The sequence below is a fragment of the Rhinatrema bivittatum genome, chromosome 4, assembly GCF_901001135.1.
Source record: "Rhinatrema bivittatum chromosome 4, aRhiBiv1.1, whole genome shotgun sequence".
NCBI lineage: Eukaryota > Metazoa > Chordata > Amphibia > Gymnophiona > Rhinatrematidae > Rhinatrema > Rhinatrema bivittatum.
The window spans coordinates 415,878,113-415,950,201 of NC_042618.1; the positions used below are offsets into that span (position 1 = coordinate 415,878,113).

The 72,089-nt window shown below is 43.1% G+C and overlaps 2 protein-coding genes across 2 annotated transcripts in view; both read left to right on the forward strand.

Moving 5' to 3' along the window:
* LOC115089425 (solute carrier family 26 member 6-like) overlaps window positions 1–3,624 on the forward strand; it is a 79,494-nt gene extending 75,870 nt beyond the window's left edge. The window contains exon 19 of the mRNA XM_029597518.1: window positions 3,055–3,624. Coding sequence (XP_029453378.1) covers window positions 3,055–3,078 — 24 coding nt within the window. The 3' untranslated portion in view covers window positions 3,079–3,624. The remainder of the gene's footprint in view (window positions 1–3,054) is intronic.
* Window positions 3,625–12,059: 8,435 nt separating this feature from the next.
* On the forward strand, window positions 12,060–46,615 carry LOC115091217 (cytochrome b-c1 complex subunit 1, mitochondrial). Its single transcript, XM_029601289.1, has 13 exons — window positions 12,060–12,205; window positions 19,803–19,943; window positions 26,747–26,833; window positions 33,678–33,807; window positions 34,819–35,017; window positions 35,823–35,902; window positions 41,028–41,143; window positions 41,495–41,638; window positions 42,335–42,495; window positions 43,437–43,522; window positions 43,901–43,989; window positions 45,471–45,546; window positions 46,355–46,615. Exons 1-13 carry the CDS (start codon window positions 12,143–12,145, stop codon window positions 46,417–46,419), a joined length of 1,437 nt encoding a protein of 478 aa, XP_029457149.1. The 5' UTR covers window positions 12,060–12,142; the 3' UTR covers window positions 46,420–46,615.
* The last annotated feature ends 25,474 nt before the right edge of the window (window positions 46,616–72,089 follow it).

Below are 72,089 nucleotides of genomic sequence, written 5' to 3' on the forward strand. Positions count from 1 at the left end.
ACACCACCAGCCATTGCTCTTGCCACCATCCCTTAGGCACATGTGCACACATGTGCAAACATTACATAAGCCCCACAGTGGGAAATGCTGAGCGGCACCCTCCTATGACATCAGGCTGATTAGCCTACTTAAGCAAGGCCTCGGCAACGGGTCTGCCTTGGCAGGGCATGTTGCCCTTGAGTTCCTGGTTCCTGTGTCCTGCATTCCTGATTTAGTCCTGCCTTGTCTCTTCAGCCTTGTCTCATCCAGCCTTCCTTGTCCAGTTTTGCCTTGTATTACCAGCCTCATCCAGTGTCTTCCATGTGTCCTCGTCCACCCTTGCCCTGACCTTCGGATCTGACCTCTTGCTTGGTCCTGACCACGATTGCCTGCTGCCTGGATCTGACCTCTTGCTTCGATCTGATCACCCTTGACTGGTGCTGCCCTGACCTTGGCCTGTCTCCGATTATGTTAGCCTGCTGCCTGCCCTGACCTTGGCATGCCATTGGACTCTTGCTCTGGCCACCGCCCTAGGGACCCATCTAATACCTACCAGCCACTAGAACCCAAGGGCTCAACCTGCAGGGGAAGTGGCTGGTATAGACGAAGCTCCAGTCTGTCCCGGTTCAGGGCGCGTTCACTTATGAGGCTACGTCAACTATGTCACAGCACAAAGGGCTCACACCCATGCCACCATTCACAGGAAGGTTGTTCACTCAAGGGATACACCAAATGAAATAACTCATAAGGCCTATTGAGTGAACTATTGAGTTGTTTAGCATAAGAATCTTTCTTAGACAAATTAAAAAATGTCATGTAGGCCTTACATGCAATCTGAAATGCCTCAACATTTTCTGAAGTATTATGCTTATGCCATTTACTTTCAGCCTTGTGCATAGCTCTTTTGGGGTAGATATTCCAAAGCCATTTAGACAGATAACTCACAAGTTAACCAGCTAAATGGCTTAAATGGCATATTGAGCCTCTTATCCAGCTAAATTATAGCTATATAATGTAGTTGGATATAAAAGGGGCATTTTGTGGAGGGGTCTCGTTATCCGGGTAACTTAGCTGAATATTGGCTATATCTGGCTAAGGCCTAGATTCATCAAAATGCTATACATTTTTTCTAGAGAGAGAGTGAAAATCTTTATAAGGCCTTCTTAGTAGTCAACTATTTATATCATTATAGGGGGGCCAGCTAATAACTCGAGGTGAGGTTTTGGTAGTGGTTTAGGGTTTTGGGGCCAGTTTGACATGCAGAGTGAGACCTACAAACAGCACAGTACACCTTGGTGAAAATTTGACATCATTTGGAGTGAGGAAAGACTCACAAAGAAATTTCTACAATGCTCTCTCACCCTAGCTTGTTGGACTCTATACCCCCCCCCCCCCCAAAATGGCCCATTTAAAGTAAAATAAAAAATATTGGCACCAGGAGGAAACCCCCCCCCCAACCCCTGCTCCAACTTTCCCTTAAATTTGAAAATTTTAACTTTCGTGGCCCTCAGAATCCCCCCCAATGCCACCCCAACCCTTTCCCTTCTCCTCACCCCGTACCTTTATTTAAAGTTGATGTCCAGGATCGCGATAGTCTCCTACGGCGATCTGGGCCCAGCGTTTCTGGGGACCCTTCTGCCATTGCTAGGCAACTGCGATGTAGGCGTATGCGATGATTTTTTTTTTTTGACTGGACCGAAACTTAACTAGATATATTCTTTTTTGAATATATATGGTTGTCTAAAGTTAAACGACTAACTATAGCCGAATAACTTTATTCATATCCGGCGATATTCAAAAAAATAACCAGTTATGCTTCAAATTATACAACTATGGTTAGTCAGATAACTTTAAGCAAGTATATTCAATGGGACATTTATCCCGCTGACTATATGGGACAAGTTATCTGGCTAACTGTCAGGCCGATGTTAACCCGATGTTAACTCGCGATTGGACGCGCGTTTTGGACGCGCTAGCTTTATCCCTTATTCAGTAAGGCGTAATAGCGCGTCCAAAACACGCATCCAACCCCCCCGAACCTAATAGCGCCCGCAACATGCAAATGCATGTTGATGGCCCTATTAGGTATTACCGCGCGATACAGAAAGTAAAATGTGCAGCCAAGCCGCACATTTTACTTTCAGAAATTAGCGCCTACCCAAAGGTAGGTGCTAATTTCTCCGGGCACCGGGAAAATGCACAGAAAAGCAGTAAAAACTGCTTTTCTGTGCACCCTCTGACTTAATATCATGACGATATTAAGACGGATGTCCCGAAAGTTTAAAAAAGTTAAAAAAATAGAAAATAAAATGTGAAATAGGCTTGCAGGTCGAAAACCGGACGCTCATTTTGCCGGCATCCAGTTTCCGAACCCGTGGCTGTCAGCGGGCTCGAGAACTGACGCCGGCAAAATTGAGCATCGGCTGTCAAACCCGCTGACAGCCGCTGCTCCTGTCAAAAAAGAGGTGCTAGGGACGCGCTAGTGTCCCTAGCGCCTCTTTTTATTGCCGGCCCTAATTTTAATAAATTAAAATACTGTATCGCGTGCACAGGAGAGTGGCAATCGCCTGCTCTCCCGCGATTTTACTGTACCGGCCTGTGTGGCAGGATAACTTGTCCACTAAACATCCTACTAAATATGGATCCTTTTATATCAATACCAAGCGAATGATCTCTAGGATATATGTGATGTATTGATTTTGTTGTTTATTTTGAATGATTTGTTTGTTCCTTCCTTTGATGGTTTACTCTGTAAGGTGTGTAATAAAATTTAGATATCTAAATCGTATTCTTTCAAAATACCCAGGCTTTGCAAGAAGAAGGAATTGAAATTGCGTAAGCAATTAAACTTAATACTGTGATGTCAATTCGATGTACTGCCCTTACAGTATTATTACTGGAACGATGCAAATTTAGGATACCTATATAGCGTTTTTCAAACTGGTAAACAGAAAGATTATTTGATGGATACTGCATTTTTTAAGATATATGGCTTAATACAAATATGTAAGTTTATTGTTCTCTACTTGTCAAACTCATTCAGTAACATCTCTTTTTAAATCTGACCTTTATTAGGTTCTCTCTGACACGAGGCTGTAATCAAAGGAAATTGCACTCATGGAAGCACATTAGATGAGCTGACTCTCCTATCAAAGGTTTCTTGATGTTTAAATCTGACCAGCTGCTTCGATGTTCCTGATCTCAGCAACTCTTAATCAGCAAATAATTAACATCTGCTCTTTTAGATACCAGAAGAGACTTTAAAACAGTATTTCTATGAAACAGGGAAGTCAGTATTTTTATACTGAGCAAGAATGTGTTAAGGGCTAAGTGCACATTGCTAACCGAGGACCATTTACTGTCTGACTTTTCACTCCTGACTTAACTCAAACCAAACATGGAAAAATAGTGCTTCCCTCTCCTTCTCCCTCAACATGAAGCTTTCTGCATCTACGTTAAGTCTAAGTTTCAAATCAAATCCACAGTATGCTCCCTCCCTCACTACCCCAAACTTTACGACATTATGTTACCATTTAATAAACATTAAGTAGCTTCACAATTATGTGCAATGTTGTATGATGATAATGACATCATAAGAACACAAGAACATAAGAAATTGCCATTCTGGGTCAGACCAAGGGTCCATCAAGCCCAGCATCCTGTTTCCAACAGTGGCCAATCCAGGCCACAAGAACCTGGCAATTACCCAAACCTCCAAAGAAGAGTGCCAACTTCAGATACATTTATTCATTGGATTTACCTTCCTCCATTCCAAACAGGTTGGCCCATGACAGTGTACAGCAAATGAGAATTTAATACAGCAACATTATATAGACTAAAATCAGAATTAAATACAATAATCAATATACCAAATAGACAGAACGTTAAAACATACAAAACAAAACAAAACAAACATCATTGACAGCATGCCATTTAAGCAAGGGGGAGTAGGGAAGAGATGTAAAGGGCTGCTGAGGCATCTGGGATATTAACGCCTTTGCCCCAGCACTTTTCCTTCCTTCCCCTCATGCAGTTCTCTCACCTTTAAAGTGTTATTTTATGCTAAATAGCTGAAAAGTCAATTAGGTTCAAAGGCCCCACGATATATAGTGATAATTACCCAGAAAAAGACAAAAGGAATTTAATTTTCTAAAAAAAAAAATCCACTTGTTTGTTGTATTTAGAAAACTGATTATATCAAAGTGTTTCTTCCACCTAGCTGATTTAAAAATTGACTAGAATGCAGTTTCCTGTATGGTACTAAACTATATTATGCTCCCTTAGAAAGTTAAAATGTATTTTAATAAAAGTTGACTTTTTGTATACATTTGTGATAAAGAAGAGCACGGGGCCCTGCTATCCTCCAACTTATTCTTGCTCCATGATGGGACAATGTGCCCTTACAGAGTATTGGAGTGTTTACCTGGGAGCTATTGTTTTCTCTAAGCTTCCGATTTTTTTCTCCTTCTCCCCATTTCTCTGAAGCATAAACCCCTTGTTTCTGGGCTTGGTTTTGTAGCACAACCAACTGGTTGGCAGTCCCCCCCCCCACTGCCCAGCCATTCCCTGTCTTACTGTACAATTCTGTAATCAATATTGGTTCCTTAAGGGAACTGGCTCAAGGGCTCCTGTGTGGCAACAAACTCAGGTATCAGTCTAGCTGGCCAAAAGACAGGACTAGCCTAAGCATGACCAGTAGCCAATTGTGATCAGAGCATGTCACTTCCCCCACTTCACCAGCATGGTAAAAGATAAGTTTACAGAACTAAACTTCATACTAGTTTGATTAACTACTAATTTACTAGGCCTGATCAACGTACAAAGCTCACGTGACAAAACCTTTTCTTCCAGTAAATGCTGGGCTGCCTGCTTGTGATTACTCAGCGACTTGTAAAACCTTAGTTTACTGGTTAAACATTTTCTGACACACTCAGTTACTGCACACATTTAGCAGATGACAGTGGGAATGCATTCTTGTAGGTGATGCCCCACAGACAAGAGAATTGTCTGATTATAATTAATTTTATGACCTCAGCTACAGATTGGAAGCTTACATTCTACTTTGTTCAGAAACTGAAGCTGTTTCCATATGCACCTCTGAACCGGTAGTGAATGTGCATTAGACTCACTGCTGCTTCTATCCACACACAAGGAGACTGGAAAGCAAGTTCCACATTACTACTACTACTACTACTTAACATTTCTATAGTACTACTAGGCATACGAAGCCCTACACAGATCTAGGTAAGACAGTCCCTGCTCCATGGAGATTACAATCTAGTTGAGACACACAGACAATACAAATAATCTTGTAATCATCATATAACTATTACAGTAAAACATGTTTAATGTGAGAGGGTCTCTAGATCAGGAAGAATTGGGAGAGTGGATTTAAAAGCAATCTCAGAAAGGTGGGTCTTTAAGAGGAACAAATATGGCCAGACGGAGCAAGAGGCACCAGCAGAGAAAGGCCTTTCCAGGCACATGCTACAAGACAATCCTGGGACCTTCCATGTCAAGTGGACCAATTTAGAAAATCATCAATGCTTGACCTCCTTCAAATTGAATAACATTTTTAGGCTGGATCTCTATCAGTTCAAGAGCTAGAGGCAGCTGAATGAAGGTAACTCTTAGAATACTGTGCTCCGTGCAACACAAAATGCCCACTTTGTCCAGGCACTGCAGCCAAACAACCACTGTTAGGGGCCTGAAATTTTGTGGATTATTACACCTCTGGTGCGAAGCTCTTATGCAAAGTTTGGAACCTAACATGAGCTTGCCACACATTTATGGGCCAGCAAAGTACATGAAAATATTTACAAAAGAAATTTAAGGCCTACTTTGCTCCTGATGTATTCTTCGATTCAGGCTATAACTGAATCAGTAGTCATGGCCCATGATGTAAATCTAGGATTTTCATTAGGAGGCTTTGCAGCCAACTAGAAGCAAATATATAGTTACATAAAGACATGATGTCACCTTTTTATGCAAATGTTTGCCATTTTTTGGGTGCAAATATTTCTACTGTGTAGTTTTAATTTTTCTTTCTAATGCCATTTGAAAGAGCACCTTGTTTCATCTTGGACCCAGTCTTGCTTTGGTCAGAATTATAGTCTCAAAGACAAGCATCATTTGCATGCGTGAATGCACTATGTTAAAAAGAGCCATCTTTGGCACCCAACTGTGAAACATGCAAATGAGCTAGCGATGTGAAATTTTACAATGCAGCTCAGTTTACTGTGTCAGCTTTTGACACATATTTGTTTAGAATTATTTTCATAAATTAGTCAAAGTAAGTGCAAAACTTTGTATGCTGATTAGTTACCTTGCATTGGTCAGAGGTGGCTGAGCCACTACCAGTTCAGCAAAATTGACAGCCCCATCACCTGGGGGCCACTCCAGACAGCCAGACAAAGTACCAGTCATGGTTTTCCAAGCTTTTTTTTAAGCACAAAACAAGAAAAGGCAAGATACAACATACGAGAATTGCTTAAACTGCAGATTTCTCAAAAATTCAGTTAGTGATTTTTCCTGCCTTCTACATGCTTTATGAATGACCCATCGATATGTGACAAAGTGGCTTGTGAATAAATGTACTGCCTGCCTGATGAAGTTGTTATGGGTGCATCAAGGGTAGCAATAATGTGCTCTTCTGGAACCCAACAGATGTCTCTAAGGGGCGGCCCGTAAAATGACCTGGCAGGACCTTGGGGTGCAAGAAATTGACCAAGTCATCATATTCCTCAATTGAGACTTCGCATATATGGCCAATCCACCAGGAATTATCAAAGATGCAAGCTAAATACTAACCAGGTTGGAAGCTGGATACTTGAAGGACAGGAAAATATTCACATTCATGTTCTAGAACACTTGCAATGAATGAGGTGATGTCATTCGAAATTTTGTTAATGCAAATTTAAGTTGCAACAATGGGCTTGAATTGATGCTCCTTTGGGACAAAGAAAAATTTGATACCACAAAGAGCACAATGGTGTCACAGGCCAGGGCATGTTCCCAAAATCTCTGCCACGACACACTGCTAACATGACATTTACCATAATTCCTTGTGAAGGTGATACTTTTGCATGGTCAGGCTTGCATGCAGTTAATAACACAGCACAATAAAATGTCCATTTTGAGGGGTCATTTATAAAAGTATGTCGAATCAAGATGTGTCATAAACTACAAGCATAGTAAGCACAACAAGCTTTGCCGCACTGTAAAATTTCACATCTGTAGCTCATTTGTGTGTTACACAGCAGGGCACCAAATATGCCTTTTTTATAACATAGCATGCCCACGCATGCAAATGATGCATATCGTTGGGGCCTTAATTCTGACCAAAGCAAGATTAAGTCCAAAATGAAACAAGGCGACTTCTGTAGAAAAAAAAGATGATCTGTCAAATGACATAAAAAGGAAAAGATTTAAAAACTACACAGAAGATTGGCAAAAATTTGCGTAAAAAAGTGTAATTATATCTTTGCTTCCAATTGCCTGGAAAGCCTCTTAGTGCAAATCGTATATGTATTAGAGATGTGAATCGTGTGATCGATCGTCTTAACGATCAATTTTGGCTGGGGGGGGGGGGAGGGAATCTGATCGTCGCGGTTTTGTTTTTTTAAAAATCGTTTAAATCGTAAATCGGGGAGGGCGGGAAAACCGGCACACTAAAACATCCCTAAAACCCACCCCGACCCTTTAAAATAAATCCCCCACCCTCCCGAACCCCCCCAAAATGTCTTAAATTACCTGGGGTCCAGTGGGGGGGGAGGGGAAGGGGGAGGGTGGGAAAACCGGCACACTAAAACATCCCTAAAACCCACCCTGACCCTTTAAAATAAATCCCCCACCCTCCCGAACCCCCCCAAAATGTCTTAAATTACCTGGGGTCCAGTGGGGGGGTCCCGTTGTGATCTTCCACTCTCGGGCCACGGGTGCGTTGATAGAAATGGTGCCGGCGCTACCTTTGCCCTGTCATATGACATTTTTGCCCTGTCATATGACAGGGCAAAGGTAGCGCCGGCGCCATTTTGGTTCCTGTCCCCCGACGTCCCGAGCATAGGAGATCTCTCCCGGACCCCCGCTGGACCCCCCGGGACTTTTGGCCAGCTTGGGGGGGCCTCCTGACCTCCACAAGACTTGCCAAAAGTCCAGCGGGGGTCCGGGAACGACCTCCTGCACTTGAATTGTGTTGCTGTAATGAAAAATGGCGCCGGCCATATGGCCGGCGCCATTTTGCAATATGGCAATATGGCCATACGGCCGGCGCCATTTTGCAAAATGGCGCCGGCCATTTTGCAAAATGGCGCCAGGTCGGGGTGGGTTTTAGGGATGTTTTAGTGTGCCGGTTTCCCCGTCCTCCCCCTTCCCCTCCCCCTTCCCCCGATTTACGATTTTTGACGATAAATCGGGGGAATTCCTATTAAATATCGCCTCTAACGATTTTTGACGATTTAAAATATATCGGACGATATTTTAAATCGTCAAAAAACGATTCACATCCCTAGTCCCTAGGGACTAGCAGTGCAGCCTCACCTTTCACTGCACCCTTCCAAATGGATACTGAAATCCAGTGGAGCGATGAAGCGAAGGAGGAAGAGCAGCAGCAGCCACCGTAAGAACACCTCCAGATGCTGGCACCCCTAGCATCCCTAAACATCCCTAAAACCCACCCCGACCCTTTAAAATAAATCCCCCACCGCTCAACATGAGCCTTAACCTGTCCAGCTTCATAGAAGTCTCAGCCTTGCCATGGGAGGAAGCTCAGCCATCCCCACCTACCTCCAGCACACCATGTCACCAGCAGGAGACAGCTGACACCCAGCAAGATCATCCCACCAGCTCAGACATTCTGGCTTTGGAGTGCCAGACAATGCCTCAAATACCGCCGACCACATCACCAGCAGCAATGGAGCGGACAATGCACGAGATGCTCGATCACATGGAAAGGAGGCTTGGCCTCCACCTTTACCATATACGGGCAGAGCTGGTGCACCTGAGGAGGGCTCAGATCAGCCACACCCAGGCCCTGCGGGATCAGACAGCAGCTCTTACACAGGGCCTAACCACTGTGGCACCATCCATAAACAACATGACCAACACATTGACACAAATTCTTCAACTCTTGCAAGAGTCTCCACCATTGCCATCCCCAGCTTCCCAGGAATCCAGTCCACACAGCAGTCTCCAGCTAGCAGAACGGCCTAAGGGTAGTCCCACCAAACAGATGCCACCCCTAACCGAAAAGCCCCGCAGAGGAAAAGGCCCATGAGGCCTGAAGTGTTAAGGAAAAAAATGCAATTGAAGATTACTTGGCCAAATAAACCTAGCCAGTCTTCTGTACAGAGTTCCTGGGCCAGCTAGATGGAAGAAGCCTGCTGGGCCCGTCCTGACTACAGAGTTCCTGGGCCAGCTAGATGGAAGAAGCCTGCTGGGCCCGTCCTGACTACAGAGTTCCTGGGCCAGCTAGATGGAAGAACCCTGCTGGGCCCATCCTGACTACAGAGTTCCTGTGCTAGCTAGAAGGAAGAAGCCCGACTACAGAGTTATTGTGCTGGCTTGCTGATGGGGATAGTCTATTGTCTGCCTGTGTTGTCCTGCTAATTCCAGGTTATGCCCTTCTCTATGCTCTGCCCGTAGTCCTGTCTCCTTGATGAGGTCTTCAGTTACGGTTCTGCTGGTGTCTCATCTCATCCTGCTGCTGCCTCCATGCTGGTGACTCATCTTATCTCATCCTGCTGCTATCTCCATGCTGATGTGTCACCTCCTGGGGCTGCTGCCTCCATGCTCCTGTGTCATCTCCTAGTTCTACTGCCTCCATGCTGCACTCTCGGGTCCTGGTCCTGTTGCCTCCATGCTGCAATCTCCAGTCCTGGTCCTACTGCCTGGTTGCCATACTGAGTCAGACTGAGGGTCCATGAAGCCCAGCATCCTGTTTCCAACAGTGGCCAATCCAGGATGCAAGTACCTGGCAAGTATCCAAACATTAAATAAATCCCATGCTACTAATTCCGATACTAATTTCCTAAGTCAGCTTGACTAATAAAAATTTATGGATTTCTCCTCCAGGAACTTTTCCAAACCTTTTTTAGGCCCAGATAAGCTAAATGTTTTAACCACATCCTTTGGCAATTAATTCCAGGTCTTAATTATGCATTGATTAAAAAAGAATGTTCTTCCATTTGTTTTAAATGTGCTATTGGCTAACTTCATGGTATGCCTCCTAGTCCTTGTGGTATCTGAAAGATTATAAATCTTATATTTTAGTGTTCATTTTTAAAAATAGTTTTGTATTATCTTATTTTTTTCTAGAACCTTCAATCATTTTAAAATTCCTTGTTCCCATGTAGATATTCATACTGCACTTTTGGCTACTTTTTACCCAATTGAGAGACTTTTCACAATGGATCTAGTAACTTCTTCAAGTTAGAGTTAGCAACACTGCTTCCCTCCAGAATAAGCATTGTATTAAGTAATCCAGGGCTACAACGATGTGCGCAAGAATAGGGATGTGAATCGTTTTAGGACGATTAAAATTATCGTCCGATAATTTTAATATCGTCTTAAACCGTTATGGAACACAATACAATACAGATTCTAACGATTTATCGTTATAAATCGTTAGAATCGTGAGCCGGCACACTAAAACCCCCTAAAACCCACCCCCGACCCTTTAAATTAAATCCCCCACCCTCCCGAACCCCCCCCCAAATAACTTAAATAACCTGCGGGTCCAGCGGCGGTCCGGAACGGCAGCGGTCCGGAACGGGCTCCTGCTCTGAATCTTGTCGTCTTCAGCCGGTGCCATTTTCCAAAATGGCGCCGAAAATGGCGGCGGCCATAGACGAAAAAGATTGGACGGCAGGAGGTCCTTCCGGACCCCCGCTGGACTTTTGGCAAGTCTCGTGGGGGTCAGGAGGCCCCCCACAAGCTGGCCAAAAGTTCCTGGAGGTCCAGCGGGGGTCAGGGAGCGATTTCCCGCCGCGAATCGTTTTCGTACGGAAAATGGCGCCGGCAGGAGATCGACTGCAGGAGGTCGTTCAGCGAGGGTTCCGGCGCCTCGCTGAACGACCTCCTGCAGTCGATCTCCTGCCGGCGCCATTTTCCGTACGAAAACGATTCGCGGCGGGAAATCGCTCCCTGACCCCCGCTGGACCTCCAGGAACTTTTGGCCAGCTTGTGGGGGGCCTCCTGACCCCCACGAGACTTGCCAAAAGTCCAGCGGGGGTCCGGAAGGACCTCCTGCCGTCCAATCTTTTTCGTCTATGGCCGCCGCCATTTTCGGCGCCATTTTGGAAAATGGCGCCGGCTGAAGACGACAAGATTCAGAGCAGGAGCCCGTTCCGGACCGCCGCTGGACCCGCAGGTTATTTAAGTTATTTGGTGGGGGATTTAATTTAAAGGGTCGGGGGTGGGTTTTAGGGGGTTTTAATGTGCCGGTTTTTCGATTTTTCGATATTTTTCGATTTTTAACGATTTTTAACGATTTTTCACGATATTTTACCCCCCCAAACGGCAACAATACGATTCCCTCCCCCTCCCAGCCGAAATCGATCGTTAAGACGATCGAGGACACGATTCACATCCCTACGCAAGAATACAATATCTGCAAAGAAAGAAAAACTGCAAGTCTTAGAGCAGTAACTGGTGGGCCTGTCTGTCTGTGCACCAGAAGAGTGACTGCTGTAATTGTCATCTCGTGGTCTAAAGCAAACAAAATCATAGGATTTTTAGGATGCACCAATACAGCTATTTTAAATGAAAATGATGAGCCCCCATGCTCTGCCCTCCCCAATTCAAATAAGATTATTGGCATGACAATTTGACATGTGTTGCCAAAATAATATGCAAAATAATTAAAATAGAAGGACAGGAAAAGAAAGGAAAATTACAAAATCTTAATTTAAGTAAGAATACATGTTACGGAATGTACAGCATCAGGTACATGGTTCGGATTTTGATGCTGGTCTGTATTGGGCTTGGCATGCGGCTGTCACCTTGCTGCTCTCGCCTCCGTACGCTAGAGGGAGCCCATGTACTACCCCCCCCCCCCCCCCCAATTGGGTTCCACTCTTTCATCTCTCTGCTCACGCAGACGCGCGCTTTGTCGCACTGCGCATGCGCTCTCGCCTGTCCTCCGTTTCGGAACCGGAGGAAGGAGATGACGGCCTCTGTGTGTCGAGTCGGAGGCGCGGCGGCCAGGGCCCTCCTCCGGGCACGCCCGGTGAGTTACCGGCTCTCTTGCTGTGGAGGGGCAACAGTCTCGGTGGGGTGAGGAAAGGTGGGGAAGGCTGGAAGCTGAAAGAGGTTTTTAGGCCAAGGGCGGGGACGTGCAGCTACCGGGAAAGGTCATGAAGATGTCTTCTTCAGAACCCTAACAAGTTACTCTTAATACAGAGAGTACTGCACTGTCTTGAGGCTCATGGAGGAAGGAAGGGTCTACTCTACTCTACTGTCTAGTATATACTGGTTTAATTTCAATAATATGCAGGTAGTATAGGAAAAATATTCGAAATATCTTGAGTGAGGTAAAGCGCCTCTGACGACAGCGCACTGCTTTGACATTTTTGGCTAGCGTTCTGTGAGAGACATGATTTGTATTGTTAGTTAATTTTATGCATCTAATTTTTTTTTTTTATTGGACATCGCAGGTAGGCTCAATTCAGAAATATTGTAGTGGTCAAGAGCTGCTTTTTCCAGTGGGCGAAAGAAGCAGGTGTCCAGGGCTGTTGCCGAGGGAATTCTAATTAAAACTGAACCAGCTTAGGGTTTCTAGTAAAAGGAGGTCATCTAAAGAAGATAATGGCCAATGGAAAGATATCAAAACATAAGATCTTGGTTATAGGAGTACCATAAGGCTCAGCTTTGATTTAATCTGTAGATAGCACCTCTGGGGTAATTGGAATAATACTGATTTTATGCAGGTGACATACAGTTAATTTTTCCAGTTGCTAAGATGGTTATAGCAACATTTGAGGAAAGTAGAAAATTGAATGGGGAAGATTAGTTTGTATTAATTTTGGTGCAGACAGAGCTATTATGATAAAGCCGTACCACTTGGTAATATTCCCTAGTTTGAGTACAATAGGAATATTCTTCCTTTTACATCTGAAGCCTGAGATTTGGGACTTATAGTAGACTCTACATTGAAGTTTAAAACTAAGATCAAGAATGTATTTAAAAAAAAGGTATCTTTCAAAGATAGATATCTAAAAAGGTTTTTATGTAAGAATGATTTCATTCTGTGGGACAAGGATTGGTACTATCAACACTAGATTACTACAATTCCATATAGTTTGGGCTACCTAAAAATGTGTAATTCTGCTTTAAACTGTTCAAAAATAAATATCCAATTTCAAAACAGCTGTTTATTCAGAATAGTGTCACAAATAGTGTAGTAATGCTTTATAGTCCCTCGACACGATTGTGTTTTGCCAAGGGACTGTGTTGGGAGGAATTAACAAAGAAATTTCACATCTATGAAAGAGAGGTTCTAATTAGATTAGTGGACAAATATAGAATTTTAAAATAAATTCTTTGGTGAATTTTACACATCTACAGGAGAAAACAGTGCTCGAGTCAAAACAACAAAAAATATGGCATGTCAAGATTAGAGTATTTAAAGAGGCTGTTTAGGGGTATATGCCAACAGGATTGTTTAGAAAATGAATATGTCAGCATTGTCATACGGCAGTGTTTCTCTTATATAGAGATAATGCTTTAACTTAAGCAAGCTCCTTTAGTTATTCATTGGCAGGAAAATAGGCCATCTCTGATGTGAGGTTATTTGTGATTGAGTAGACTTATCCCTTGAACAGAGGTGGTGATTTTTCAACCTCCTTGGTCCACAGAGAACAGAAATGGATATTTGAGCTTAACTCACCATTTCCTTTTGGTCTTAACTGTGCAATAGTGGTCTTCTGTTTTTCTGAAGTGTCCATTTGCAATATTTTTTTATATTGTTATAGACACTATGGATTGTATTTGAGCCTTCTAATTGGCTGACACTCGTCTTTAAGTCTTTTTGTGATTGATTTTTTCATCTTTAATCCCAATAGGGTTTGGATTATGTGACTTCTTCCGATTGGTTGAACATTTTTGGTACGGTTTTTGCTTGCTTAAGTTAAATACTGTTGATATCTCTGTACATACAGTAAGTGAAATGCTGCTGTTTGAAAATGTTGTCGTATTCGTTTTCTGAACAATTCTATTGGTATGTACCCCTAAACAACATCTTTAAATGCTATATTCCTTTTTGTCCTGCAGACTAATCCACACCAGCAGGATTCCCCTGCTTGCCCATAGATGGAGGCAGAAAACTTTTTCCACTTTCTTTTTTTTTTGTTTTTGTTTTTTTTCCTGTTCACGTCACTCATGCTATATATCCTGGGATAGCTGGGAGGGTCATCAGTAGTTCTCTGCCTCCGGTTAGGTGGGAGTGTATACTGGGATTGCTAGGAACTATCGAAAAAAAGAAAAAAGAGAGAAGTAACAGGGCAAGGTAGTTGGACTCCTGGGGGAACCCCTCCTCACCTTTTGAAAAAAACAAAAAACAAAACAAAACCTGGAGTAGTCCCAAGCTGCGGTCTGCAGAGGGCAGTTCCAGGAGGGGTAGGCACACGCTCATAGGGAGCAGTTTGGCGTCCTTAGCCACAGCAGCGGGAACACAGGTTTCTTCTCTTCCAGTGGCAAGATGCATGGCTGAGACGGGCCGGAAATATGCACAATGAGGGACAAGAAGGAGGAGCTTCATCGTGGACTCCTTTTCCCCCTACTATGATAGCTGAATCACCAGACAGCAGCCATTAGATGAAGAGGGGAGGGGTGGATTGCAAGCAGATGCACCACCCACACTTGCTCAGAGAGAGCTGTTGAGCAGCCTGATCGGGCAGAGGCCCCATCATGGGGGATGCAGCAGAGGTGCAGGCAGGTCCTGAGATAGAGAAGCCCTAAAAGGAAGAAGGCAAGGCACAGCGCAGGAAACTGAGTTTTCCACAGAATTTATCTTGTTAATGCACCAAGCTTATAAAGAAATGAAAGCCAAAGTGGCTACATTAGAAGGTCCCTTGGGAAGCAGTTCCTCATTGGGCTCCCAACACATGCCAGGTTTAAAGAAACCTAACCAGAAAACAGCAAGGTAGGCAATCAAACAACGCCGTGAGGAAACAACAAAGAATAGATGCCCAAGGGTCTTTTCCAAATCTTTAATTGGTGGAGATGTATGTAATTAGTTAAAATTGCCCGACTCACGCCAAGTTTCGCCACATTCCAGTGGCTGCCTCGGGGGCTTAAATGAAAGCACACTGAATAAATATTAATTAATTCCAAAAACATCCGCAGTACAGATGTATCTTGAATAAATAACGTAGCGCTTAAGCCTCTCCCGGTTCCATTCTCTAATGGCGCCGCATATGTGTTTCTGCGCGTCAACACGCACTGTACTGTATCGGCCTGTAAGGAAGGAAGGTATTCCAGTGCACCCATATCTGGACAATTAGCTGATCAGAGCCAGGTCAGAGGAGGAGAGCAGCAGTTTCACAAGGAGGAGTTAGGCTGGGTAGTAAACAAGGCCAAAAACAGTTTACAGCCTACCCAAAGGTTAGTTTACTTGGGGGCCCAGTTCGACACCGAGCAGGCAAAGGTGTTTTTGACATGGAAAAGGGCAGACAAACTGAGTTACCAGGTGAGGAAGCTTATAGGGCCCAGGAAAGCAAGAGATTACCTGCAGGTGTTGGGGTCAATGGCAGCAACCTTAGAGATACTCCCATGGGCAAAGGCTCATATGTACCCACTACAGAGAGCAACGCTCTCAAGATGGAACCCTAGCACTTAAAGATATGGAGAGAGGCTCCCCTCCGAGGCCAGAGCCAGTCTACGTTGGTGGCTAGTAGAAAGCAACTTACTAGCAAGGGTCAGTCTAGAGCCACTGGACTGGGTGATGTTAGAGACAGATGCCAGCAGGTTAGGCTGGGGGGTGTGTTGCGAAGATCAGGAGGTGCAGGGTAGATGGTCAGCCAAGGAGAGGGAGGCCTCAATTTGAACCTGTTGGAGCTGAGAGCAGTAAGGCTGGCGCTCAAATACCTAAGCCCCAAGATCAGAGCGAAGCCAGTAAGAGTTCTTTCAGACAGCACCACAGCAGTGTCCTATATAAACAGGCAAGGAGGGACGTGAAGTTGGCAGTTAGAAGAAGAAGAAGCAGAACAGCTAATGAACTGGGCAGAAAAGACCCATGTCATGTAAACAGCCATTTACATAAGAACATAAGATATGCCATACTGGGTCAGACCCAAGGGTCCATCAAGCCCAGTATCCTGTTTCCAAAGTGGCCAATCCAAGTCACAAGTACCCAAACATTAGACAGATCACAAGCTACTATTGCTTATTAATTACCATCATAGCAGTATATGGATTTATCCTCTAGGAACTTATCCAAACCTTTTTTAAACCCAGTTAAACTAACTGTAACCACATCCTCTGGCAATGAATTCCAGAGCTTAACTATGTGCTGAGTGAAAAATAATTTTCTTCGATTTGTTTTAAATGAGCTACTTGCTAACTTCATGGAGTGCCCCCTGGTCCTTCTATTATATGGGAGAGTAACCGATTTACATTAACTTGTTCAAATCCTTTCATGATTTTGTAGACTTCTATCATACCCCCTCCTCAGTCGTCTCTTCTCCAAACTGAACAGCACTAACTTCTTTAGCCTTTCCTCATAGGGCAGCCGTTCCATGCCCCTTATCATAGCAGGGAAGGAGAACACACAGACAGACTACTTCAACAGGTATGCGCTGAATGGTAAGGAGTGGGGAAGGCTAGAATGGGACTTGATGGCAACAGGAAGGAATGCCAAGGAGGAACATTTTTTCAGCAAGCACCAGGGACAGGGATCAAAAGGAATAGATATCCTAGTCCAGTAATGGCCAGTGGCTGCTGTATGTATTTCCGTCATGGCCCTTAGAAGCGAGAGTACTGAGGAAAGCAGCAGATCATGGGGGCTGGATCATTCTGGTGGCTTCAGACTGGCCCAGAAAGTCATGGTATGCAGACCTAATGAGGCTGAGCAGGGATGCACCTCTAAAGGAAAGCAGAGAGCCTGCTCAGGCAGGGCCTAGTCAAGTGGGGAATGTCAGATTGTTATCTTACAGCCTGGCTCTTGAGAGGGCAGGTTAGAGGAAAAAAGGCTATTCAAGGGCCATCTTGTTAAGATCAAGGGAGACACTTTACCTTCTGGGCATTTGGTAGGGTCTGGAAGTTTTTTGAGGAGTGGTACGAGGAAAGAAAAGTCTCCCCAGAAACAGCGAAAACAGGGGAAATGTTGCATTTCCTGCAAGATGGCCTAGAGAAAGGGTTAGCCCTAAACTCAAAGTGCAGGTGGCAGCATTAGCCTGTTTTAAGGGCCAGGTGCAGGAGGCTCCCTAGGGTTTTACCCTGACATAGCACAATTCTTGAGGGCAGTAAAATGCATGCGGCCTCCAAAGTGCCAGGTAATAACCACTATACTAGAGCTCAAGCAACCCTGTGGGTGGGAGAGTAGGGCTTCAACGCATCAGGATATTTGTAGGGCAGCCTCATGGTCCTCCTGGAGTACTTTTCACAAAACATTACAGCTAAACCTGCAGGTATAAGAGGATCTGAAGTTTAGCAAAATAGTGTTGGGGGCCTCTAAGGCCTCAGCCCGCCTGAATTAGTTATTGCTCGGGTACATCTCGCAGGTGTAAACTAGTCTGCAGGATGAAAAGGAAGGTGACATTTATCCTTACTAGATAAATTTCCTTTCCTTTAGTCCTAGCAGACCAGTCCAAGTACCCTCCCAAAGGAAGAAAAAAAAGGGGGAGGGGGTTTAAGAAAAATACAGAACATCGGCCTAATAGGCTAGGGCAAGAGGCTGCCGAGGAACCTCCCAGCTATCCCAGAATATATAACATGAGTGACGTAAGCAGGAAAAAAAAAAAAACATGGAAAAGGTTCTCTGCCTCCATCTACTGGCAAGCAGGAGAATCCCGCAGGTGTGGACTAGTCTTACTCCTGGGGGAATTCTGTGCTACTGCGGAATGCAGAATTTGCGCAGAATTCACACCCTGAGCAGAATTGCCAAATTCTGTGCAGAAAATAGCAGAGGAGACCCCGGCATACCGCGAACGGAGCGCGTCCCGGGGCGAAGATGAAGGCCCAGCACACCATTCGCAGCGAAAAGGGAAGGGCCCCTGTGTGCCGCGGGATGCGCTCCATTCACGGTGAAGATGAAGGCCTGGCGCACCATTCGTGGCACACGGGGCCTTCCCTTTTCGCTGCGAACAGCGCGCCGGGCCGTCATCTTCGCCGCGAACGGAGCGCGTCCTGCGTCATGCCGGTGAGAGAGAGTGAGTGTCGGGGAGGGTGAGAGAGAGCAGGAGGGTGTGAGAGAGAGCATGGGGGGGGGGGGGATGTCGGTGAGAGAGAATGTGTGTGTGAGGGAGGGGAGGGTGGCAGAGAGCCTGTGTGAAGGGATTGTGTATGTGTGAGACAGAGCCTGTGTGAAGGGCTGCGTGAGAGAGAGACATAGGTATCCTGTGTGAGGATGTATGTGTGAAAGAGAAAGGGAGCTTGTGTGGGTGTGTATGCAAGAGAGAGGGCCCTGTATGAGGGGATGTGTGTGTGTGTGCAAGAGAGTGAGGGAGCCTGTATGAGGGTGTGTGTATGTGGAAGGGACACACAGTGAATTTCTAGGGAAATTCTGCTCAAAATATTTAAAAATCTGCAACTTTAAGTAATAACTTTTGATTGTAATAATTTAAAATGTAATTACTTAAAGACTGTCATGTAAATCGTGTTATTTTGACCAATATAACGTTTGCAGAATTTTGCAGAATTTTCAGTTTTTGTGCGCAGAATTTTCAGTTGCACAGAATTCCCCCAGGAGATTAGTCTGCTAAGAAATTATCTGGTAAGTATAATTTCATCATCTTGACATGCTGTATTTTTCGCTGTTTTCTTTGATTGACTCAATCGCTGTTTTCTTCTGTAGATGCATAAAATTTGCCAAAGAATTCTTTAAAATTCTGAAATATGTAATTTCTATTACCTTAAGCATTTCTGATTCTGTATTTGTCTACTATTCTAATTAGCACCTCTTTCAAAGTTGTAAAATGTCTTTGTTGGTTCCTCCCGATGCAGCCCCTTGGCAAAACATGATTGTGTCGAGGGATTGTAAAGCTTTACTACAATATTTGTGACAGGAATTTTGAATAAACAGCTGTTTCGAAATTGGATAAATATTATTTGTTAGTTTTTGAACAGTTTAAAGCTGAATTACACGTTCTTTCTACATTTTTGCTGCTTGTGTGATTTTTGTCTGCTCCACTGATTTCCTCCCGGTACTGTGTGATTTACTAAGGCCTGCAATTTTAGAAAATCCAGGCCTTAGTTATTTGCCCTAGGCTCTGGAATAGCCTCCTCCTATTACAACCTGACATAAAAAATGTTCTGGAAAGAGCTGAAAACATTATTATTTTTGCAAGCTTATGCAGATGTGCTAAATATGTAGAGCATTAGATGAGATGGAAAAATTGGGCGATTGCAGATATTGCTGTTATTTTAACTGTTGCATTATGTTTTAGTTTTGTTTTATTGACTGTGTATGTGAGTTAATTGATATTTTCTATTGTAATCTCTTGTACAGGTTTTGTTGAGAAAAGCGGAATATAAATTATTTAAATAAGTTATTTTAGATACCGATACATGATGGTAGGACTTTGTCATAAGTATCTGCACATGTGATGCTTATAATTTTATTGCTTTAGTTTTGAAATTCTTGCCTAATAGTGACTTTTTAAAAATAGCCAGCCTTCTTGGGATTAGAGAGACATCGTACTGCTGCTTCATATGCCCAGACACTCCATAACATTCCCGAGACCCAGTTGTCCACTCTGGAGAATGGTCTGCGTGTTGCCTCAGAGGAGTCTGGCCATGCCACTTGTACAGTAAGTTTATAGTTTAATAACAAATATTGTGTGTTTATGTGGCACAGTACTGGTAACATTTGATGTCACTGTGAATTTCTTGTCTAATAATTTTTTAAGGGGGGATAAAAATATTCTTCCCCCCTCCAGAGCTTGTTTGTATTACCTTTGTGGATGTAATCACTGCTTAAGATCTGAATCCAGGCATTTAGTTGGTTATCTTTGCATTCATGCTTCAGGTTTCTGATACAAAAATGTGTAAAAGTTTCTCTTTATTTATATTCATACAAGTTGAAAGCAGAGCACAGTTGTTCATGCATTCTTCCAAACAGATTGAGGCAGAGTTGAACTACCTTCTAAAATCAGCCTAGGAAAATTAGTCCTTCAGCTTTTTCTCTCTCCCATGTCAGCTCCTACTGCTTTATTTTCACACCTAACTTGTTCCCTACAGTTTGTGCCCCCCTTGCCCTTCCACTCCACTTATCCAACTATGTTCCTGCCTGCAGATATCCTTGGTTTTTTTTTTTGTCACCAGTACAACTCAATTTTTCTCTCTAATCCCACAGCTCCATTGGCATCTGTCCCAGTTGGCTCAACATGTAGTAGTAACTCCTGCTTAGTGTGGATCAGTAATGGCCTCAAGTCACCTGGCTCTCAGTACTTGTTCCCCTGGGCAGTGGAAATCATAGCAGCAGTAGATGGACAATGCAAAAATGTGTGCTCCCAGACTCTGCTAATGTACCTCCCTTTGACACATTCTTCCTGATTAAAAAAGATGTACACTAGGGTGGAGGAGATAAAACAACTATGGAGACTGGGACAGCATGCACTCCCAGGAGATCCAGACAAAGAGAACCTGCTGGTTCTCTTTGTCTGTTCTGCAGTGCGGCTTACATAGATCAAGGTTTGAGCTACTACACTGGCCCACCTAGAAGCTTTCTGGTTTCTTGGTGGTGTAGTCCAGCTCTGCACTGAATTATTGAACAGCTCTAAGATTTTTACTCACTTCACAGATGACCCTTTAATGCCTGTACTCTGCCAGGTGTAGTCACTATGTTTACTTTATCTTTTTTTCAGTACTCTTTTTTTTTTTTTTTTTAACAAATCTTACGTTCCTTGCTTTAAATTTTAATACCTTAGTTATTTTTAATAACAAGTGTCCTATAATGGCAACTTCACACACAATTGATTTTGCTGTTAATGTATAGTTGTTCCCTGTATGTACCCGGATCAGTCCAGATAGTGGGTTGTGTCCCCTGTCCAGCAGATGGAACCAGAGGAAAAAATAACTGAAAGGCATACCATATATGGGCATAACTCACCCTGCGCTCCTCAGTATTTCTCTGGTTCCAGCAGATGCAGTCAGACGAACCTGCGGTTCCTCTCCTCAGATATTTCAGTGTTTTCTTCTCCTACATTGGGTCAAGCAAGTATTAAAATATATTAAAAAAAAAAAAAAAAAAAAAAAGGTTGGAACAGAGTTTTTAAATTTACAGGGGACAGTTCTGTCTCCTAACTCTTAAGGAGTCCTATGGGGGGATTTCCCCTTGATTATTCAGCCTAGGATTCCAATTCCCGGTAGCCATAACAATTTCCCTGCACAGGGGTGGTACTGGTGGTCCAGTCTCTCCCCCTTACTTTTTAGTCTCCCCTGAGATGTTCTTACCTCAGGTCCTCTTGCAGAGACGTTGACATTCCTTTGCTACACAGGTCTTTTTTGGTCAGCTTGGAGGCACAGGGGGATCCCGTTCCGGGCCCTCCCCCGGCTAAGATTCCTCATTTGGTCCCGTGGCCAGGGCTCTGGCCCACCGGACCCGCAGGGGGCTACTAGGGTCCACACTGTACCTGGGAGCTCAGATACTCTTCACCCTTCGCAGCCTGCTCCTTTGCCAGATTCTGATTCAGATCCGAATCTGCTGCTTGTGAATCTACCAGTAGAAGGAGATGACCCACGGGTCCTGCGGTTATTTAAACGCGAGGAGCTGGATCTTCTTATTCCCTTTGTTCTGGATGAACTAGGGATTGAAGTCCCACCGGAAGATACCACCAATGCCTCCACTTCTGCCAGTGCATCCACTTCCCGCACCGTGGATCCAGTCCTAGCTGGCTTACGAGCTCCGCCTCATACCTTCCCATTTCATTCTATGCTTATGCAGCTCCTACTCTGGGAATGGGAATCCCCCGATTCTGGCCTCCGGGTGGGCAGGGCAATGGATGAGCTGTATCCCCTGCCAGATCCGGCCCTCGACATGCTTAAAGTCCCCAAGGTTGATGCTTCGGTGTCAGCGGTCACCAAATACACTACCATCTCAGTGGTGGGGTCGACAGCTTTAAAAGATCTTCAAGACCGCAAGTTGGAGCTGTACCTCAAGTGAATCTTCGAGGTGCTGTCCTTAGAGGTCCGTGCAACGATGTGTAGCAGTCTCATGCAGCAGGCGAGCCTTACGTGGGTTCAGCAATTAGCACCCAGAACCTCCCGGCTGCAGAGGCCGAACAAACAGAGCGGCTCGACGGGGCGATTTTGCATGGCGCTGATGCCTTTTATGATCTCCTTCGGGTGCAGGCAAGAGCCATAGTCTCCACTAGGCGACTCCTCTGGCTACGTAACTGGGCAGCGGATTCCTCTTCTAAGTCGCAGTTGGGCTGTTTTCCTTTAAGGGTAAGTTGCTTTTTGGGGAGGACCTGGAACAGCCTATTAAATCCTTGGGAGACAACAAGGTTCATAAACTGCCTGAGGACCGCCCTAAACATGCCAAATCCTTTTTTCCTTCGCGCTCTCGTTTCAGAGGTCAGCGCAGGTACAACAAGCTGCGTGGATCTTTTCAGTGAAATACTCCCTCCAGATCTCAGGCATGGTCTCATTCCTTTCGGGGATGTCAGCCATTCCGAGATGGAAACCCCCAAGGATCCGGCGCCAAGACCTCACAATGAGATGCGGAAGGCCCATTCCTCTGTTCCCGTCTTAGGTGGACGTCTGTCCCTTTTTCTCAGGGAATGGGCCAAAATTACTATGGATCAGTGGGTCCTAGATGTGATCGGAAACGGTTACGCTTTAGAATTTGCTCGAGACCTTCCGGACCGCCACCTGATATCTCCTTGCGGCACTCGGAAAAGGCCTGGAGCTAGGGGGCCATAGTTCCTGTTCCTCCAAATGAACAAGGATCCGGCCAGTATTCCATTTACTTCGTCGTGCCCAAGAAGGACGGCTCTTTCCGACCAATCTTAGACCTCAAGTGGGTCAATTGGGCTCTCAAGTTTCCCCATTTTCGAATGGAAACCCTGCGGGCAGTCATAGCGGCAGTTTGCTCCGGCGAGTTTCTGGCTTCTCTCGACCTCACGGAGGCTTACCTACACATCCCTATTCGCAAGGAGCACCAAATGTTCCTTCGCTTCGAAATTCTGGGCCGGCACCTGCAGTTTCAGGCTCTCCCGTTTGGATTGGCCACCGCTCCTCGCATGTTCATCAAGGTGATGGTGGTAGTAGCGGCTTTTCTTCGGCAAGAAGGAGTCCTAGTCCATCCCTACCTGGACGACTGGCTTATCCGGGCGAAGTCGATGGAGCTCTGTGTGACGGCAGTGAGCCGTGTCATATCACTGCTTAGCTCCCTTGGATGGATAGTCAACTACTCCAAGAGCAACCTCAAACCCTCTCAAGTTCTGGAATTTCTGGGAGCTCACTTCGACATCCACGAATCCAAGGTCTCCCTACCCAAAGCCAGGGCGCTCAAGCTCATGAATCAGGTACAGCTTTTCATATCTCTCTCGCAGCCCACAACCTGGGATTACTTTCAAGTACTGGACTCCATGGCCTCCACCACAGATTTGGTTCCCTGGGCGTTTGTGCATATGCGACCCTTGCAGAAAGCTTTGCTTGCCCGTTGGAAGCTGGTTTTGGAGGATTTTTGGGCAATTCTACCACTTTCCGAATCTACTGTCATCAGCATACAGTGGTGGCGCTCTCTCGACCACTTCTCGAAGGGAATGCCCCTGGAGTCTCCCCAGTGGATGATTGTGACGATGGATGCCAGCCTCTCCAGCTGGGGGGCGATGTGTCAGTTTCTATCAACTCAGGGCCGGTGGTCCACAGTCCATTCCAATTGGCACATCAACAGTCTGGAGGCCTGGGTGGTCCATCTAGCTCTCAAGTTCTTCCTTCCCTTGCTTCGCCACAAGGCAGTGAGAGTCCTCTCAGACAATGCAATGATGGTGGCTTATATCAATCACCAGGGGGGCACCAGGAGTTGCCTGGTGGCCTTGGAGGCCAGCAAGCTGTTCGATTGGGCAGAGTGTCACTTGGAATGCCTGGCGGCCTCACACATTGCGGTGAAGGAGAATGTTCAGGCCGACTTCCTCAGTTGTCAGTATCTCGACCCCGGGGAGTGGGAATTGTCAGAAGAGGTGATGCACCTAGTCGTACACAAGTGGGGGGTTCCCCACCTGGACTTGATTGCCACCTTGAGAAACGCAAAAGCTCCCAGGTTCTTTAGTTGCAGAAGGGAACACAGCTCGGAGGGCGTGGACGGCTCTGGTCCTGCCCTGGCCCAGCGATGTCCTCCTCTATGTATTTTCCCCCATGGCCTCTGGAGGGAAAGGTACTCCGAAAGATAGAGGTTCACAACGGGCCAGTAATTCTCATCGCACCAGACTGGCCCCGCAGACCATGGTTCGCGGACCTCGTGAATCTTGCGTCAGACGGCCCCCTTCTGACAAGGTCCCGTATTTTTCGAGCGGGCGGATCGCTTTTGTCTAGCGGCCTGGCTTTTGTACGGAGGAGTCTAAGAAAGAGAGGCTATAAGGAGGAAATCATCTCCACGCTGTTGCGGGCTCGTAAAACCTCTACGTCGCTGGCGTATGTTCGGGTTTGGAGAGTTTGATAACGTGTGCGGAACTTGGGGTTTCGACGCGCAGGCCTCTGTCTCTCTAGTTCTCTCCTTTCTCTAGAATGGTCTCTCCAAGGGCTTGTCTTTCAACTCCTTGCGTGTTCATGTCTCAGCTCTTGGCTCTCTTTTGGGGAAATTAGACGGTTACGCGGTGGCAGCCCATCCGGATGTGGTGCATTTTTCTTAAGGGGGCTAAGCATTTGAATCCGCCTGTCCGGCATACATGCCCGTCTTGGAGTCTAAACCTGGTCCTTCAGGTTCTCTGCGAGGCACCTTTTGAACCTTTACGTCTGTCCATGCTCAAAGACCTCACGCTTAAGACAGTGTTCCTGGTGGCTATTTGTTAGGCCTGGAGGGTATTTGAACTGCAGGCTTTATCCTGTAGAGAACCCTTCTTGAGGTTCTCAGATTCAAGGGTCTCTTTAAAGATGGTTCCCTCATTCCTGCCAAAGGTAGTCTCCTCCTTTCATGTCAATCAGTCAGTGGAGCTCCCTGCCTTTTCTCAGGAGGATATTGCTAGCTCAGCTAGTGGTGATTTATGCCGTTTGGATGTTAAGCGAGTTCTCTTGCACTACTTACAGCTCACTAATGATTTCAGAGTTTCCGATCATCTCTTTGTTTTATGGAGCGGCCCTCATAAGGGGCAGAAGGCCTCTAAAGCTACTATAGCTCACTGGCTAAAGGAAACTATTGCGTCTGCGTATCTCTGCCGGGGCCGGCCAGTTCCAGAGGGTCCAAAGGCCCATTCGTTGCGCTCGCAAGCTACTTCTTGGGCAGAGAGCCAGCTAGTTTACCCGCAAGAAATTTGTAGAGCGGCCACTTGGAAATCCTTACATACGTTTGCTCGGCATTATCGTCTCAACATTCAGGCACCTATTTTTGGTTCCTTTGGCAGACAGGTACTCCGAGCGGGACTGTCTCAGTCCCACCCTAACTAAGGAAGCTTTGGTACATCCCGTTGTCTGGACTGATCCGGGTAGGTACAGGGAAAGGAAAATTGGTTCTTACTTGCTAATTTTCATTCCTGTAGTACCACAGATCAGTCCAGACTCCCACCCGGTCTACTTTTTCAGTCCGCTCGTAATCTTTTTCCTTTTGCAGCACTGGTAAATGCCTTTTTTATCCTATAGAAGTATTAAATAAAGGATTCATAAGGCACCGGATGTTATTTTCACAGTTGTTAAGAGCTATGTATAACACTGTTCCAAATTGGCATTATATTATTACTGTTGAATTGTTACTTGCTTGACCTTATTCAATTTCTTTTTCTGCTTTGTTAATGTTTATACTGAGGAGTGCAGGGTGAGCTATGCCCATATATGGTATGCCTTTCAGTTATTTTTTTTCTCTGGTTCCATCTGCTGGACAGAGGACACAACCGGCTGCCTGGACTGATCCGTGGTACTACAGGAACGAAAATTAGCAGGTTAGAACCAATTTTCCTATGTTGGCCCAAAAATGCTTCTTATAAAACATTCTTGGAAATTACTGTACAGTATAGCTAACTAGGCTGCCATATTTTGGAATGTTTTCAAATTAGTTAGCATCAAGGGAGTGAGTAGTCACTATGGGTTATGGGTTTTACATTTGTAATCTGTCCAGTCTTGAACAATAAATTGGATAAAGATTCTTCTCATGGGGGATTACTTTCTTGGCTTCATCGATCCTTTCACAGTAAATGTATTCATTACTAAAAGAAGCATGATCAAGAAACCTAGGGATTTATTAAAGTGCACCTCATTTCTATTTAGCACCACAGTTTGGACAGCTCCTGTCATGATAGACAGCCACATCAAAATTAATAACACTTGTAAAGAACTTTATTATTGAATTTAAAAAATTTAACATCAGATGTAAGTACAAACGAGCTGCACGTGACTGGGCGTTTTCTTTCTGTTACTACTGTTTTCAAACACTGTGTTGTAAATCTGTTTCCTATGTCAGGTAGGCGTATGGATTGGGGCTGGAAGCCGCTATGAAACTGAAAAAAATAATGGTTCAGCATATTTCCTTGAACACCTAACATTTAAGGTATGGCGGTTTTTACTTTCATCATGTCAGACCCAGTTGTGTCAAAAACAGCCACTAGAGAATTGTAACATTTCTATGGATTTTTGAGGGGGTGGATGCATTTTTCTTTCTTTTGCTGGTTTTTTTTTTTATAAGGTTGTGTGGTTTTGTTTTTTTTTGGCAATTTTTATTTTTTAGCAGATTTATAGTATGTGTATTGATTAGGCTCAGGCCATCGTCCTTCTAGGTCTCAGTTGTTAATTGAGCAGACTAAGACCATAAACTTTGATTTCAGCACAAAACATAGTTCCAGAAAATTAGACACAAAGTGAATTTAAATAAACACTAATGAAAAAATATCTGCAGTTTCCTAGTGGCCCTGCTCATGGAAGCTAGATTCCTGCTGAATAGTACAGATGGGCCAATAGATTCTTGAGTATTGATTTGATTGTATGGTTATATTCCAAACAGTTTCCACATTTTTACATGCAGGGGATCTCAGATCATATTCCACAATTTGTTTGGCCACTTCTGTTAAATGTGAACATGCAAGCAGATCTTCAGCTTTAATCGTTGTAATTCATTTTTTAAATTTTCATATACATTAGAATTTGAATTGGATGCACAGGTAGTTCTGTATGTAAAAAAAAGTTATCCAACGCAAAGAATGTGTGGCAAAAATGGTACATTACTGTTCAATGTATCTCCATAAATGTATTAATTTTTTAACTCAGTTTACATAAGTACACACTTTATATCTCAGGAAGTGTAAAATGTAAATGTAAGAACTTATAACTCATATTATCTAACTGTAATTTAATTAACTTTTTTTATTGTGTCATTCATATTGCATGAAAGTTATCACCCCTGAAGCTGCATATCTGTTTGTGACGTGCTGTGATTGGAAGTCTATCTGGATAAAAGTTGCTTTACAGTGTAAAAATGCAAATTGTCTTTTAATAAAAGCTCTCTTCAAACATAAAAACCAAGTGCCTTATATTTTATTTATTTTATTTAACACTTTTTTATACCGACCTTCATAGTAATAACCATATCGGATCGGTTTACATATAACAAGGGTATAACTGAAGCAAAAAATAAAGTAGATAACAATAGAGGTGAATAAGGCAAAGTTACATTTAACAAGGAGTAGAAACTTGGACGCTTAAAATAGCTGGAAGAAGGTAAAGGCAGGAAGTAATTGTAACATAATACAAAAAGAGTATGGGTTACAGCTTAAGGTGCTTTAACCTGGAAGTGCCTGAGTCCATCGTTCGAAAGGATAGAAGACCATTCGTCCATGTGAGAATAGTGACGACTAGTGATTGTCTGGAGGATCAGAGAAGGCTTGGTGAAAGAGCCACGTCTTGAGTTTTTTCCTGAACATTATATGTTTGGACAGTATAAAAAAGCAAGTTTGCTTACCATAAATGGTGTTTTCCATAGGATGAATTAGCCAAGCTGTCTGGGACGGCCTTTGGGCGGCCCTTAGACGGAGTTTCTCTCCAAGTATACAGAGCTCTGATTCTGTGGACCTGTGTGGTTCTTCAAGCGATTCAGTCCTAAGTCCACAAGATAGCTTATCTATTGCAGCCAATGTGGAGAGGCTGTCTAGGGAAGTGGACAGGTCAGCATGGCTAATTCATCCTACTGTCTATGGAAAACATTGTTTATGGTAAGCAAACTTGCTTGTTTCCTGTCAGTAAGCAGGCTGAATTTAGCCATGCTGTCTGAGAGTTCTCAGCTTAGGGTTGTGCCATGTATGCTGAAGTAGGGGGATGTCCACCGTTATATGCACAACCTGCCCTGCTTTGGACAGCCTCAAAGTACCGTAATACTGCTGAGCCCAGTGCAGCGACCGAAGTTGCCTGCTGGTCAAGACAGTAGTGTGATGTGAAAGTATGTAAAGATGATCAGATGGCTGCCTTACAGATGTACAGCAATGGTACATGTGGATATGTGCAATTGAAGTTGCACAGGCTCTTATGTGATGCACCCTGACTGGATTCGAGAGCTCTGCTGAGTGCTTTGAATAACAGAAGTGAATGCACTGTGATATCCAATTTGACAAAATCCTTTTTGTCACCGGTAAACCTGGCGCAGTCTGGTTGAAAGACACAAATAGTTGAGAAGATCTGTTCACTGCATACTTTCTTGTTTGTAGTAAGCCAAAGCCTTTTTACAGTCCAAAGTGTGAAGGAATCTCTCCCATTCATTTCTGTGTGGCTTTGGGAAAAAGATGGGCAACATTATGGTTTGATTCAAATGAAAAGCTGAGACCACCTTTAGCAAGCAGGATGGATGAGTCCTCAAAAGTGACTTTATTGTGATGAAATTGCAAGAATGGAGGATAGTGAACAGGGACTGCAGCTCACTGACTCATCTTGCTGACGTTACTGCAACTAAGAACACTACTTTCCAAGTCAAGTACTTTATATGGTTACTGTCCATGGGTTCAAAGGGTGGGAACACGAGTTGCTGCAACACCAAGTATAAGTTCCAAGGGACTGACTGTTTTAGCATGGGTGGCCTCAATTTCAAGATCTCCTTCATAAACTGGGACACCAGCGGATGGTTCGAAACTGGAAGACCATCGAATGGGAGATGATATGCCGCTATAGCACTTGCGCGAACTCTGACAGTGTTGCCAAACATGCCTGGTAGAGAGTATGCAAGTTCTCCAATAGTATCTCCGGGGAACAGCAGAATGGGTCTATTCTTTTCCCATCACTCCAGGCCATATATTGCTGCCATTTGCACTGGTAATTTTTCCTTGTGGAGGCTTTCCTTGTGGACACTAAGATGTCTTGGATTCCCGTTGACAATTGCAGGTGGCCTAATACTTCCCTCTCAATCTCCACGCTGTGAATTGAAGGGAGAAGCGCATGGGATGCAACAGGCTGTCCCCTTCCTGAGTCAGCAGATCGAGATAGGAAGAACGACAGATAGTCGAACTAGATAGGCATACCAAGGTTGTCTTGGCCATGCCAGAGCAATGAGGATGAGATCCACCACATCTGCAATGTACTTCTGGATTGTCCAGGATATTAATGGAATCGGCGGGTAAGCATAGAAGAACCCTTTCATCCATGGGATGAGGAACACATATTGTGCGAATCATTCCCAACTTGGATAGACCGAGCAAAACTTCTGCACCTTCCTGTTGTGTATCGTCGCGAAGAGATCCATGCATGGGAGATCCCATGCCACGAAGAGATCATCTGCTACTTCCTGGTTGAGAGCTGACTCATGGGGATGTAAGATCCTGCTGAGTTTGTCTGCTTCTATATTTGCTACTCCTGGGAGGTAGGTCGCCTGCAAAGATATGTAGTGCACCTTTGCCCATTCCAGTATCTGGATTGCCTCTTTGCAGAGGATCCAGGAACTTAACTCTTCTTTGTTTATGTAGAATATGGCCACTTGTTTGTCTGTGTGGATCATAACGTTCTTTCCACGAAGTTGGCTGTGGAACGTGTGGATGGTGTTTTTCATTGCCCTCAACTCTAGGAAATTTATTTGCTGGGTTCTCTAGGACGGCACTTGTGACTTTACGTGTCATAGATGGGCTCCCCAATCTTTTGTTGACGCATCTGTGATTAAAACAACCTGGTGCACCAGATTGCGAAACGTGGCCCCTACTGACAGAGTTGCTGAAGATAGCCACCAGGGTATGACCCTCTTCATTGCCCAGGTTAGCTTCACCCTTCTGGATAAAGGCTGAGCGAATTGGGTCCATCGAGTCTTGAGACCCCACTGCAGGTGGCGCATGTGCAATTGAGTGTGTGGTAACACATATTTGGCTGCTTCCATGTGGTCTAGAAGGGTCAAGTTCTGACGTGCTGAAGGGTGTGTACACTGTTCCAACCGTGTTGCTAATGTGTGAAAGGTTTGAGCTCTGGCCGCAGGGAAGAATGCCTTGCTAATGATTGTATTTATGCTTGTCCCTATAAACTCCTGCTCGGCCTACCCACAGCCTCAGTCAGACCTCTGCAGCTACTACAAAATGCGGCAGCCAGATCCATCGCAAATCAAGAGAAGTCTGATCACATTACCCCCATCCTCAAGGACCTCCACTGGCTACCCATTGCCTTCCGGGCACAACACAAAGTTCTATCCCTCATTCACAAGTCACTCAACAACGACAAATTGGATTGGTTAAACACGCCCCCTACGATACCACACACCGCAACGAACCCTCCAATCCTCTAATACCGGTCTCCTCCACATCCCTACCTCAAAGGAAGCATATCTAACCACGGCAAGAGAGCGCGCAATCTCCATAGCCGGACCTTCCCTATGGAACAGCCTTCCAGCTCAACTAAGATCCGAACCATCAATACAGCTCTTCAAAAACCACCTAAAAACCTGGCTTTTCAGGCTAGCATTCCCCCAATGAGCATACTCCCAACCATCCTATCATTCTTCCTGTTAGCCCTGCCCCTCCTAGCATGTTGTCCGACCCTGTCCCCGGTCACATGCTGCTCTCTCCACCACGTATTATTTTAAGGTTATCCAATTCCTCTAAATTGCGCTAGAAGAATTCACATATAACTGTTCATCCTTTTATATTCCTTTTTTTGTTTCATTATCCCATTGCTAAACCTCAAGTTTCATTTCGTTGTACTGTTAAAGAAAATGTTTCACTGTAAGAAATAAGTGCCCCCCCCCCCCCCCCGCTTATTTCCTTTTTTGTTACCTGTAAACCGATGTGATATCTTTGATCTAATGTCGGTATATAAAAATGTATAAATAAACTGGAGAGTTTGAGTCTTTTGAAGGCTGAATTTCTTGTAGTTTATTATGATTACCAGGCCTTCTAAACAACCTATTATGTCCGTCAATTGTGCTTGAAGGGTAGTCGCCTGTGACGATACTAGAAACCAATTGTCCAGATAAGAGAACAGCTGAAATTCCTTTTTTCTTTAAGTGGGCCATTTCTACCGGGGCAGACAAAAGTCCAAAGGGGAGAACCTTGTATTGGTAGTGCTGCGCACTGACCTGGAAATACAGGTAGCACCAGGACAAATGGTGCCCTGGTATGTGGGAATAAGCATCTTTGAGGTCCAGTGAGCACATTGTCGTCGAATTGCAGGAACAGCAGGATGGATTTGAGGAATATCATCTTGAACTTCTCTTTCCGAATATGCTTGTTGAGGGCCCGCAGATCTAAAATTGGGCGGAGCCCCTCAGTTTTCTTTAGAATAAGGAAGTATTGGGAATAGAAACCCCTGCTGCGACATTACAGAGGTACTCTTTGGATTGCCTGTTGAAGCAATGAGTCCACCTCCTCTTGCAACAGCCATGTCTGTCCCTGGTCTCGTGCTGTAGGGACCAGATCCGGGAGGCGTGGATTAGTTCTGAAGTTGAATTTGTATTCTTCGCTGATGATGGTTAATACCCAACGGTCCGATGTGATCACTTCCCAAGAGTGATAAAACTTGGATGGTCTGCCTCCCATTGATAACTGTAGCTGTGGCCCAGCCTTTTTCAAAAACCCTGCTGTGGCTTTTGGTTGTTGCCCTGCAATTTGTCTCTACTGATGTTGGACTCTTGGCCTAGCTCTGAGTTGTGACTGTAGTGGCTACTGTCTGGGTGGTTGATATGCCAGTGGGCGGTAGGATACATATGACCTGAAGGGACATCTCTGGTAATAGGACTTCCTGTAGGCCAGGTAAAATTTCCTGGTTGAGGGCTGCTGTTCTGCCGGAGAAGCCAGGGATAGGACTACCACGTTCTGACACTCTGATGCGGGGGCATAGGATCCTGTCTATGTATCCTCCTCCCTCAATTTTGTGATCTTCTGAGCCCGTTACGTTTGGGCTCTGGGTGACATCCTCCCACAGTCCCTGCAACTGGACTGATATTAGTCCGGGCTAAGGCAGAGGTAGCAATAGTTATGGACATAACTTTGCCACTCTGGCATTATTTGAATCCTAACAATTTGGGAGCTATGATAGCACTTAAAAGTGCTGTTGTAGCATTTCATCTGGGTGAAAGATGCTGAGGAGAATGGAGAGAAGATAATCCGTATGCGGCTAGCAGCATGGAAAAAAAAAGACTGAGGAGGACTGGTAATCGTGTGGGAAGAACTGTGCAGGCGCACAGAGTCAAAGCTCTGTAACTTGGAGAGAAGCTCCACCTAGGGGCCGCCCGCAGGACGTCCCAGACAGCATGGCTAATTCAGCCTGCTTATCGACTGGGGAAAAAACAAACTTAAAAGAAAATCCAATACACTAAAACCAAAGTCAGTATCTTGTCTCTACTACATTCCTCCTTCCAAGCTGCAGCCAGCATTATCACCAAATTCATGACAGAACATGTTCATGAATGGGGTTCAACAGACCTTATAGTTATGAGGTTCCCTTTTAAGAGACATCGTAATTTTCTCATACATCATAATTTCTCTTATATTGAAGATCCACTCCAAGTACCTTGACCCTTTCTCTGATTTCCAGTTTTTCACTAAATGCATATCTAGCAATCAGGCACACAAAATAAGCATCTTGTTTCTCCTCAGTCAATACCTACATTCTGGGTAACTCGATAAGTCTAATTTAAGATCCATTTTTAACTTATTTCCACACATTGCCTCAATACTTTATTTAAACTAGAATCCAAAATCGTTTAATTTTCTCACACTTCCACCTTATGCAGAAGAAGTTACTTCCTTATTGCATCCTCTTCAGCAGAAGGGTTAGCCGTTCCCTCCCATTTTCCTCAATTTAGAAGGTGTTAAGTATAGTCTAAGTAGTAATTTATACTGTTACTGCTTAATGCAGTAGGAAAGGAACAGTGATGTGTGATTTGTGTATTCCTTTCAGCCTTGTCAGTATTTAGAAACAATATTATACTCGTTTCTTTTCAGGGCACCAAAAAGCGTCCTCAGGCAGCCCTGGAGCAAGAAGTGGAGAGCATGGGTGCCCACCTCAATACCTATACTTCTCGTGAGCAGACTGCAGTCTATATGAAAGCACTGTCCAAGGACCTGCCCAAAGGTATATATATTGTGCAGAATGATTTATGTCTGTTACCCTGTACCTGGTGAAAGAGAGTCTGTTTCTCTCGGGGTAGGGAAATGGATTTTTAACATTTAATTATGTGAACTTTGTAGCTGCCAGATTGCAAGTGTCTGGGTCTCACTTCTGTAATTGTTAGTTTGGGTTTGAGAAAAGGAGGAATAATGGAATGAGCTCTAGTCATGCTAGGCATTGATGGCAAAAAAAAATCAAATTTTGACTCATTGTTTTATTGACTAGAATTTTGGTGAGAGGTTAATAAGATGGGAATATGGAACCTTATGCTATTTCCATTTCATTAATTGAATACTGCACTCGCTGGACTTTGTGGTTTTTCAGAAGTGCTGATTAATGTCCCGGTATGCCGCTTGTATGATACAAATTGCATCTGGTCCATATTGACTACATTGTTACAGAGGTTATCATACACAAGTATGCGCTAATCAGATACTGCTCTGTTGTAAGTCATGGTATTTCTCCAGGCATAGATCATGCCTTGATTGGGGACAGCTTGAATTATAATAATATAAAAATATTTTTGTAATTGAGATAGTATTTGATATTACTGCTTTCTGTGTAGACTTGAAATTTTACACAGTGGTCAGTTTTTAGTTAACAATGACTGGGGGTTGCCAAGTTTGGTGGCTCAGTGGCAGTGCTGTGCATTGCTATGTAGCAAATCTGGGTTTGATTCCTGAACTGGGCATCTCCTCCTCCAGCCAGGTAGGTCTGGATATGCTGCAGACTAATCATTCACAGCTGCAGGAGGAAGGAAGTCTCCATTATTACACAAGATTGCCTCTTCTGGCCAGATTCAAGATGCACATATTTTGGAGGGGCTAGATGGGGAGGAGGGAAGAAAATGGGGAAAATCCCGATTAGTTAAAGATGAAGGTTCATGGTGCTACAGCACAGTTCTGATTGAACCGGAAGCTCAAAAGAGTAGGCGGAAACTGCTGGGCCAAAAAACAAGTGTTTTATCTTTTTCAGCTGTTGAAATATTGGCTGATGTTGTTCAGAACTGCAGCCTAGAAGATTCTCAAATAGAAAAGGAGCGTGAAGTTATCCTTCGGGAAATGGAGGAGCTTGATAGCTGCCTGGAGGATGTCGTCTTTGATTACCTTCATGCCACCGCTTACCAGGGAACCCCTCTTGGACGTTCTGTCTTGGGGCCCACTGCAAATGCCAAGTGAGTGCTCAGAGCAGCTGAGTGCTTGTACACTAGTTAATCAGATATTTTGAATATATTAATGTGCTTGAAAGGGACGAATACAGCCAGATGCTACAGATGTGCAAGAAGTAGAATTTTCATTTCACATTTCTATTAATTTGCATGTTCTTAGAACTGTCTGTCGAAGACTTTGATAGTAAAATTTCTGCACAAAAGGCAGAAAATAGGAAAAAGTTGATAATTTAAAAAACAAGAGAAATGGTGTGCAGAAATAGCAGTAGGCTAATTTTTTATATTTTTCATCTTTTTTTTTTAAAAAGAAGATATTTAAGTATTAAAAATAGCAGAATAGGTAAGGTAAAGAGTGTAATTTTCTTTTTTTTTTTTTTAACTTTTGCTGGAAACATTTTCACAATTTTTGTAACAGTACAAAACCTTGTATGTTTTTCAAAAATGAAATCAGTCTGTAAAAGTCAAAATACCTTTGGTGTCAAACTATCAAAAAGCACTTTTTTTTTTAATTCATCCATCTGTGTTTATTTTGTTGATGTACAGTGGGTACAGACACATCTTGTGCCTTGATTGCCAAACCCACTACAAACCTCCGGTTGCCGTCAGATTTGTTCACCCTCTTAATGACTATCTCAGATGATCATGTCCTTCTGAGCCCATGCGATAGATGTAATACACTTAGGCCTCAAAGGGGATGGAGCTCTGACAGTATTGGTAATCCTTACTCAACAAGAATAGCACAGAGAGCTTTGGTGTCTTCATTCTCTTTTCCTTAGTATGTTTGTAAAGTACTTTTTCACATCTCTTTCAGGAGTCTTACTCGGGCAGATCTACTTGAGTACATCAATAGACACTACAAGGCTCCTCGCATGGTGTTGGCTGCAGCGGGAGGTGAGGAGTTTGCCAGTTACAAAGAATTTATTTTTCTTTGGATATTTGTTGCCTGTTTGCATGTGTTTGTTCACTCAGTGTGGTTTTCCTTTTCATGAGAGTAACATAACTGAAGCATGCCTTTCTTCTCTAGACTGTATAGAGAGGTCTTTTATTGGTATCATGGGATCTGCTCCAGTTCTTCCCGCTAAAACTTCTGTGCTAGATGGAGATCTGGTCGATGTGTTGGACATACAGAGTGAGAAGGGGAGTGTGGGCCTCATTTCATGAACTGTAATGAGTGGTATGTGCTGCAGTGATTTTCCTTCTTGGCAGTCCTGGATCTTCCTGCATTTGTTTCCTCCTTATCCTGGGCAGTTTTTTTTAGTCCTCGATTGAGAAACAAGAAACGGACTCGTGGTCTGCCTCAGATTTCCAACTGCCTGCAGGTTCCTTAACAGTCTAGGCAGGAAGTGATCAGGATGGAGGTGGAATAACAGTTCGAAGATGATGTTTTTTCAGTAGGGAACCTCGGAGTGATTGTGCATAACCTAGGGCTGAGCTAGCCACTGTCATTTACCATAAACTACGTGTGCAGTGTGTGTTGCAGTGGATGAGAGACTGGCCCCCTGTGCCACGGGGTACCGTGCTATGTAGAATGCCCTTGGTTTTGACAGCTGCACTCCTGCTGCAATGGTGTTGTCCAGGCGACTGCTTTGGTTGAGAAACTGATCGGCTGATATATGGTCCAAGTCGCAGTTTAGAGCTCTGCCGTTCAAGGGCAGATACCTGTTTGGAATGGACTTCGAACAAATAGTAAAGCATCTCAGAGAATCCAAAGTTGCCAGAGGACATGCCGAAAGGTGGAAGAAGATCCTTTCCCACCTATTCCTGTATTCGGAATAATAGATTTCACCAAAATCACCAAAATAAGGCTTTTTGGAGCCCCAAAGACAGAGCACAGTCTTGGGGCAGTCCTTTCTTGTTGGACGGAAGCCAACCCGGGACAACTCTGGTCAGGGACTAGAGGAGCCAAGTCACAATGAAGTAAAGCTGGTCCACTCTTCCATTCCAGCCATCGGGGGTTATTTACCAATTTATTTATTTTTACGAGGAGTGGACCGAAATTACAATGAACCAGTGAATCCTAAGTGTGATAAGAGACTGTTATGCATTAGAATTTTCATGTCTGATTCAAGAAGCCTACATCGCCTCCCCATGTGCCCTACACACCAACAAGATGGCAGTTCAAGGGACTGTGGACCGCTTGCAACATCTGGGGGCTAAGGTGCCGTTCTCCAGAGGAACAGGGAATGGGAAGGCATTCCATTTATTTCATGGTACCAAAAAAGGAGGGAATCTTCAGACAGATTTTGGATTTTAAAAAGGTAAATATGGTCGGTCTTCAAGATACCCCGGATGTAGACTCTGCTCTCGATCACAGTGACAGTACACAAAGGAGAGTTCTTGACGTCCCTAGACTTGATGGAGGCTTATATACATATAGTAGTGAGACTGGAACAACATTCATTATTCTGGGGAAGCACTTTGTTTTGTACCGTTCCTTTTTGTGTTGGAGACTGCTCGTACTTTCACCAAAGCAGCGGTGGTGGCGGCAGGAGTGCTCAGAAGGGAAGGAGGACTGGAGGACTGGTGGGCCCATATCTGGACGACTGGCTCATTTGAACAAAGTTGGTGGAACTTTGTTGGCAGTCAGTGTAGTAGGTCTTTGAGATGTTGAAGTCTCTGGGCTGGATGGAGAATTTAGCAAAGAGCCAGCTCACACTGTCTCAATCCCTGGAGTACCTGGAGGCTCGTTTCGGCACTCGAGTGGGGAAGATGTTTCTCACAGAGGACCGGATGCTAAAACTTCAATCTCAGATTTGTTACCTTTTGGGATTTTTGGTACCCAAAGTCTGGGACTATTTGCAGGTCCTGCTTCTGTGGCATCCACACTGGCACGGATTCTTTGGGCATTTGCTCATATGCAACCTCTACAGGGTTCTCTTCTCTCCCTTTGGAATCTGTTGTCGGAGGAGTTTCATCTTCCACTCAGGGGGGACACCAGGTTCAGTCTTTCGTGATGGCTTGATCGGGCCAATCTGAGTCAAGAAGTACAGCTAGAATTCACAAATTGGGTGATAGTGACGGTTGATGCCAGCCTCACCAGTTGGGGAGCGGTGTGCCAAGATCAGTTTTTGGAAGGCCAATGGTCGAAGGAGGAGACATTGTGGTCAATCAGTCGTTTAGAGAAGCGAGCGGTACATTTTGCATTGCTTGCCTTTCTGCCACGGTTACGAGGTTAGCCAGTATGGGTTCTGTCGGACAGTGCAACAGTGGCTTATGTCAACAGGCAGGGAGAAACCAAGAGTCGGGCAGTTGCTTAGGAAGCCCAGAAGTTGTTCGCTGGGCAGAACAGCATTTGTCACTCCTGGCGGTGTCTCATATTGCCAGGGTAGACTACATCTCAGTCGAAGGAGGCTAGACCCCAGAGAGTGGGAGCTACAGAGGAAGCAAAGCGTCTCATTCAGATCAGATGAGGAATGCCCCACATGGATTTAATGGCATCACGGCAGAATGCTAAGACAGTGATGTTAGAATAAATAAACCATCTAGGAGAATCCGGAGCCCGCAAGTCTCCTTGCAGATGGATCTGCTTCTTCTGTGGGTAAAGACATATCTGGCCTTGTTGGTGTCGTGCATAGCGGGCAAGGAGCATGTGCGAGCCTCTTATTTCACCACTAAGGTAAAAAGGCGCTGTCATTTTCATTGCAGGAGATATTCATGATCAGATGGCATTGGCTGGCCTGGTATAGCAATGCCCATCAGAAGGGAGGGGGAACCTTGATCCATGATAGGCAGAGGGATTCAAAGGATGTGGGGCATCTAGATCTGGTTCTTTGGGTATCTCCTGGTTTGGCTTCAGAAGTTGATTGGCTCCAGGCTCCAGAGACACTGGTTTGTGGATCTATTTTGTCTGTTGGGCCACAGTTCTTTTGGGTTCCTTTCTTGCGGATCTATTTTGTCTGTTTGACAATGGTTCTCTGTTTCCTGGCTTGCAAGAATTTACTTGAATGGGCATGATTGGTAGAGCAGGTAGATTTGCACACTGTGGTAACGAAACTGTTGGGAGTAAGGAAATTCAAAACTCTCCTTATACGCACGTAAACGAGAGAGATTTAAATTTCGTTCTCCAGGTATTGGTGTGTACTGGGACAAATCTCTATATCAATTATTTTGATATATCTCTAAGAGGACTTCTTGAGGGGAGTGGCCTTTAATACTTTAAGGGCACAGTTGGTGGCAGCTCTCTTTGTCTCTGGTTAAAGGAGCTGGATTCAAGGTAGGCTCCATTTGAGGGGTCAAGCACTTCTGATCAATTTATTTGGATGCCTATTCCCCTTTGGAATCTTAATCTGGTTCTTTCTTTTTGTTGGAGTTACAGTTCTCCTCTATTACAGGGGTTCCCTTCAAGATGGTTTTCCTTGTTACCAACGAGACGGGTTTCAGAGTGACAGGTTTTCTCAGGTCGGGAAACTTTTCTCATGGTTTCTGTGCTTAAGATTCTTTTTTGCACAGTACTTTTTATTTCTAAAAAAATAAATAGGCTTCCTCATGATTCCGTTTATTTCGTTGTCTTTACTAGGCAGTAAGGGGAATTTTATTTATTTATTTAATGTGTTTTGTGTGCCGCCATTCGGTTTCGCCATCAGAATGGTTAACAGTGAATGTGACAGAGTCTGCACTACTTTGTCCCTTAGATGTGCGAAGACAGCTTTTTTTTTCCAAAATCTTTTTTATTGATGGGACATGCAGGTCATTGACACCGAACAAGCAATGTGAATAAAGACAATATCCATAGTACCCATTTTTAATTTTCTGTAACTGTAACCTTCCTTACCAAACAATCATTCATTCCTTCATTCGCGAAGACAGCTTTTATGGTTTTTTCAGGATGGCCACTGAGTTTTAGCAGTTTGGACCATCTCTTTGTTTTTGTATGATGGCACATGATGAATTAAGGAAGGGATCGTGTATGCATAAGTGGAGGCAAAATAGCCTTTATGAAAATAGATTCAGATGTATTCCAAGAGGGCACACGCTCCTTCAGGGGAGGACCTTTGATTGGTATCTCTGTCAGAGATTTGCAAAGCGTTGGCTTGGCCGGCTTGGCACTCTTTTGTTCTGGAAGTCCAGGTAAAGAAGAGGTTTCATTTGCCTTGACATTATGGCGTGGAGTGCGAGCAGCATTTCGCTCTGAGGGGGTTGCTTTGATACATCCGACTGGTAAAGGACTGGCCTGACTGGACATAGAGGAAGGTGAAATTACTACTTACCTGATAATGTCCTTTCCTTTAGAACAGTCAGGCCAGTCAATGCTCCCTCCCAATGCTACCTTCTGTTTGTGTTTTAGATTTTTGGCACTTTGTCCATGGAGGGTGCAGTAAGTATCCACGGTCTTGGTGAGTATGGGGGAAGGAGTTATTTTCCTTTTTCCCATGGGTACCATGCCTTTGGTTGGTTTTTCCAATGTTTACCACACTCTACTATTTGATATTGTTTCCTTATTCTGGAAATATAAAAAAAAATGAACAGTGACAATTTTTTATGGTTTTAAAGTTGTCAACAGCTTTTGCTGAACTTCCAGAAGGCTGATGTCAGCATGGAGGTATATGAAGGGTGACGGTGAGCTTTTGATCTGTCCCCATCTGCTGGTAGGACTGCATAACCAACTGGTAATGGACTGGCCTGACTGTTCTAGATGAAAGGAAGTTATCAGGTAAGCAGTAATTTCACCATGCATCACATGTTAAAAACAGTTTCTCTCTATTAAATGTGTCAGATGGGAAGGATCTAATCAATGCCCTGAGAAAAAAAGAAACTAGTTCCATGTCTTTTTAGGTTTCATCCTCTTCTTTGCTTACATGTTGTGCAGAGAAGTGTTTCTTTTTTGGGTCTTATCAGGTTCAGAAGATTATTTTTGTCGGTAGTTATCGCAATATAAATCCTGACTATAGCTCAAACAGCTCCACGGTGAGCAAACTTCCCATTGAAGTAGACCTCCCTACTTAACAAGCTTAAAAATTCTGTTCAGATCTTTAGCGTTAGTATTCATCTTTTACCCCTCGCTCCCTTTCTTTCTCAGGTATCCATCACAAGGAGCTACATGATCTTGCACAGCGGCACTTTGGTGGTGTTTCCTTTGAATACGAGGCCGATGCTGTGCCACTCCTTGCACCCTGTCGCTTCACTGGCAGTGAGGTGAGCAGGGTTTTTATTCATTCTGGCGAGAGAAATCTTCAAGCAAGCTGCAAGTAGTTGAACTGGGATAAATAGTTTGACTAGCATGTCATGCTTCCTTTGGTAGTTCAGCTAAAATGCCACTAATGAGAATAGTGTGAGATATATATATATATATATATTTATTTATTTATTTAGTGTGTGTGTGTGTGTGTTTACGTATCATTAGTGATGGGGAAGTAATTGTAAAGGTGGAGATGATGTAGGTCATCCTTTATTGTACTAGGAAAAAAACCAGGCAGACTGCAATGGCCTTGTGGCCCTTATTTGTGTTAATATGTTTATTATCTCTGTACCTTGTATGGGTTTCAGATTCGTGTCCGGGATGACGCCTTACCACTGGCTCATATTGCTATTGCTGTTGAGGGACCCAGCTGGACTAGTCCAGATAATGTTGCTCTCCTTGTAGCCAACTCTTTAATTGGAAACTATGACAATACCTATGGAGGAGGCAAGGTAAGCAGAAAGCGTATAGTACTGCGATAAGTGGAATATAAATTTTATTTATTTAGATTTTTTATATACCGGCATTCATGAACAGGTCACATCATGCCGGTTTACATGGAAACAAGGGGTGCATCTAACAGTAGAACTATAACTAGTGCAAGGGGAGCAGTTACAAAAAACCTGGGGTAGCATAACTGGGAGAAAGAGAAAGTAGAACAGAGGGGGGTAAGAAAGAACTGTATGGGGTTAAGATAAATAACTTAATAATAATTTACAGTGTCAGATGGAAACCATGTTAAAGGAAATGGCGGTGGTTATGGGTTGTCCGGGAAGGCTTGTTTGAAAAGCCAGGTCTTCAATCTTTTACGGAAAGTTGGTAGGCAAGGTTCTAGGCGAAGATTCATGGGGATGGAGTTCCAAAGTGAGGGTCCGGCTGTCGAGAATGCCCGATCTCTTGCCGATCTCTTGCCATAGTGTGCCGGGTGGATTTTGATAGATAAATTGGTGGAAATTGATTGATAGATTGGTGGAAATTGATAGATAAAATCAGGCTGTTGCCGAAGGACAGGTCCAGCTTGTACGATTCCAGTGTAAAATGGCTGGATGCTTCTTGTAGTATTGGTACATATAATTCTTTCTATAAACTTTGTTCTGATAAATGGTTTGGTTTTTTTTAGTGATTTTTACTGTTTGGCTTCTTTCCAGAATCTTTCCAGCAGATTAGCTAGCATTGCTGCACAGCACAAACTGTGTCAAAGTTTCCAGACCTTCAACACTTGTTACTCTGACACGGGACTTTTGGGAATACATTTTGTGACTGATAAGCATAACATAGAAGACATGCTTCATGTATCCCAGGGCGAATGGTGAGTGGAAGGCAGCACTCCACAAAGCTTTTGGCTCCATATTAGCCAGCACTGCTTAACAGAGCAGAGATTAAACAAGCTGATGCACTAATAACAAAATTATACATTGCTGATTCAGAGGATTTTGTATTATGCTAACGAAATATGCTCTGCCACAATCCCCATGTTAAGTGATAGAGGAGATACTCTCAGATCTTTGGTTCGTCCTTGGTTAACTGGAATATACATGCTTCCTAGCCTACTTCAGGAGTGGTCTTACAATTCAGTCCTACATGCCATGTTTTGAGGTATTTAAATTTGTTGCATCTGTGCTGTTCTTTTCATGTTCATGGGCTCTTAGAAACACCCTCTTTGAAGCTAGCCCACACGGGACTGGGCCTTCTCAGTTGCTGGCTCCCTCTTGTGGATACATTTCCTGATCACATCAGACACCTAACAGATATAACGGGTTTTAAAAAGGCTTTAAAAACCTTTTTATTTAAGAATGCTTTTAATGTAAATACATAGGGCACTGTTGACCATTTAATAAACCAGGATGATCTGTAACTGTAAATCTGACAAGGTCCCAGCTGTGATTATCAGATCAGGAAGAATTATAATTATTGAGACATGCTTTTTTGTGCAATGCTGCTGGTTAGTTTATATACAGTTTTTATAGCACTTACCATCATTACTATTTTATGTTAGTTTTTGCTGTCTATGGCCTATTTTATTCATGTTTTTACTGTAACTCATCTTGAACACTGTAGAGACAGGCTATAAATCTTTAAAAATAATTTGTCTTTTGCTATTGGTTTGGTCATATTTTGCTATCCAAATGCGGTAGAGCACAGGAAGCTTGTTCTCCTAGAATTGAAGGATAATAATCTCTTCATCATAGATTCATTTGGGGGGGGGGGGATTAGAGTGTGCATTTTATTACTTCTTTCTTTCCTGTTTAGGATGCGTCTGTGTACCAGTGTCACAGAGAATGAGGTGAACAGAGCCAAGAACGCCTTGAAAACTGCCCTGGTTGCTCAGCTGGATGGTATGTGTATGATTTTACTCAATGCTAGTGAGTCAAATTAGATTTAGAAATATCCTAAGCAATAAAAAAAAATTGTAACCTGACATGCTATACCATAAAGAAGGGGAACAGTAGCCTTTGGAGAGAAGATGGGGGGGGAACACTGCAAAAACTGCTAAAAACGTACATTTGCACCTTGCTCCTTAAAAGTTTGGCTGAGGCCCAAGTATTGCTAATATTTTCCCATAACTTAACCCTTAGCCTTCTATTGTAGTCTCCTCCATAATTCACATTCCAGTCTATTCATAATGGAATGAAATGGTGAAAAGCTTTATAAAAATGTGCAATCAGGGCTGTTTTGGGGGCAAAGTTTTCAGTTGAAAATCAAATCTTTCATAGGAACTACTCCAATATGTGAAGATATTGGCCGCCACATCCTGAACTATGGACATCGGATTTCTTTGGAAGAATGGGATGCCCAAATCGATGTATGTATCAGCTAATGAGTACATATTAATTGAGCTAGCTGGCCCTTGGTATTGCTGATCAGAACTATGAAATGCTAAATCTTCTACGTAAAAGATGATTCCATGGTTCTTTTTAAGATGAGTATATTCCAGGGAGAATTAGCTCCTATTAGAGAATATCTGTCCATGTGTGTTTTCAGACCTTGAACTGCATTGGTATAAGCTGGATAAACTGCTCCTCAACAATCATGTGCAGCCCATAACAATTGGAAATAAATACATAAAATAAACTGCTCTCCCTTTCTGCCCTCATTGCATATATTACTGTTCCTTCAAATATGAATGTAGGGAGATACGTGGCCTTCCCCTCTCAGCATAAGTGTGGTGCTTTTTAGTAGCTTGTGCTGTGCAGTTAAACATTTTACACTCCATCAAATTTTGCTCATATTTTGAATGCATTATATTGGAAAAATATTACATGGAATGCATCTTGTATATCAATACATATCCTAAGTGTAAAGGAGGCCAATGTGTAACTTAGTGGCTAGGTGTGAGAGTCCTGTATGAGAGAGAGATCCACACTAAAAATCCAAACAGACTGTTTGGCTGCTGACCCTGTTTATCAGGGTGAGAAGTATCAGATACCAGAATTTGAATTACATTCTAAAGTTTTTTTGGGGGGGGGGGGGGGGTTTCTCGCTGATCTCACTTCCATGGCACAAGTTCTTATTTATCAGACTGCTGGAATTATGTGATTGCTGTGTCTATGTAGGTAGTTGTGGAATAGCCGATTAGGCTGGAAGCAGGAACAACACTGACTCTAGCCTTTCTTCTTACAAATTCCAGCTTTATTTACAATTTTCAGCATACAAATATGTAGACTGCTTACCTCCAGCAGTGTACTTCCACCATTACCTTATACCAGAGAGGATTCAGGAGCTGCCTTCTCCTGATGGAGCTGTGTGGCCTCATCTTCCCATCTGGGCTCTGCCTCTTATCCTACCCAACAGGGTCCCCGTCCTCAGAGCTCTCTCGCTTATGGGTTTTAAAATGTACCAGCCTAGATGCCTGGTCCCATACAGGTTAAAGAAAGGGTATAGGGCCACTCCTTAACTGTGGTATTATGAGTCCTTTTCTATGCTGCATTAAGCATGTGTATTGGTTATACTGTGGGTTGCATTTAGTAATGAAGCTTCACAATTTAAGTTCTATTTTGTAAGTTCTTTCTTTCAAGCAGATTAAAAAAAAATGGGCAGGGGTTGGGCAAGCAATAGAAATAGAAGGCCGGAATTTTGGGCACATTTTTTTCTTATCTCTCTTCCATGGTAGTTTCTGTTTACTCCTGTCACATCACAGTAAAATGATTGTCTTTTTATTTTGGTTTTGTTTGATTAAAACAAAATATGGATATTACACTGGACAATGAGCTCACTGGGCTTTGTATCCAGGTGAAAATTGTATCTGAACCACTACTTTTCTTGTTTTTGAACATTTTATGGCAGGCTGTGGATGCTAGAAAGGTACAGGACATCTGCTCTAAATACCTGTATGATAGATGCCCAGCTGTTGCTGCTGTTGGTAAGTGAAGTGGTGCTTATCAATCTGTCTTTGTTTTTGTATTTTTAGTCAGTATTCCTACAATGTATATACTTCTTGTAAGGTTTTATTTTATTTGTAATTTTTTTCTCCCATAAATGCCGTTACTCTAGTGCCTTTAGAAAATCTAGTTTTAAAGAAAAATGAGATACAGGACTAGGGTGCAAAGTTGCCAGGCAGCATTCTATTTTTATGTCATGAAAACCATTAAAGTGAAATATAATATAGTCACCTTAAGATGTTTCAGACACATAGTGAGCTGGGTGACCTCAGATTATCGCCTTTTTGTCTTTATTTAATGTTTTGTAAGCTTACAGGGAGGGTCATATATGCTCTTCTTGATGTGGATCACTTTTTTAAATGCGTCTAAGTAGTGAAGTTTGTTTCTTTTTTTTGTTTTTATAAAGAAGGATTTTATTTGTTTGCATGACCAGCTGTGCAAACTCAGATTATTTTAATGGCTTTCCTCTGATTCCTCATCAGTGTTATTACTAAACTTATAAGTTTCAGAGGAGAGTGCTTAAATAGTTTTTCACTAAACAAATAAAACGCAATTCTGTTTAAGAAGGTCTGATTTTGAAGGAACTTAAGAAAAATGTCATATTTCTGTATAGCACTTTACCACCAAAAGAGTTAGTTGAATTCATAATTTTGTTTTACACCCTAAGCATTCGTCAGTCAGGAGCAGTTGAATTAGACACGGATTGGAATGGCTTGGAGTTAGCATTTTATTTTTAATTGCATGGATTCACAATTGCTAATTCATGTTCTGTGTTCTACACACACACAGGCCCCATCGAACAGCTTCCTGATTACAATCGTATCCGGAGTGCGATGTATTGGTTACGTTTCTAAGCACTGCACTACTACCAGGTGGTGCTCATCCAGCCGGTGGCAGAGAGACTTAACTCTTGTGTTCTGATGGGTGATGATCCAGAGGTTTTGGTGTGCTTGCAGATAAAAAAAAAAATATATCAGACTGTGTCCAAATTTCAGTTTCCTGAACTGTATGGAACGTTATAACAGAGATAATAAATGTAATTTAAATGGAGTCAGCCTCCCATAGTTTTTTTTTCATTGTACTTGACCTCACTAGTGCTTGTTTGCCTGTGGGGAATTCTCTACTTCCTGGTTTAGAAATATTGTTCCTAGTTGAAATCAAATTAACTGGCATGTATACATTGTACAGGTGGGTTGGTTTGGCCTTTCTCATGTATAAATCCCATCCATACAGAGGAAGTGTGTTCATGTACAAGGTTGGCAGTGGACCAGTTGTTCAGGAGTAGATTCAGATTCCTGGTTCCATATGAAATTACTTTGGGTGTTTTAGATGATTAGAAATCAAAATCATAATTCTGCCAATTTATATATCCTGAGAGAGGATGCTTCTCAAAGAATAGGGAAGAGGTCACTAATTAGGGTTGCATGAAGATCCTGTGTGGCAGTTACCCCAACTGTGCCTGGTTAATGCAGCGTACATCTTTCTGCCCCCCCTTCCTTCGTAAGCACTAATAATATTCATCCAAAATAAGTCTATGGAAAAGAAAAGGAATAATGGTCGACCGTTCAGTTTTTTTATGCTGTTGTAAATACAGTACATTTAGCACCAGTCTTTGCTCATAAGAAGTTGCCATACTGGGTCAGCCCAGCATTCTTTCCAATAGTGGCCAATCCAGGCCACAAATACCTGACAAGTACCCAAAAAATTAAGCAGATCCCATGCTACTAATGCCAGTAATAGCAGTGGCTGTTTCCTCCCTGTTAGCTTCAGAAATCCATTTGTCCAAGTTTGTGTATTGCTTTTTAGATGGTAAAAAGCCTCCATATATGATGCCATACATTTAGTCTTGCTCTCATTCAATGTTTTTCATTGTAAGGCCTGGAGGCCTGTGGTAGCTCCCTGACACTCTTCCCCCAATACATACTTTTCCTTCCATCTTCTCTTAAAGGCTTGCTGCCAGCACTGCCTTTGGAACAGCTGTTTGTTTTCCTTTGGCACTGCAGCTCTCAGTGAGTTTGAGCCACAGGATGGCCCGTACAATTCTCACGAGACTGCGAACAGTGAAGGCGTTCAGGCACCAAGAGGCTCAAAATTACTGTTCCCTGTACGTACCCAGATCAGTCCAGACCATGGGTTGAGCCTCCTGTCCAGCAGATGGAGACAGACCAAAACTGAAAGGGTATCCTATATGAGGACAGAGCCTTCCCTGTAGCTCTTCAGTATTTGTCTGTCTCCAGTAGATGGAACAGCTCACCCTGTGGTTCCCTTTTTGTCTTCTTCTATGTCCCTCTTGGGGACTTTTCTACTTTTGTTTCTAACGCTGTTTGGATTAAGCAAGTATTTACTCTTTATTAATTTAAAGAAAAAAAAATTGTTGTTTAGACTCTGTGGATTCCCTTCACAGGAGACAGTCCCTGTCTCCTTGCTTTTGCAGGGGCCTAGGGGGGCTTTGCCCCTTGTTTTATATAGCCTAGCCTCCCTATTCCTGGTGGTCCTCGGCTGCAGGAGTGGAAATTGGTGGTGCCAGTCACTCCTCCTGTTCAGCCTCTCTCTCTCTCTCCCTCCATACTTGTCTCCCTTCTCCAGGATGACTTGTTTCTGAAGCTGCCTGCAGGGACGTCTTTCCCCTGCTTTGTTAAAAAAAAAAATAATAATAATAATAATAATAATTGAAAAGTTGTTTTTTGGGTTTTTTTTCAATTTACTCTTTATTGAAAATTTTTGTTATATACCATCCATAATTACAAAATAAACATAAGAAATCTTGTTAAACATCCAATATAATTTCAATAACATTTAACAATAATCTTCAAATGTTGAACAAGAAAATATAAATGGGGGATTGTACAATAAATCATAAAATCACTCAATACATTTTTAATAAGGAGAGAGAGAGTACCACAATATCTTTCTTTGGCCTTATTATAGTATGTTATTAGACTCACTTAGTCTCAGATTTATCTACAAGGAATGTCTCCAAATGTGTGGGGTCTGAGAATATAAATTTATTTCCCTGAAAATTAATATAACACTTTGAAGGAAACTTTAAATAAAATGTTGCCCCAATCTCTAGGGCCTTACTTTTCAGGGCTAGGAATTGTCTTCGGGCCTGTGTAGGCCTCGAGACATCAGGAAATAAATATACTCTTTGCCCACAAAAGGAGCAGTCTTTGTTCCTAAAGAACTTCTCAAATAACAAATCCTTTTCTCTCTCAAGAGAAAAGGAAATAAATAATGTAGAAATTTCCTTACATATTTCCTTTCCATTAGTCCTGCTACATCAGTTCAGAAAGTGGGGCTGAGTTTTTTCAGCATGATTGTTTTAATATCTGATTGAAGGCTTTGGACTTTCCTTTGTTCAAGTTTACGACTTCCTGCTTTCCTTCTGTTGTAGGTTGCAGGGAAACAACTTCTCTGGTTCCTAGTTGAAATTTTATTATTTCTTCAATTGCTGGGGTATGATCTGAATCTTTGACAGAAGGATACTGGATTCCTGCTGCTAGTACCACCTCCTAAATAGTGGCTGTGATGTCACAGAGGAAAACAGTGTTGTCTGCCTCCATCTGCTGGTAGGGGGAAATAACCCGTTTGTTAAGGCTGGACTGGTGAAGCATGACTAATGGAAAAGAAATTAACAGGTAAGCAAATTTCTTCTTAGCCAGCTACCTTCTGAGTTAGCTGGCTAAATGTTTTTGAATATGGACCTCAGAATCTATATGGAAATATGTTTTCACAGGAAGGGTGATGGAGGCTGAAACAGTAACAGAATTCAGTAATGCCTGGAATAAGCATTTCTTAGCATTCAGATAGGTTAATCCACACCCAGTGGATTATGCACCTCTACCAGCAGATGGAGATGGAGCAAAGCTGATGATATCAGCCCATCAGTATTCTCCATCTCCAGCAGATGATGGATATGGATCTCCCTACTGGAGATTGCTTAAAAAAAAATTTAGAAGGAGAAAAGAAGGAAATTAATTTGCTCCCCTCTCCTGTAGTGATATCTTATGGTCCCTCAGTCAGTTGAGTTTTCCTGAGGTGATATCTGCGGATCCCTCCCTCAATAGAGTGCCTTAGGCTGGTAGCTGGTTTTCTGGTGTGGTCTTAGCTGTAGAGAGATAAAGGACTGAGAGGCTAATGGGTGCAGGAAGCTGAGCATGGTGGTGAAGGCATCACAACCTGGTGTCCCTGCTAACTTGTGTCAGTACTGCTTGGAGGCTCAGGGAGAGTTTTCTCTGACTGATTTTGCTGAGCTCTGGTCCCCTCCCCAGCATGATGAGGGAATAGGACCAGAGAGGGAATTGCCAGAGGTTTTGCCTGATTTTGGTGCTCCCCTAACTGGTTCATCCACAGGGGAAGGCAACTCAGTGGGCGTAGGACTGATGCCCCCTGGTTTTGGTATGGATCCTTCTGCCTTTTTATTGGGTGGAATTTTTTCAAGGGCTGCAGTCCTTTTGTCAGGGGCAAACCTAAAAGTTCAGGATCGCAGGCAAGCGTTTGAGTACGTCTAGACATTCTGCAGGTCACACTGATAGGGAGCCAGATGGCACAGATGATGAAGGCAATTCTTACTCCCTGGAGGATGGGGAAATTCCTCTGGGGTTGGAGCCATATAGAACAATGTTGTGTTTGTTTCATAGAGATGAATTGCCAGCCCTGATCTCCTAGACATTGAAGATGCTGGGAGTACCAGGTGCTGATCCATGTCTGATCCAAAAAAAAAAAAAATCCTGTTTTAATTTTTGCGTAAAGCAGCATGTTTCTTCCACATTATAGATGCTTTTCAAAAATTGATTGATCTTGAATGGGCCACCCTGGAAGCTAATTTTAAAGAGGGACAAGCCTTTGAAGCACTATACTTCCTGGATCCAGCAAGAGAGTAGTTGTGCTTTCCGAAAGTGGATGTGGTGGTGTGTGCTGTCACCAAGTGGACGACTATCCCTGTAGAAGGGGCAGTAGCATTGAAGGATGTGCAAGATAGGAGAGTTGAGGCTATCCTTCCTTAAGCAGACCTTTGAGGTGGTGGCAAAGAATTTGCAGGTAGTCTCTTGCTGCTCCGTGGTGGCTCACACTTGCTTGCTTCTCTCTCAGGAAGTCAATGAATCTGGTTTGAATTCTAGGGCAGTAATAGAACTGCAGCCACTTTTTTGGCAGATGAGAGCTGCAACCTGGTCTGCACTTCTGCCAGAGGAGTGGCTTCGGTGATAGTGGCCAGGCGTCAGCTATGGCCGAGGAACTGGTCGGCTGATACAATTTCAAAGTCTAATCTTATTACATTTCCTTTCAAAAGATCACTCTTCTTTGGTTGGGAGTGAGTTGGACAAAATGGCCAATAAGTGGGATGAGTCCCAGCTTCCTTGGTTACCAGAGGATAAAAAGCAGGTCCTGCGTTCATTCGGCGTGACAGGTCGTGCTAGTGGTTTCAAACGCTTTCGACGCTAGATGAGTAGCTTCTCAGAGGGCTTGACCTTTGGGTAGGTCTCAGTCCTTTTGGCCCAGGCTGCCAAAACAGGGTAGAGGCTCGAGCAGCAGTGCCTCCCAGCACCCTCATTGAAGGTATGCCGATCCACCTCCAGGAACAGCAGATAGGATGTCTCCTCTCTTTTTTTATCGGAGATGTGTTGAGATCGTGTCAGACCAGTGAGTTCTGGAGGTAATAAAAGACTGCTATGCTCTGGAGTTTCTCAGCGTTCCTCAGGATGTTTTCATTTATTTTATTTATTTATTTATTTAAAACTTTTCTATACCGTCGTATAGTAGAGCACCATCACAACATCATGGTGTCTCGCTGCAGTGGAGTGTACATTGTCAAAGCTCCTCAGCTTGCGGGTAGTGATCCTAGTGTCCAAGTCACAAAAAAATATGGGCCGATATATTTCATTGTACCCAAGAAGGAGAGTTCCTTTTACCAAATCCTGGATCTCAAGAGAGTCAACAGTCATTTGCGCATGACTTCTTTATGAATGGAAACCTTATGCTTGGTGATAATGGCAGTACAGTCGGGCATGTTTCTTGCGTCTGGATTTGTCAGAGGCGTACCTGCATATTCCTATCTGGCTGGAGCATCAGCAGTTTCTGCATTTTGTTGTTTTGGGGAGACATTATCAGTTTTGAGCGCTACCCTTTAGTTTGGCCACCATTCCCAGAAACCTTTTTAAGGTGGTGGTAGCGGCAGTGTTGAGAAACTGGCATTCTGGTCCAACTGTACTTAGAAAATTGCCTAATTTGGGCCAAGAGTATGAAAGAGAGTCTTCAGGTCTCGCGATAGGTGATCTCCTTGTCACAGGAACTAGGTTGGGTGGTGAACTTGGCCAAGAGCGATCTACTGCCATCCCAGACACTGGATATCTAGGTGTTCATTTCGACACGAAGCAAAGCAGGGTTTTCCTACCGGAAAGCCGTATTCAGAAACTGATCATGCAAGTGCAACTATTGACAGAAACAGTATGGTCTTACCTACAAGTGCTTGGGTTGATGGCAGCCACCCTAGAGGTGGTTCTGTGGGCAAGGGCGCATATGCATCCTCTTCACTGCTTGCACGTTGAAGTCCACAGTGTGAGGGCTACTCGATGCAGTTTCACTTACTGGTGGAGATCAGCATTCAACTGCAATGATGGCTGCAAGTGGATCATCTAAGGAAGGGCGTTCCCCTACGAAAACTGGACTGGCTAGTACTCATGATGGATGCGAGCCTCCAGGGTTGGGAGGCTCACTGTCAGGAGTTGACAGCATGGGGCACTGGAGTATAGAAGAGTCTCTCTGAAGCATCAATTGGCTGGAAACCTGTGCCGTTTGATTGGTATGCTTGTGATTCATTGACCGCTTGCAGGGTCGAGCGCTCTGAATAATGTCAGCAATGCAACAACAGTGGCTTACATCAATCACCAGGGGGGAACCCAGAGCCAGCAAGTGTTGGAGGAAATAGCCCAACTCATGGAATGGGCGGAAGTATATCTTCAGGAGATCTCAGTCTCACACACTGCAGGAAAAAACAATGTAAGAGCAGACTTTCTCAGTAGACAGTCTAGATCCAGGAGAATGGGAATTGTCAAATGAAGTTTTCCACCTCATAGTGGGTCACTGGGGCCTCCTGTTTCTAGACTAGCTGGCGACATCACACAGTGTGAAGGTTCCTCTCTTCTTCAATCGCAGGAGAGATCTGAAGTCTTTGGGCATCGTTGCCCTTGTGCAGGAGTGGCCAGAAGGCAAGCTTCTATATGCCTTTCCCCTGTGACCCATGTTGGGCAGAATAATTTGGAGGATCAAGAGACATACGGGGATGGTGCTTCTGGTGGTGCCAGATTGGCCCAGGAGGCCATGGTATGCAGATCTGAGGAGGCTCCTGGTAGACTCTCTTCTCAGATTACTGGTCCACAGGGATCTGCTGCAGCAGGGCCTATTCTTCACATAGATCCGATTCAATTTTGTCTTAAGGTATGGCGCTTGAGAGGGCTTGGTTGCTGAAGTGTGGATACTCAACTGATGTGATTCCCACCTTGCGTCGAGCGCGAACGTTCTCCAATTCCTTAGCCTATGTTCAGGTTTGGCAAGTGTTTAAGGCTTGGTGTGCGGAACCGAGGGATTCATGCTTGTTCGTTAAGTTCCTGCTCATTTCTATTTTTTGCAGGATGAGTTAAGGGCTTGGCTCTTAATTCCTTGAAGGTACAGTCGGCAGCTCTTCTCTGTTTTCGAGGTCAGGTGAATAGTGAACCCTTGCTGGCCCATCTGGATGTGGCCCGGTTTTTAAAAGGGGTGAAGCATCTTCATCCTCCCTTGCCGATGCCCTTGTGGAGTCTTAATCTGGTTCTGGATTTTCTGGTGGGTCCCACTTTTCGACTACTGCAGGCCCGGGAGGACTCGGCCTTCGCGCGTGAGGTGCTGATTGGACCACAGGCAACCTCCTGCCCTATTTGGGAGTAGCTTTGGTACATCCCATAGGTTGTGGATTAACCTGTCTGAATGCTAAGAGAGGAGAAATTACTATTTACCTGATAATTTCTTTAATGAGGACAGGTTAATTCACTTTCCTGCCCTTGGCTGCCGGATGGTAGTACTATTGTCGTCCTGTGTGGCTGCGTTTCCAGGGATTTTATTTTTATTTATTTATTTTATTTGTGGCTTTTCTATTCCGTTGTTCGAAGGACATCACATCGGTTTACAAGAAATAGGTGGAAAATACATTACATAGGAAGATAACTGGTGAGAACATATGATGAACAACATATGATGAACAACATATGATGAACAACATATGATGAACAACATATGGAATTATAACAGGGAGTAGGAGGGAAGGGGCAGAGATATTTGTAACATTATAACTTTAAGAACATGAAGTACTGGTAAGTGCCACATCCAGTCCCTAGATTAGTGATATTACACCTCTTGTCTGAGCTCAGTGTTTTCCTGTTAATTGAGTGCTTGAAAGGTTGTCTGTTAATAGTTATATTGTATTGTTAGTTGTCCACAGTTGGCTTTTGCAGAGAATACTGGCATGCTGATGTCAGTGCAGGGGTATATGTACTAAGACATCAGCTTTGCTCCGTCTCAATCTGCTGGTAAAGGTGCATAACTCACTGGTTGTGGATTAATCTTTCTTCATTAAAGAAAAGCAAATTATCAGGTAAGTAGTAATTTCATCTTGAAGATCCCTGGATGTGAGGGTAAAACCTGAGATTGGGCAGGCTCTGTGGCCTTGCATCAGTAATGAGCAGACTAGATAAGCCTTGCAATTCTTTTTTGCCACTGTTTCTAACCATGAAAGTCAATTGAATTTATCAGCTAAACCACTCTTGGAATGCAGATTATTTTATTTGGTTCCCACTCATTGTTGGCCTGCAAGGGGGGGGGGGTAGTTATTAGATCTTTAAACCTGCAAAGCATTCTTCTCTTGTGTGCCTTAGTGGCCCAGTAAACACACTTCTATGCTGTTGGACTAATGATCCCTTGCCATCACAAGCCAGAGAACAGCTGGAAATTACATTTCCTTTTTATTTTTAAATTGGCTTCGATCAGGCAGATTAAATATAAGGAAATTCCAATTTATCTGTTTTACCACCTGAGAGAATCACTTGACAAGACTAGACTAGTCTGATCTGAGGTTGTAAAACTTCTAATGATTTTGCATGACTGCTTTCCTTTGTGTGCTTTTATTATTTTGCTGTATGTCCCAGAGCAAGCCCTTATCTTTATGTATTAAATTAAACTCAAGGGAGAGGAAAGGAATGTAAGAAATACTTCTTCAGTGGCGGGGGCTGGATACCTGGAACAGACTTCCAGCAGAGGTTACAGGAATCAGAACACTGGCAATATTCCAGCATGCATGGGATAGACTCAACGAACTTTAGTGACGGAGAGAGTGAAAAGACCAGTAGAATAAGTAGGAGCTGTCTCAGCACAAAATGGGCAGACCTGATGAGCCAAGTGGGATTATTTTTTCTACCAGCATTTTCTGTTTTTAAACAACTCTTGACCATGCTGACTTGAGGATGACATGCGCAATCTCACCATGTTACACCCAATCCCAGATGGAGATTTTAACATTAACAGAAAGGTACTTGATTAGCCTTCTCTAGGAAAAGTGTGTGATTTCGCTTAAGGGAGAAGATTTATTATGGTCCTGTTCAAATATTGTTTAGTTTCAAGCCAGTTTATTTTTCAGTTGAAAATGAAGGAGTAGTATTAATAACAGCACCATAGACTAATGCTAGTTAACTTTTATTCCCTCTCTAACAGCCCGATACTGTAAAACCGCGGGAGAGCGGACGAACGCCCGCTCTCCCGGCACACGCACCGGCCCTTCGCCGGTGCGAGTTATCCAGTATGCTCCAGCATGCAAATTAGGCGACGCGGTGCAAACGAGGGAAAGGAGGCGCTAGGGACACTAGCGCGTCCCTAGTGCCTCCTTTTGGCCTGGAGCAGCGGCTGTCAGCGGGTTTGACAGCCGACGCTCAATTTTGCCGGCGTCGGTTCTCGAGCCCGCTGACAGCCACGGGCTCGGAAACCGGACGCCGGCAAAATTGAGCGTCCGGTTTTCGGCCCGACAGCCGCGGGCCGAATTCAAATTTTTTATTTTTTATTTTTTTACTTTTTTTTTTACTTTTGGGGACCTCCGACTTAATATCGCTATGATATTAAGTCGGAGGTCTTTTTTAAACTCCCAATGTAAATACAAAGTGCACAGAAAAGCAGTAAAAACTGCTTTTCTGTGCACTTTCCTGGCGCCGGAAGAAATTAGCGCCGACCTTTGGGTCGGCGCTAATTTCTTAGAGTAAAATGTGCGGCTTGGCTGCACATTTTACTTACTGGATCCCGCGCGCATACCTAATAGGGCCATCAACATGCATTTGCATGTTGAGGGCGCTATAAGGTGCCGCGGGTGGGCCGCGTGTTTTCCTCCCCTTACTGAATAAGGGGTAAGGGAAAACACGCGTCCAGAGCAGGCTGACAGTGCGCTCCGACGGAGCACACTTTACTGTATCGACCTGTAACCTAGGAGTTAAATTTCCTAGGCTAAGCCAGAGAAACAGAATTGTACATGCTACTATTATTACATGATGTCCTTGGGGCAGGCATTTATGTATTTATTTATTTATTTATAGGTTCTTTTATACCGAGGTACGTAAAGGATTACATCACCTCGGTTGACAGTGAAACAGTAATTTAGCAACCAGCTTTACATATAACAGTTTAACACAGTAAAAAACAATTAACCGAAAAGACTTTACAGAATATGCTGACTTCATTAACTATGAAACTATTGAATATTAATAATTAAGTATGTAGTGCAGTTGTCACCGTTGTGCGGTACTCACTCTATAAGAACATAAGAAAATGCCATACTGGGTCAGACCAAGGGTCCATCAAGCCCAGCATCCTGTTTCCAACAGTGGCCAATCCAGGCCATAAGAACCTGGCAAGTACCAAAAAACTAAGTCTATTCCATGTTACCATTGCTAATGGCAGTGGCTATTCTCTAAGTGAACTTAATAGCAGGTAATGGACTTCTCCTCCAAGAACTTATCCAATCCTTTTTTAAACACAGCTATATTAACTGCACTAACCACATCCTCTGGCAGCAAATTCCAGAGTTTAATTGTGCGTTGAGTAAAAAAACAACTTTCTCCAATTAGTTTTAAATGTGCCACATGCTAACTTCATGGAGTGCCCCCTAGTCTTTCTATTGTCTGAAAGAGTAAATAACCGATTCACATCTACCCGTTCTAGATCTCTCATGATTTTAAACACCTCCAAGCTGAAAAGTCCTAACCTCTTTAGTCTTTCCTCATAGGGGTGGTCTCACCATGGAGCGATACAGAGGCGGCATGACATTTTCCGCTTTATTCACCATTCCCTTTCTAATAATTCCCAACATTCTGTTTGCTTTTTTGACTGCCGCAGCACACTGAACAGACTATTTCAATGTGTTATCCACTATGACACCTAGATCTCTTTCTTGGGTTGTAGCACCTAATATGGAACCCAACATTGTGTAATAGCATGGGTTATTTTTCCCTATATGCATCACCTTGCACTTATCCATATTAAATTTCATCTGCCATTTGTATGCTCAATTTTCCAGTCTCACAAGGTGGTCTTGCAATTTATCACAATCTGCTTGTGATTTAATTACTCTGAACAATTTTGTGTCATCTGCAAATTTGATTATCTCACTCGTATTTCTTTCCAGATCATTTATAAATATATTGAAAAGTAAGGGTCCCAATACAGATCCCTGAGGCACTCCACTGTCCACTCCCTTCCACTGAGAAAATTGTCCATTTAATCCTGCTCTCTGTTTCCTGTCTTTTAGCCAGTTTGCAATCCACGAAAGGACATCGCCACCTATCCCATGACTTTTTACTTTTCCTAGAAGCCTCTCATGAGGAACTTTGTCAAACGCCTTCTGAAAATCCAAGTATACTATATCTACCGGTTCACCTTGATCCACATGTTTATTAACTCTTTCAAAAAAGTGAAGCAGATTTGTGAGGCAAGACTTGCCCTGGGTAAAGCCATGCTGACTTTGTTCCATTAAACCATTTCTTTCTATATGTTCTGTGATTTTGATGTTTAGAACACTTTCCACTATTTTTCCTGGCACTGAAGTCAGGCTAACCAGTCTGTAGTTTCCCGGATCGCCCCTGGAGCCCTTTTTAAATATTGGGGTTACATTAGCTATCCTCCAGTCTTCAATGGATGATTTTAATGATAGGTTACAAACTTTTACTAATAGGTCTGAAATTTCATTTTTTAGTTCCTTCAGAACTCTAGGGTGTATACCATCCAGTCCAGGTGATTTACTACTCTTCAGTTTGTCAATCAGGCCTACCACATCTTCTAGGTGCACCATGATTTAATTCAGTCCATCTGAATCATTACCCATGAAAACCTTCTCCATTACGGGTACCTCCCCAACATCCTCTTCAGTAAACACCGAAGCAAAGAAATCATTTAATCTTTCCGCGATGGCCTTATCTTCTCTAAGTGCCGCTTTAACCCCTCGATCATCTAACGGTCCAACTGACTCCCTCACTGGCTTCCTGCTTCGGATATATTTTAAAAAGTTTTTGCCTCTACAGCCAACTTCTTTTCAAATTCTCTCTTAGCCTGTCTTATCAATGTCTTACATTTAACTTGCCAACGTTTATGCTTTATCCTATTTTCTTCTGTTGGATCCTTCTTCCAGTTTTTGAATGAAGATCTTTTGGCTAAAATAGCTTCTTTCACCTCCCCTTTTAACCATGCTGGTAATCGTTTTGCCTTCTTTCCACCTTTCTTAATGTGTGGAATACATCTGTACTGTGCTTCTAGAATGGTATTTTTTAACAATGACCACGCCTCTTGGACATTTTTTACTTTTGTAGCTGCTCCTTTCAGTTTTTTTCTGACAATTTTTCTCATTTTATCAAAGTTTCCCTTTTGAAAGTTTAGGACGAGAGCCTTGGATTTGCACACTGTTCCTCTTCCAGTCATTAAATCAAATTTGATCATATTATGATCACTATTGCCAAGCGGCCCCACCACTGTTACCTCTCTCACCAAGTCCTGTGCTCCACTGAGAATTAGATCTAAAATTGCTCCCTCTCTCGTCTGTTCCTGAACCAATTGCTCCATAAAGCTATCATTTATTCCATCCAGCAGCGTTATCTTTCTAGCGTGTCCCGATGATACATTTACCCAGTCAATATTGGGGTAATTGAAGTCTTCCATTATTACTGCACTACCAATTTGGTTAGCTTCCCTAATTTCTCTTAGCATTTCACTGTCCGTCTCACCATCTTGACCAGGTGGACGTTAGTATACCCCAATCACTATAGTCTTCCCCGACACACAAGGGATTTCTACCCATAACTAGTTTAACCCCTAAGTTCCATGTAAACCGGTCTGATATGAATCCCTTCATGAAGACTGGTATAGAAATATGTTAAATAAATAAATAAAGATTCAATTTTGTATTTAGTCTCTTGCAGGATGTTTATCCTGTTGGACTCTATGCAATCCCGGACATAAAGCGCCACACCTCCCGGGTGCTCCTCTCTGTCATTGCGATATAATTTGTACCCCGGTATAGCACTGTCCCATTGGTTATCCTCTTTCCACCATGTCTCTGAGATGCCAATTAAGTCTATGTCATCATTCACTGCTATACATTCTAATTCTCCCATCTTACTTCTTAGACTTCTGGCATTAGCATACAAACATTTCAAAGTTTGTTTTTTGTTTGTATTTTCATTCTGCTTTTTAATTGATAGGGATAAGTTAGAATTTTTTAGCTCAGGTGAGTTTTTAGTTACAGGCACTTGGACTATTTTTCTAATTATTGGAACCTCACTGTTGGGATGCCCTAATTCTAATGCATCATAAGTACCCTATGAAGATACCTCTCTCCAAACCATGCGCTGCTGAGCGACTGTCGGCTTTCCCCTTTGTTCTAGTTTAAAAGCTGCTCTATCTCCTTTTTAAAGGTTAGCGCCAGCAGTCTGGTTCCACCCTGGTTAAGGTGGAGCCCATCCCTTCGGAAGAGACTCCCCCTTCCCCAAAAGGTTCCCCAATTCCTAACAAAACTGAATCCCTCTTCCTTGCACCATCGTCTCATCCACGCATTGAGACTCCGGAGCTCTGCCTGCCTCTGGTGACCGCGTGGAACAGGGAGCATTTCAGAGAATGCTACCCTGGAGGTTTTGGATTTAAGCTTTCTACCTAAGAGCCTAAATTTGGCTTCCAGAACCTCCCTCCCACATTTTCCTATGTCGTTGCTGCCCACATGTACCACGACAGCCGGCTCCTCCCCAGCACTGTCTAAAATCCTATCTAGGTGACGCATGAGGTCCTCCACCTTCGCACCAGGTAGGCATGTTACCAGGCGATCCTCACGCCCACCAGCTACCTACATGCACAGCTGTCTTTTGCTGTTGCTTCATGCTTCTCTGGTTTGCTGTGTAAGGCTCACCATCCTCACCCTGTAAAGAAAATCCGAAGAAGCATGAGGCAGTATTGATAGCTATACATACAGTGAGCACTCCAAGGTGATGACAGTTGTGCTACTATAAGTGCCTGCCCCAGTTGTACGTATAACAATTTTGCTATAAAAAAAAAATGCCTTCCCAAAATAACTTACATAACAATAGACGTTTGCATATACAATTTGGGCATAATGGTGACAATGGCACTAAATTCCTGCCCCCCCCCCCCCCCCCCCCAAAGTACTTTTTAAAACATATCTATCTAGTGTGTCTTTGTAGTTTTATGAGCACAAATCTTGTTTTTGTATATAAAACATTAACAGCCCGATTTTAAATGGCCATCGCGTAAAAAATGGGGGTTACATGCACATCTGGGCCTTGTGTGCACCTCGTGCATTTTAAAAGGGGCCCATCCGTGCGTGTAACCCTCATTATGCGCACAAGAGCCGGTGCAAAGAAAAGGGGCGACCTGGGGGGCGGAGCTGGAGGCGGCCGGTACAGCGGCCATTTGCTGCTGTGCCGAGGGATCGCTCGCTGGCAGGCTGCTGGTGCGCACAACTTAAGCCAGGAAGTTCTAAAACAAAAAAAAACGGGTAGGGCATCTTAAAAGGGTCAGGGAAGAGGGAGGGAGGGTAGGTGGGGGGTAGGAAAGTTCCCTCCCAGGCCGCTCCGATCTTGTTTCCACACGTAAATTTCATTTTTCAACTTCCCTTGCGCGCTGCCCTGGGTTTTATAATATGCGTGCGCATGCGTATGTTTTAAAAATCTACCCCTACTTTCAAACCTGCGCACATACATCAGCCCGTGCCCAGGGATATGGCCATTTTATAACTTGCACGCGTATATGCACACATTTTGTAAAATAGCCTGGCCATGCACGCATGTGCCCCAAATTTTAAGTGGGTGTGCAAATTCCGCTTCTACCGCATTAAGTCAGGGGATTTTAAAAGGGATGCATGCCGATGCCATTACTAGTTTATTCCACCAGTTTACCCAGTTAACAGCTAGGTCTTCCAGACCCCCTGGCTTGATAGCCTGTACTTTCCCCAGTTGCCCCCAGACCCGTTAAACCCCTCCAAAATGGCTTGATTTTTTTCTCTTATAACTTATACATCATCCATAGTAGAAGTAAAGTTACACAGCAGTGCTGCGCTCGGGTGTGCATTTATGCACGCATCTCTTGGCCGGATCCTGACATGCCCATTCCCCACCCCTTTGAAAAGTTTTGAGATGTGCATGCCACTGCATTTATGGCTGGCACATGGAAGCCGGGCTTTTCAAATTCACATATGCATAAATCGTTTTACATTTGCTAAGTATATTTTTGTACACACATTTTCAGGTCAGTCTGCATTTTTAAACTCCCAATGTATTTACTTACTGTAGCAGGAGCTAATCTTTACCACATGAGAAAAGTGCATGGAGTGCATGTGATCTGGGCTTCCGGGATGGTGTTTTTGAATGGCCTCCATGCGTGGTATAGACTCTGCTTCTGCAGCTACTCCTTTCAGTTTTTTCCTAACCGTTTTTCTCATTTTGTCATGGTCACCTTTTTTTTTTTTTTTTTTTTGTAATTTGTTTATTAACACAACCATAAATAACAGGGTCATTCAGTTAATTGAGCAGATTGAAAGCTTAAACACTGTGTGTACATTATACGCTGAATTATCAACACTTACATAATGTTAATATACCTCAATATCTTGAATGTGTGTAATATACATAACTAAACATCATAACTGTAATCCTAGCAATTGTATGGCATGTGACATTTGATAATACCATATGGGGAAATAAAATGACTGAACTGAATAACACAACAGAATTTTGTCTTTCATAAAGCTAAATGCTCATTGCCATCAACACTATAAAGTGTGGTTTCCTTTTGTAAATACATATAAGTAAAGAAACCCGTCACCCTTCACACCCTCCACTAGGCGTGTCCATTAGGGTTGACTTGGATGCACTTGACGATATCTGTCCTGGAAGTAGTCCAGGGTTAGGAGTCTTGGGGCCACGAGCCTAAAGAAAGAATGGAGGCAATTAGGAAAAGGAACACTAGGTCCCTCCCTTAGCAAACCCAGAGCAGGTTAGAAGGTCTCTCTGTAAAATATATCTTTTGTTGTAGACAGTCATTAAATAAGGCAGACGGGGTGAGACTCGCTACCAGCCTTCCAGGTATTATAGAGGGCCCACATTTTTTTCAAAACTGTGGAGACTATCATTGTGTATAGCGGTTAACTTTCCTATGAGGAATACAATATCTAATCTAACTTGGACCTGATTCATAGAGGGGATATAGGCTCTATGCCACCACAGAGCAAGCTCACACTTGACAGCAATGAATACCTGATGACCCTACCGCCAAGTATGAGTATCTCCCTCCTCAATGCAGGCATATAAAAGGCAAACCTTAGGGTCTCTGGGCACCTTAAAACGAGTGACCTTATGAATAAAATCAATAGTCGCCCCCCACAGTTTTGCAACATGTGGACACCCCCACCTCATGTGAAGATAAGTTCCTATCTGACCACAGACTTTCCAGTCCCTTAAACATCTTACTTAGTTTAGCTGGAGTTAGGTACCAGCGGTACATGACCTTATACCCGTTCTCTTTTAGAGCTGTGGAGTTTCTGCTCATGGCACTCAAGATTTGGGCCCATCATCCAGAGTCGTCCCTAAGTCCTCCCAAGCCCTTTGGAATGCTGCTTTGCCCCTAGCCATCCCCTTTATTAGGGTGAGAATTTTGGTAATGGGTTTTTTAACGACGGCTGATTGGGAACACCAATTTTCCAATATGGATTTCCCCTTACTCAATTCTATCCCCATATGTGCCGTATTAAAACAGTGGCGGACCTGGTGGTATGCGAATATGTCAGAATCTGGCATATGGTAAGCACGTTGTAATGCAGGAAATGATAGCAATTGATGCCCATCCCACAATTGTTCCCACTTATATAAACCTGTATTTCCCCACCTAACGATGGTGCCAGGCTGACATCCTGGTGGGAAGAGTTTTATCATGGAGGAAAGAGATCAGATGATAAACAGATTTATCCCCCACTAATCGGGTTCTCCACTTTTCCGATGCTTGGAATATTAATTGGTTATACGGAGACGTCCTTATATTCTAGCCGCCCTCTGCCATGCATGAATGTGCAGAGGGGGCATGCCTACCTCCTGAGATGCAATCCGTGCCCAGGGCTTCAGGGGCCCCTTAGAGTGCCAATGCAGGAATGCACTCAATTGAGATGAGACAGTACCAGTTTAAGTGAGATATCTGCAGACCCCCTCGAAGTTTCTCGTGGTAAAGAGTATCCTGTGCCACTCTCGGCGTTCTCCTTTTCCATATAAAACAAAATGTTTTGCATTGCCATTGAACTAGGATAGTATCATGTATGGGTAAGGTTTGAAAGAGATAGCTAAGCCGAGGTAGTACATTCATCTTAATTATGGCCATGCACCCAAACCAAGAGTATGGCCCTCTGTCTCAGCGGTGCAAGTCCTCCTGTAAGCAGCTGAATAGGGGTGTATAATTCAGGTGATACAGGTCCCGATATGAAGGTCCTATCTTTACCCCCAAATATTTTACCCATCACCTCGCCATCCTGAAGGGTAGATTATTAGCAATATCCCCAAAACAAGCCTGGTTGACGGAAACATTTAAAAGCTCCAATTTGTCCTCATTGATCTTGAAGCCTGAGACCCTCCCATACTCCCGCAGGTCATCTAAGAATCTGGGTAGCGAGCACCTAGGGTCTGTAATCATAAATAGCAGGTGATCTGCAAATAATGAAATTTTATACTCGTCACAGCCCACCTGCAGGCCCCTCACCTCCGGGTTATTACGAATCCAGGCCGCAAAGGGTTCTACAGATAGTGCAAAGAGAAGAGGGGATAGAGGGCATCCCTGTCCGATGCCCCTTTTCACAGGGAATGGTGTGACATAGTTGCCATTTACCTTTTAAGTTTCCCTTGGGGTTTTCATAAAGACGCTAAATCCACCGGATAAACTCGGAGCCCTGATTAAATTTCGCGAGAACCGCAAACAGATATGGCCAGTGGACCCTATCGAAAGCCTTCTCTGCATTGATCCCTAACAGGACCAAGATGTGTTTCTCGCCCTCCAAATCAGTTCCAAGACACTCTGCAAGTTATCTGAGGTCAAACGATTGGGTACAAAGCCACACTGGTCCTCGTGTATCAGGGATTGAGCAACCATTCATATTATTTATTTAAAAGCTTTTATATACTGCAAATAGGACAGTAGCCTGACCGTCTAAGCGGTTTACAATAAAACATTCATAATTAAAACCATAGCTAACCAAGTGGCTAGGATTTTAGCTAGAAGTTTGAGATCTATGTTTATCAAAGAAATAGGATGGTAGGACCTACACTGTGCGGGATCTCTTCTGCTTTTGGCCAGGATTGTTATGCCCGCCAAGTTTGCTTCAGGAGATGAGTCTTCACCACGTAAGGCATTAAACATGTTAAGTAGGGGTGGGATCACCACTGCCTGAAATACTTTATAAAATTTAGCAGTGTATCCATCCAGCCCTGGGGGTTTCCCTCTCTTCAAACCTTGGATTGCCTGATATAATTCTGCATGGGTAATCTCTGCATTTAGGAGCCTTTGTGCCTCCTCAGGCAGCGTTGGAAGCTCCACCCCTTGTAAATAGTCATCGATGGCCACCGAGTCCACCCCTGATTCAGAAGCATAGAGGTCAGTGTAAAAGCTAGTGAAGCGTGCCCCTATATCATCATTCTGGTATAACATTGTCCCACATGCATCTTTTATCTTAGTGATATGGGTTTGTGCGGTCTGTTCCTTTAATGTACGAACTAAACTGTGCCCTGCCTTATTCCCAAATTCAAAATGGTGCTGATGGGCTAGCTCCATCTGGAAAGCATACTGCGCCACATCTAAAGCATGTAACTCTCGTTTAGCAGTCATAAGTTCCTCAAATTTACTAGGGTCAGAAGAGTGTTTGTGACCTAGAGAAAAGTGGGTGATGCGGTGGAGTAGAAGGGGCCTTTTTGTATCTTGTTCCTGTTTTTTAAAGCTAGCCCGAGAGATCAGTTTCCCCCTGACTACCACCTTTAGACAATCCCATAGGGTACCAGGGGAGATGCCCTCTGTATCGTTAAGTTCTGGGTATTCCGTTACCCTAGCGGCCAAAGATTCAACAAAGGATTTATCGTTTAAGAGGCTGTCATTCACTCGCCAATGAAGTTTACCAGGAGCCTTAGTAGTCACCTTAAGTGTCAGCCAAATCGGTGAATGATCGGACAAGGTAATAAGCTGAATGTCCACATCCACGGTTACGTCAACCAGGCTTTTATCAATAAGGAATAGGTCTATTTGTGAATGTGTGATGGGTGTGGGAATAGTACGTGTAGTTACGCTGTGTGGGGTTGTGTAGACGCCAAATATCCTCCAACCCTCTATCAGAGATTAGATGTTAAGTGCCTGGTGCTGCGCCTTGAGGCCGCTCCCCCCCCCCCCCCCCCCCATCTCCTGAGTTATTGAGGAAGGGGTATCTGGTCAAATTGAAATCCCCTCCCTCTATCACCTGGCCCTCCGCCCATGTCTCCAATAATGAGGACAGTTTAGAGAAGAATGTATTATGATCTGCATTGGGCCCATAAACAGACAACAGTGCAAAGAGTAGTGCCAATTACAATTTTAAGTGCCATAAACCTACCATCTGTCAGCCAAGCTATCTTTAATATCGAACACCAGTGTACATGGTAGGAGAATACCCACCCCACAATATTTCTTTTTAACCAAGGCGGATGCCAGATATCAGGTAGAGTAATATTTGTCCCACTGGGGACTGGGTCTAGGGTGGTTTCCCCTCTTGTCTCTTGTGCCGGCAGCTCCATGGGGCAGTCGTTTGTTTAGTCTAGGGGCTTTGCCTCTGTAGTATGTCAATGCTGGGTTGGTTGAGGTCATCCATTATTTCTGTGCTGCAGATTTTGTTGGCTTCTCTGTTTTCTTTTGGCATTTTGTTGTTTTTTTCATTCTGACGAGGTGGACAGTTGTGTACCCCCACTGCTGTTTTGTTCCCCTTTTTCACCTAGAGTTTCTATCCATGGAGATTTGGCATTGCATTTTGTTTCCTGCAGAATTTTTATCCTTTTTGACATGGTGCCCTCTCTGATGCCATCCTTCCCTCTAGTGGTTAGATCCCGGGGAAACCAGGATTCACATCCCACTGCCGCTCCTTCTGAACTGGGATAAGTCACTTTACCCTCCATTGCCTCAGGTATAAGCTTAGATTGCAAGTCCTCAGGGGATAGGGAAATACCTACAGTAATCTGCTTTGAAATACCAAAACGAATTTAAAAAAAAAAATAATAATAATAATAATAAAATGTGAGGTAAACTTTAGTACACATTTTATTCCATCAGGCCTTCTGTGTTTCCTTCTCTTCTGACTTAGAACAATGTCCACAAGATGGCACCACCTGCATAAGGCTTTTTAATTTTTTTTTTTTTTAGCTTTGTATGTTGTAGTTTATATTTACTTATCAGGACTAACTACACACCCTAAGGAATTACATTTAATCACCAGTAGTGGCCCAGGCATGTTTGGCAGAAATGTAAAAGATTTCCAAATGTTACAAGCAGATAACTTCACTGGCTGAGCTATTACAAGTTAAAAGGGAGTATGCTGTTAGCCTGCCAAAAAACCCCAGCATAGTAGGTAGAGGAGATACCTTTCATGAGACTAATGAATTTTTTAAAATGCAAGCTGGGGCCGGCCCCAGTGGCTCATTGGCAGCACTGCCATCCGGAGAGTCTTTGGTTCAATTCCCGGATCAGATCCTCCACACCCCAGCTCCACTGGCGATGCTGCAAAGTCAGCATTCATAATCCTGGGCTGGGATGGTAGGGAGAAGAAAGGAGTTGTCATCAGTAAGGGGATTTGAGGGGGAGGAGACAAGAGATATTAAAAATAGGGGGGAAAATCCCTGGTTAGTTATGATCGAAGGCTCATGGCACTAGGATAGGATCCCATCACCGCTTTCAACTAAGCAAAAGATGAAGGAACTAGCAGGCCTCTTCACAACCCCCCAAAAAGTAACCTTTTTGCACCAGCCCTGTACTTTGGGCCACAGTATTGCAGTATAGGGGGATCCAAGTTTGAAAAGCCTGAGTACACTGTGGAAAAGGAGCATTAAATCCTGAGGCAGAAGAGGAGGTGGCGGCTGCTCCAGTGGTGATCTCTGCTGCCAATGAGCAATACTGAGGGTTACCCTGGAAGGAAGATTTATGGATCAGTGGAATATACATTTCTAAAAATCAATAAACAAGAAGCCCTCAGTAGGTCTCAGTGCTATTCAGGGTAGGGGAGAGAAAAAGTCACAAAGATGGTCCAGGAAAGGCAAAACTAGATGGTGCAATAACTAAGGCCCTTCCTCAGAAACTACCCCATGAAGGGACCTTGGTATTCCTAAAATTGTATATCTTGTACATTCATTAGCTTTATAAAACTGTCAAATTTCTTAACTAATCCTATTACAAATGAATGATCCTCAAAAAAAATTAAGTGGTGGAGAAACTAAATTCTATCCAGTTAATAATTATTTATGGAGCAGTCCTCCAGAAACGTGTCTAAGATTTTTTTAAACAGTTATACTATTATCTTTAACCACATTTTCTGGCAACAAGTTCCATAGCTTAATCGTATGTTGACTGAAAAAAAAAATACTTAAATTTGTTTTAAATCTGAATTCTGTTATTTTCAGGGAGTGTCTCCTAGTCTTACTACCGTCCACCTTGTCAAATGAACAGACGGAAGATGACCTGGTAACAGAGATTAGGGAAGCTAAAATGTTTGGCAGCACAGTAATAATGAGTGATTTCAATTACCCTAATGTTAACTGGGTAAATATAACATCAGGAAAAGCTAGAGAGGTAAAATTTCTAGATGAAATAAATGTTTCATGCAGTAGTTGATGAAAGGGGGAGCCATATTAGACCTAATTCTTAGTGGAATGCAAGATTTTGTACGAGAGATTACAGTGATCATAGTGTGAAAAAATATGATTTAATGACTTGAAGGAGGACATTAAATAAATCTACGGTTCTAGCATTAAACTTTCAAAAGGAAGACTTTGATAAAATGAGGAAAATAGAAAAAAACTGAAAGATGCAGCTACAACGAGTAAGAATTTAGATCAGGTGTCATCACTGATTAAAAATATCTTAGAATTCCAGCCAGATTTTAAAAAATTGGAAGGAAGGCTAAACAATTGCTGACATGGTTAAAAGGTAAGGTGAAAGAAGCTATTTTAGCAAAAGAACTTCTTTCAAAAATTGGAAAAAGAATTCTTCTAAAAAAAAATGGGAAAAAGCATAAGCATTGGCAAGATAGATATAAAACATTGATAAGGCAGGTTAAAAGAGAATTTGAAAAGAAGTTGGCTCAGACTGTACAGGCAAAAACTCATAATAAAGTCTTTTTAAAACATATTTGAAGTAGGAAACCTGTGAGAGAGTTGGTTGTGCCGTTAGATGACTGAGTTGTTAAAGGGGTACTTATGAAAGATAAGGCTATCAAGGAAAGACTAAATGAATTCTTTGCTTCAGTGTTTACTGAAGACTATGTTGGAGAGATACCCATGCTGGAAAATGTATTTAGGGTGATGATTCAGAAGCACTGAACGAAATCATGGTGATGCTAGAAGATGTGATAAGGCAGATTGACAAACTATAAAGTATCAAATCACCCAGACCTGATGATATACACTCCAGAGTTCTGAAAGAACTAAAAAAAATTACATTGCAAATCTATTACTAATAATTCATAATCTATCATTAAAATTATCCATTGTACTTGAAGATTGAGAAAATTAAGTTACAGGATAGGAGATAATGTCCTTTTGTGGATTGCAAACTGGTTAAAAGATAGGAAACAGAGTAGGATTAAATGGTCAATTTTCTCAATCGAGAAGGTACACAATGGAATGCCTCAGGGATCTCTACTAGGGCTGGACTTTTTAATTTATTTGTAAATGATCTGGAAGGGGAACAGTGAGTGAGTGAGGTAATCAAATTTGCAGATGACACAAAATTATTCTGAGTTGTTAAATTAAATCACAAGCAGATTGTGAAAAATTGCAAGATAACCTTGTGAGACTGTGGAAGACTGGGCATTCAAATGACATTTGAAATTTAATGTGAACAAACTGAAAGTGATACTCATGGGGAAAAGTAACCCACACTGTAGTTACATGATATTAGATTCCATATTAGGAGTTACCACCCAGGAATGATGGACAATACTTTGAAATCCTCAGCTCAGTGTGCAGCAGAGGTCAAAAAAGCAAACAGAATATTAGGAATTACTAGGAAAGGAATGGAGAATATCATAGTGCTTCTGTATCGCTCCATGATGAGGCCACACCTGAAGTACTGTGCAATTCTGGTTCCCACATCTCAAACAAGATATAGTTGCATTGGAATAGGTATAGAGAAGAGCGACCAAATTGATAAAGGGTATGGAATGGCTCCCCTGTGAGAAAAGGCTAGGGCTGTTTAGATTGGAGAAAACATGGCTGAGAGGGGATATCACAGAGGACTATAAAATCATATGTGGAATAGAATGGGAAAGTGTAAATTAGTTATTTGCTCTTTCAAAAAATACAAAGACTAGGGAACATTCCATGAAGTTAGTAAGTAGCACATTTAAAACAAATAGAAAATTCTTTTTTACTTAATGCACAATTAAGCTCTGGAATTCATTGCTGGAGTATGGGGCAGATTTTCAAAGCTGCGCGCGCATGTTATAAAATCGGGTGTACATTTGTGTGCGCCGGGTTGCACGTACAAATGTACGCCCGCACGTACGTCTTAAAATTCGGCCCTATGTGTTTAAGGCAGTTAGTGTAGCTAGGTTTAAAAAAGATTTGGACAAATTCCTGGAAAAGTCATCCATAACAGAAAGCTTCTTTAGAAAGGTTAATAGGTAACAGTTATTTACAATATCAAGCAGTACATAAGAATAGCCATAATGGGTCAGACTGAGGATACATCATGCCAAGTATCCTGTTTCCAACAGTGGTCAATAAAGGTCACAAGTACCTGGCAAGAACCTAAACAGATTCCCATGCTGCTGTCGAGCAGGGTTAAGTGATGGCTATTCCCGAAGTCTACTTGGTTAATAACAGTATAAGTATTGTCAGAATTTTGTGTTCATATTCATGTTTATGTTTAATAAACAAAGCACTTAGTACAATTTGTCAAGTCAAACAATTCATAAATATTTTAGATAAATAAAACTTGTTCCATACCATACATAATTTTATAAACCTGTCATAACCCCTTTATCTCTTCTTCAAGTTGAAGAGCCCTAACCTGTTTAGCCTTTCTTCTATTTTTTTTGTATATCTTTTTTATTGTTATTTCCATTAAACACATACCTCAAAAAGTACCACATATCATACTGCATATTTGTCAGTATATCAAAAAAGCATAGAATGGTACTATAATAGTAAGTAGATCTATGAACACGGAGAAACTAAACATATATACATTATAATCACTATAAGTTGACAACCAGGAGTCAGCGCTTAGTTTAACGTTTCGATGCTCAATTGAAACAGAATTCTCCAATATGTATTTGGGTTTCAATTATGCAGTATAAAACCAAATTTCAGAAGTACAAATATTGGTACAATGCATACAGTTTGGCTAAATAAAATGCTTAAACTGCCCTTTCTTCTTAAGATCCGATCTATTCCTGTAATAATTTTTGTTGCCTTTCTCTAAACTGTATCTAGTTCTGCTATTCTTTGTTTGAGGTGCAGTAACCAGAACTGCATGCAATACTAAAGATGCGGCCACTCCATTGATCAATACAGAGGCATTTTATATTCACGGTTTTATTTTCTATTGCTTTCCAAATAATTCCTAACATTCTATTTGTTTTTTTGGCTGCTGCTACACACTGTACTAACAAGTTATCGTGTAATCCACAATGATTACCAAGGCCTTTTCCTGGGTGATAATGCCTAATATGGAACCCAGCATTGTGTATACAGTACATAGGATTATTTTTCCCTATGCACAACACTTTGCACTTATTCACATTAAATTTCATCTGCCATTTAGATGCCCAGTTTCACAATGTCTTACATTCTTCACAATCAGCTTGCACTTTACTGAAACTACTTTTAATAATTGTATCATCTGCAAATCTTATCACCTTTTTCCAGATCTTTAATGAATATGTTAAACAACTTTGGTCCCAGTACAGTTTTCTGGGATACTACACTACTCTCTTTTCTCCATTGAGAAAACTAACCATTTAGACCTATTCTCTATTTCTTATCTTTTAACCAGTTACCAATCCAAAATAGGACTTTGCCTCCTATCCCATGACTTTGTAGTTTCCTAAGGAGTCTCTCATGTGGGACTTTATCAAATGCTTTCTGAAAATCCAGGTACAGTATATTGACTGGCTCATCATTATCACATGTCTAAGTTAAAGCTTGACTTACTTCTGCTAAAACCATTTTCTTTTTCCCATTAATCCATGCTGATCTGTATGTTCAATAATTCTGTTCTTAACTATAGTTTTTACTATTATGCCCAGCGCTGATGTCAGGCTTACTGCACTATAGTTTCCTGGATTACCCCGATCCCATTTTTTAAATTGGTGTTACTATGGTTATCCTCCAGGCACAGTGGAAGATTTTAATGATATGTTACATATTAACGGGAGCAGATCTGCAATTTCATATTTGAGTTCTTTTGGAACTCTGGGGTAGATACCATCAGGTCCTGGAGATTTGTTGCTCTTTAGCCTGTCAGTTTGCTCTAAGGCAACAAATCTCCAGGACTCATCACCTTCAAAGAATGGTTCTATTGTCAGTGTCTCCCCACCATCTATATCTAAAGACCAAAGCATTCAGTTTTTCTGTGATGGCTTTGTCTTCTCTAAGGGGTAGATTTTAAAAGGTGCGCGTGGGAGTAGATTTGTTCGTGCACCCTGGCACAAACAAATCTAATCCCGATTTTATAACATGCGTGCGCTGCCGCGCGCATG

Excerpts from the sequence above, each read along its gene's own strand:
- LOC115091217 (XM_029601289.1), top strand. The coding sequence starts at position 12,143 with ATGACGGCCTCTGTGTGTCGAGTCGGAGGCGCGGCGGCCAGGGCCCTC. Across the intron at positions 35,018-35,822 it reads GGGCCCACTGCAAATGCCAA|GAGTCTTACTCGGGCAGATC; the intron begins GTGAGTGCTCAG and ends CATCTCTTTCAG. Across the intron at positions 45,547-46,354 it reads CCCAGCTGTTGCTGCTGTTG|GCCCCATCGAACAGCTTCCT; the intron begins GTAAGTGAAGTG and ends ACACACACACAG.